The sequence below is a fragment of the Arachis hypogaea genome, chromosome 6 (assembly GCF_003086295.3).
Source record: "Arachis hypogaea cultivar Tifrunner chromosome 6, arahy.Tifrunner.gnm2.J5K5, whole genome shotgun sequence".
NCBI classification, from domain to species: Eukaryota; Viridiplantae; Streptophyta; class Magnoliopsida; order Fabales; family Fabaceae; genus Arachis; species Arachis hypogaea.
The window spans coordinates 111642159-111714247 of record NC_092041.1 but is presented as its reverse complement, the minus strand read 5'-3'; the positions used below and the strand labels follow the sequence as shown (position 1 = coordinate 111714247).

At 30.6% G+C, this 72089-nt stretch overlaps 6 protein-coding genes across 31 annotated transcripts in view; 4 read left to right on the top strand and 2 right to left on the bottom strand.

Annotated features, from left to right (window-relative positions):
• LOC112755729 (inosine-5'-monophosphate dehydrogenase) overlaps positions 1-3215 on the bottom strand; it is a 3555-nt gene extending 340 nt beyond the window's left edge. The window contains exons 1-5 of the mRNA XM_025804005.2: positions 2551-3215; positions 2003-2455; positions 1326-1505; positions 683-940; positions 1-35 (exon numbers count right to left, since the gene is read on the bottom strand). The exon at positions 1-35 is cut by the window's left edge and continues 340 nt beyond it. Coding sequence (XP_025659790.1) covers positions 1-35; positions 683-940; positions 1326-1505; positions 2003-2455; positions 2551-3099 — 1475 coding nt within the window. The 5' untranslated portion in view covers positions 3100-3215. The remainder of the gene's footprint in view (positions 36-682; positions 941-1325; positions 1506-2002; positions 2456-2550) is intronic.
• Positions 3216-21346: 18131 nt separating this feature from the next.
• On the top strand, positions 21347-21721 carry LOC112755728 (14 kDa proline-rich protein DC2.15). The gene has a single exon (XM_025804004.3). It carries the CDS (start codon positions 21347-21349, stop codon positions 21719-21721), a length of 375 nt encoding a protein of 124 aa, XP_025659789.1.
• Positions 21722-25795: 4074 nt separating this feature from the next.
• LOC112755727 (putative lipid-binding protein At4g00165) lies at positions 25796-26197 on the top strand. Its single transcript, XM_072198350.1, has one exon. It carries the CDS (start codon positions 25796-25798, stop codon positions 26195-26197), a length of 402 nt encoding a protein of 133 aa, XP_072054451.1.
• Positions 26198-41526: 15329 nt separating this feature from the next.
• On the top strand, positions 41527-46975 carry LOC112755725 (probable isoaspartyl peptidase/L-asparaginase 3). 25 transcript variants are annotated; one of them, XM_025803989.3, is made up of 10 exons: positions 41537-41663; positions 41873-41960; positions 42074-42187; positions 42469-42607; positions 42815-42986; positions 43511-43575; positions 43697-44089; positions 44176-44234; positions 44466-44570; positions 46556-46975. In XM_025803989.3, the coding sequence occupies exons 4-10, from the start codon at positions 42512-42514 to the stop codon at positions 46773-46775; spliced, it is 1110 nt and encodes a 369-aa protein (XP_025659774.1). In that variant the 5' UTR covers positions 41537-41663; positions 41873-41960; positions 42074-42187; positions 42469-42511; the 3' UTR covers positions 46776-46975. The 25 variants fall into 25 exon arrangements, with proteins under 25 accessions (XP_025659780.1, XP_025659778.1, XP_072053761.1 ...); XM_025803996.3 differs by having other exon boundaries at positions 41546-41663; positions 42074-42152; XM_025803990.3 differs by having other exon boundaries at positions 41547-41663; positions 41873-41929.
• Positions 46976-49575: 2600 nt separating this feature from the next.
• Positions 49576-54121, bottom strand: LOC112754185 (adenine phosphoribosyltransferase 5-like). 2 transcript variants are annotated; one of them, XM_025801755.3, is made up of 7 exons: positions 53863-54121; positions 53621-53731; positions 52716-52808; positions 52294-52443; positions 51647-51705; positions 51468-51543; positions 49576-49856 (listed from the first exon to the last, which is right to left on the bottom strand). In XM_025801755.3, the coding sequence occupies exons 1-6, from the start codon at positions 53954-53956 to the stop codon at positions 51484-51486; spliced, it is 567 nt and encodes a 188-aa protein (XP_025657540.1). In that variant the 5' UTR covers positions 53957-54121; the 3' UTR covers positions 49576-49856; positions 51468-51483. The 2 variants fall into 2 exon arrangements, with proteins under 2 accessions (XP_025657540.1, XP_072054500.1); XM_072198399.1 differs by having other exon boundaries at positions 53621-53717; positions 53863-54091.
• Positions 54122-57976: 3855 nt separating this feature from the next.
• LOC140173770 (uncharacterized) lies at positions 57977-58396 on the top strand. The gene has a single exon (XM_072198349.1). It carries the CDS (start codon positions 57977-57979, stop codon positions 58394-58396), a length of 420 nt encoding a protein of 139 aa, XP_072054450.1.
• Positions 58397-72089: the final 13693 nt, after the last annotated feature.

The window sequence follows — 72089 nt, the reverse complement described above, 5'->3', positions numbered from 1 at the left end:
ATTCCACCTTCAACCTGCGCTGCTCCAGTCCGGACCTGAACAGAGCATACCAAATATTAAGAAACAAATTTGAGTAAATCCCCCTTTTAGTCTTAGAAAGTATTTCAGAAAAACATTAGTTCAGAAAAGCTTATAAAATTTATAATACCAATCTGAACGACAATATTAACATAAACCATATTTTATTGCTTGCTTGAGTTAATTCCATGACGACGAGGTTGCAATTGCAGGCAAACACATCTGAATCCCCTTACACAATTTAGAGTAAAGTGTGTTTTCAGATAGTACTTTTCTCCTCTTATGATTTTCAATTCAAGATGCATGTTCGTATAGAAAACACTAGTATTTTTTTGAATCCTAACTTGTATGGGAACAACTCTTCCGAGCAAAAAGAGAACAAAACCTAAAATATGAGGTAAAATAATTTCTTGCTTCTGGAGCACATTTACAAACCACTCATTTCAATCTATAATGTTAGGAAGTTGTACAAATCTAAAAATGCCGTAAATAATCTCAAAACATGCATTAAATGTGTTCTAGGAAAATGCAAAAATTTAACACAAATGTTTTTTACTCCTTTTCCCATTGTTTGGTTTGAAAACAATAAAAATAAAAAACCCCTGTAGAGAACTAGTGTATTTAGTGCAGAAATGATGAAGACAACAAGAAACGATAACCGTACCTCTAGCCTTAACACCTTGGATCTGAGGAGGTCATGAGCAGACTGCAGAGAGTTGGCACCGATATCTTGAAACCCTTGCTTGACAGCTTGCATGGTGTATGGTAGGAACTTCAAAACAGAACCCTTATCTTTAACAGCTCCAACAACCCCCTGAGCAATTTTTAGTTTTGCAGTGTCACCCAAATATCTTTGATCACTTCCTTTAGTCATAGCTTCTAGTGAACCCATTCCTCTATACTTCTTTACTCGTTGACCATTCTGGTGAAGTAAAAATCAATTATGCATATTAACCAAGGCAAGGAAGAAGAATAGCTCAAGACTTTATTTGTTAGAACTAGAATGGCCAAGTCAAATATCGAAAACATTGCAATCTTTTCACTTCAAGTACACCAAGGACTTGAAACAAATATTAATCATGAATTACTCCCAAAGTTTCTTCCCAATTACTCATCTACTATTTCAGTGTCAACACCAAATACAAAAACAAATAAATATATAAAAATATTTTTCCTCTGAGCATAGAGTTTTGATGCTCTTACAATTTCATCTTTTTTCTAAGCAGTAAATTTTCTTTTATCATCACACTGATCCACATTATATCACAGCTATTGTTGCAGAGCTTGACCCAGTTTTTTATTCATACCTGATATTCATAAGCTCCGGGAGCCTCGTTGCTACCTGCTAAGAAGCTTCCCATCATAACTGTAGATGCTCCCAATGACAAAGCCTTGACAATATGCCCAGAGTTTGAGATGCCACCATCGGCAATCACAGGAACACCGCTTTTATAAGCAATAGATGCAACCTTGTAAACTGCAGTTGCCTGAAAAGCATGAAGTCAATATTAATAACTTAGCACCTGCAAGCCAGAACATATAATTGAGAACACGGTAGAAAGCAGGGCTGAAAATTCCCAAACACTTAAATGCAATATTAACAATCTATACAAAGTCAAAACTACTTAAACTTCGTCATTCCATAAGAAAATCATCACCATCTAAAGCAAATTGTAATCCCAATCACTGAATACTATTCAATTAGTCAACACTGTTCAAACAAAATGCAATTCTAATCATTTAATAAGTTAATACTGTACAATCCTTACAACTGAGTAGCAAGATCTCTTCTGCAATTAAGCTCAACCTAATCACTGAACCAAACCTTCTCAAAACATAACAACTATGAAAATTTATCACAATCTAAACTCATATCTAACAAACAGCTCAAAACTCCAGGCCATCAACAAACACCAACACAGGCAGCAAAGATCAAAGATAACACCAAATTGACAAATAAAATAAAACAAAATAACGTTCATACCTGACCACGCCCAACTGCACAAACCTCCTGTGTGGTGCAAATTGAACCAGACCCCATACCAACCCTCAATCCATCAACACCAGCTTGGATCAAATTCTCAGCCTGGTACATAGTGACCACGTTCCCACCAACCACATCCAGTTCCGGGTACACCTTCTTCACATACTTGATCATCTCCAATTGGTAACTAGAATTACCCTGTGAGCTGTCAAGAATCACCACATTCACCCCAGCCTTCACCAAGTGCTCCAACCTCTCCTTGTCTTGCTCCCTCGTCCCTATCGCCGCCCCAACCATCCATTCCCCGTCGGCACCCACCGACCCAGGCCCTGCCAGCTTTGGGTACCCTTTAACCTTCTCAACATCATCCTTGGTAACCACATCAACCATCTCGTTGTCTTTCACCAGCCCAACGAAATTCGCCTTCTTCTCCTCCAAGACCTTGTCAATTTCCTTCAAAAAGTAAGGGAGGCAGAAAAACTTAGATAATGTAAACAAAGACAACACCAAAAGATTTTACTTAATGAGAGCAAAGTATTCGTCCTTGCCTTCAAGTCATGGCTCCAGGGCACCGTGATAGGTGTCGAGGGAGCCATGTAATTGTGGACTTTCAAGCTCTTGTCGCTTTGATTCGTGTAATCTTCTTTTGACACGTAGCCGACTAGCTTGGACTTAGAGTTGCCGGACTCCGTGACAAGGATGAAGGGAGAATCGGCGAAGTCGTCCAGGGAGTCGATGTAAGCTGAGGGAGGGAGGAAGACTGGGTGGGAGAGGATGGGAACGCGGCGGGACTTGGCGGAGCGGATGACGGCGGCCTGGATGGCGGGAGAGATGTTGGAGTGGATAATGGCCATGGCGCCGAGAGAGGCCATGGCGGCGGCCATGGCGGACTCGGAAACGGTGTCCATCGGAGAAGCAACGAATGGGACGGAGAGAGGGACGTTGCGGGAGATGCGGGAGGAGAGATCGACGGCCTCCGCCGGGAAGTCGATGTAGTGAGGGAGGAAGATGACGTCGTCGTAGGTGTAGGAGAAGCCCTGGTTGAATAGCTTCTCCGCCGTGAAACCGTCTTCGATCGGCGGCGGAGTGAAGTCCATGGCGCCGGCGGCGATGGTGATGGTGGTTGTGGTTGCCAGGGAGGGTTTAGTTAGGGTTTTGTGAGCTAGTTACTAATTACTAAATTTAAATATTAATATTTAATAATTAATAATATAATTAGGTCTAATTTGAGCAAACAGTTTAATTAAATTTTTTTTAAAGAGATAATGACCAAATCAGTACCCGAAAGATTAAAACGCTGACATTGCAGTACCTGACTATTGTAATCGACAAAATAGTACTTGGTTAATTTTAAAAACTGACAAGCGTGTCCATAAACTTGTCGGACCAAAACTCCGGTGAGGACAATGCTTACCTGGACACCGGATTATGCTGACAAATTATGTTTTAATTGAGTTGTAATTTCTAATTAATTAATTTGTTAGCCTAGGTGGAAATTGATTTCATTTTGCCACCAAATCAGAACTCTTTGCCCTGATCCCAAATTAACAAGCTCTCTATGGCAGAACCAACAGTTTCAGTGACGCTTCTCATAGCCAGCTGGTTAACACCTTCTTCCCTCTTCATCTTTGTCAACCTCGTCATTGGCACCATTGCCATCACCTCCCGCTTCACCTCCTCCCACAACAACCGAATTCAAGAACATGAACTCCAACACCCTTTCACTCGCTCACCCTCCCTCCTGCAACGAGTCAAATCCTTCAGACTCACTCCAATACACCTACGACACAACGCCGAGTACTGCCGAACCGGCGAGTTCACTCAGCCTCAACTCGTTCGAACATCCTCGCTTTTGGAACGAGTCAGGTCCTTCAATTTTAGCCTCCACAAACACGAAACCACGGAAACATCATATGCAGAAAAAACAGATCATAACCAGGCCCAAACCAACCAACCAGCGGCGGCCACCTTCTCCTCCCTCACTCTTACTGGCCGAGCCACCGTGACCCTCCTCTTCGCGATATCACCTCCAGCTCGCGTCCAGCCTCCGTCTTCTTCCCCTCCTGTCCGAACCCTAGCCTCGCCTCAGCCTCCAATCATCACCACCGCAGCCGGCGTCTGTACCCACAACCGACACAGAGCCACCACATCTCTCTCTTTCTTCTTCTTCCGCCTCTCCATCTTTCCCCTGTCCGTACCCTAGCGCCGCCCAGAACCACCGAACCTTCGCGGACCACCCAACGCGCCTCCACACCTTCACTGTTTCGGCGCCTCACCTCCGCGATTTCACCATCGCCGCACCTCATCTCCGCCGAGCCCAGAACCTAACCTCCAACCACATCGCCGCCGGTTCTCCTTGGCTCTGTGCGAGACCCACCACCTCCGCGAAGCTCTCTCTCCCTCTGTCATTAGTTCCCTAACCGCCAGCCACCAACAGCCTCCTCTTCACCGGACCAACACGACGGCGAGCTTCTCTTTCGCCTCCCTGTTCGCCGCTAGGACTCCACCTAGAACAACCGATGCCACTCATCTTCCTCTCCTTTCCTGTTTCGAAGTGGAAGTAGAGAAGCAGAGAACAGAAATTACAGATACAGATCGAGATGTTGGAAGTAGAGAAGCAGGGATTCAAGTGGCAGAAGTTCAGAGAGCTTGTTAATTTGGGATTAGGGCAAAGAGTTCTGATTTGGGGCAAAATGAAATGAATTTTCACCTAGGCTAACAAATTAATTAATTAAAAATTACAACTCAATTAAAATATGATTTGTCATCATAATCCGGTGTCCAGGTAAGCATTGTCCTCACCGGAGTTTTGGTCCGGCAAGCTTATGGACACACTTGTCAGTTTTTAAAATTAACCAAGTATCATTTTGTCGATTACAATAGTCAGGTACCGCAATGTCAGCGTTTTAATCTTTCGGGTACTGATTTGGTCATTACCTCTTTTTTAAAAAATTAGTTTAAACAATAAATGCTTATATTAAGCACTTGTTTAGACACTATTTTGAAATAAATTTTTTTTAATAATATTTTTTTAAAAGATCTCTTACGAAAGTAAAAGTGATTTTATGTTTGGATGTTTCATATAAAAAGATCTTTTTATTTATCAATTATATTTGGGTAAAATAAGATAAAAAATACTTTTTTTTTGCCAATGAGTTATAGCTCAAATGGCATAGTCTCTCCATACTCAATTAAGAGGTTGCGGGTTCGAGTCTCCTATCTTTGATTAAAAAAGATAAAAATACTTTTTTGTTCATTTATTATGTAAAAAACATCTTTTTTTTAACAAATTTTTTTTTTTAAATGTAAATGGTAACTTCTCAAAAAAGATATTTTTTATTTTTCTAGTGTTTTTACTTTTATTACTAGAAATTTATCAAATACACTAAAAAAATTAAAAAAAAAACTTTTTTTTATTAAAATAATAACACCCAAACAAGTACTAAAAGTAGCTTATAAATAAGTTATTTTGTATTTGACTTTTTCGTTCTAAAAGTACTTATTTTAAAATAAATGTGATAACAAAATTTTATTAAGAGAAAAATCATTTTTTTTACTTATCTATAAGCATTTAAATAGCTTCTTAGAAAGCTACAATTTGATTTTAAAAATTGTACCAAACATTAATACTACTATTTTTTAATGGTAACTTCTCAAAAAAGATATTTTTTATTTTTCTAGTGTTTTTACTTTTATTACTAGAAATTTATCAAATACACTAAAAAAATTAAAAAAAAAACTTTTTTTTATTAAAATAATAACACCCAAACAAGTACTAAAAGTAGCTTATAAATAAGTTATTTTGTATTTGACTTTTTCGTTCTAAAAGTACTTATTTTAAAATAAATGTGATAACAAAATTTTATTAAGAGAAAAATCATTTTTTTTACTTATCTATAAGCATTTAAATAGCTTCTTAGAAAGCTACAATTTGATTTTAAAAATTGTACCAAACATTAATACTACTATTTTTTAATGGTAACTTCTCAAAAAAGATATTTTTTATTTTTCTAGTGTTTTTACTTTTATTACTAGAAATTTATCAAATACACTAAAAAAATTAAAAAAAAATCTTTTTTTTATTAAAATAATAACACCCAAACAAGTACTAAAAGTAGCTTATAAATAAGTTATTTTGTATTTGACTTTTTCGTTCTAAAAGTACTTATTTTAAAATAAATGTGATAACAAAATTTTATTAAGAGAAAAATCATTTTTTTTACTTATCTATAAGCATTTAAATAGCTTCTTAGAAAGCTACAATTTGATTTTAAAAATTGTACCAAACATTAATACTACTATTTTTCATAAGTCAAAAGTTCAAAAAAAATAGTTTTTAAAACTTTTCAAACAGGTCCTTAATAGTCACAATATTTAGGCTTTAATTTAAGTAGTTTCGTTTTGTGGGTGAGCCCAGGAGAAAAATGAGCAAGGTTGCAAAAACCAAATCGGTCAAGAATTAATAAAGAGTAAAGTATACTTTTTGTTCTTAAAGTTTTTGAAAAATTTTAAAAATACCCTTAAGTTTTAATTTGTTTTAATTTTATCCTTGATGTTTTAAATATACTTCAATTATATTCTTTTTGTTAATTTTTTTTATAGTCAATTAATAGTCAACTTTTTGTTTCCAATTTTAACCCCTAATCCTAACCGTGTTTGGCAGTTGGCACACTGCTTAATCCATCCTCTCCCTTTCTTCCCAATCTCATTCCATTCCAACAAACCAACACCTCCACTTTTCTTCCCAACCATCGCTCATCCTCTCATCCATCTCTCTCGCTGTAACCACTGGCACCACCACCAACCACCACCGCCAATCTCTATCTCTGTCTCTCACTCTCTTTTCTCTCATGCCAACTCTCATTCTCCCTTGCTTCTCATTGTCTCACCAACCACCGTGCACATTTTATCAATTCACACATTTGGCTCAATTGCAGAATGAAGTGCCAAAGCTACATCAATAGCAACGAGTTGAAAACACCAAAATTGAATATAAAAGAGTGATATTGACAAATTAATAACAAAACTATTTGGGCAATTAAACCCTAATTGTAGATCTGAACAAGAAATTAAACCTCGTCATTTCCATTGGGTTGTTTCTGAAACCAGTTAATGTTCAAGATCTGGACATGGGCAGAGGGAGAGGGAGAGTTGAGGCTGTCGGAGAGGGAAGTCATAGCGCACATAACGGCGGACCTCGAGGCACGGTGAATCACGAGCGGCGGAGCTCTAGGCGCAGTTAATCGTGGACGGTGGAGCATGAGCTTGAGGCGCCGTGAATGGTGGATGCTATGTGAGACTTGAGTGTGTGGGACTGGGAGAAGAGAAACGTGTGATCGGTATTCGGACCCTGTCTTTTGCTGCTTTATGATCATGAAAATGGAGATGGATGAGGGAGATGGATGAATGATGTTAGAGACGAAGATGGAGGTTGGTGGTGGCGCCGGTGGTTACAGCGAGAGAGATGGATGAGAGGATGAGCGATGGTTGGGAAGAAAAGTGGAGGTGTTGGTCTGTTCGAATGGAATGAGATTGGGAAAAAATGGAGAGGATGAATTAGGCAGTGTGCCAACTGCCAAACACACTTAGGATTAGGGGTTAAAATTTGAAACAAAAAATTGATTATTGGTTCACTATTAAAAAATTAACAAAAAAGATATAATTGAAGCATATTTAAAACATTAAGGATAAAATTGAAACAAATTAAAATTTAAAGGTATTTTTGAAATTTCCCGAAAATTTTAGAGACAAAAAGTATACTTTAATAACTAATTTATTAATTTAATGGTCTGACCAAAATTCAACCAAAATTCAATCGGTTTAATTAGAACACAATAAATAAAGATATCTCAATGCCTGTTCTAAACAAAACACAATAATTTATATTAGATGTAAGAAAATACATTGATGCTATAAAGATATCCCATATAAATCTTTAAAAATTATAGGAAAATTAATTAAAGCACGTACAAATAGCTCTTGAAAATAATATCTTACAATTTTCAGCAGAAAACATATATAAACAAAATATATAGACTAAACTTTCAGTATAAAAAATAAATCATTATAAAATACAGCAAAAATTTTTTTTTTATGTTTTTCTTTTGCCCAATCCTTCAAATTATGTATCGTATAATCCCAATTTCTCATTACTCTACGGATCACAACCTTTTTATCTTCGTGTTGCCAACAGAAGTCTAAAACTTCAACTCATCAAAAAGATAAAACAACAAAATTAAAAGAACCCCATTTACAAATACATTGTACACTATATACAATAAAAAATAAATAAAAGATAGAAAATTAAGTTGTTAGAATTCACTTTATAAAAACAGAGACAAGAACAAAAAATTACAACAAAAATTACACGTAACAAATAATCAGATTAAAATCAACAAGAACAAAAATAATGAAATTAAATAATCAGAGCCATCAACAAATAATCCTAATAAAAATCAGCAAGTAACAAATAATCAGATTAAAATCAATAAGAACAAAAATAATGAAATAAAACAATCAAAGCTATCAGCAAATAATCTTAACAAAATCAGCAAATAACAGATAATTAGATTAGAAACAGAATTATGACAACAAATTATGAAAAATAAACAGAATTAAAAAAATCAAAACCCTAAGACTTGAAAATTTTTACAATAGAATTTAAAAAGAAGAATCATAACAACAAATTATGACAAATAAAAGGAATTTAAAAACAGAATTAAGAAAAAATAAAAAATCTTAAGGTAGCGTTTGTAAGAGAGACTGAGATTAAGAGATAGAGACTAAGAGACAGAGACTGAAATAAGTCTCAATATTGTGTTTGGTGTAAAGTGGGAGACAGAAACTGAAATAACAATGAAACTCTAATTTAATTTGCACAAAGGGTAAAGTTAGAATTAATTAATTGAATTGGAGGTATTTTAGGTATAAAATGTTATTAAAGTTTCAATCTCCGTCCCCAAAAATTTCAGTCCTCTGTGTCCCCACTTTTTGGAGATATTGAAATACTGAAATTTTAGTACCAGTCTCTGGGCCAACAAATATGAAATTAAGTCTCAATTTCCGAGTCTTCATCCCAATACCTCAAAACAAACGCTACTTAAGAGACTGAAATTTTAGTACCAGTCTCTGGGCCAACAAATATGAAATTAAGTCTCAATTTCCGAGTCTTCATCCCAATACCTCAAAACAAACGCTACTTAAGAGACTGAAAGATGCAGTGACAGAGGCGGAGAGACTGGACGGTGGCGGAGAGGCTGGACGTTGCACGATTGGACAGCTGACGAACTGCGATAGAGCACGACGACGCTGAGAATGACAAAACACAAAGGCTCTCAGAAGTGAGAACGGATGGATGCTGATGAACTGCGACGGAGCACACGCGGCTGCTGGACGGTGTGAGACTTCGACAGACAACAGCAGAGAGGACTGGGACTGAGAAAAGAGAATGGAGTCTGAGACTGCGTGAGTGAGAGACGAGTTTGTGGTTTTCTGGGTTTTTGTGGCATGAGTGAGAGAGAGTACTGTATCTCTATAAACTATTAGGGTTGGTTTAGGTTGAGTGGAGTAAGATTAACTTATATGTATGTTTTGGTTCGGTTCGATTTGGTTCAAATTTTTAGTGTTAGAACTGAAAATCGAATCGAACCGAATAAAAACGGCAGAATTTTATTTTTTCGGTTTTTGATTTATTCAATTATCGATTTATTTGGTACGGTTGATTGGTTTTGTTCATATCAAATCGATTTTGAATACTCCTGCTGTCCACCAAAAAGGGAGCATAGGAGTTTGAGGTTCGTCAGGTGATACGGCGAACTTGTTCCCACAAAAAAAAGTTAGATTCCAAAATTTAAAGTTTAAATAATTTTTTTTTGAGAAATAATTTTTTTATAATAGAAAAAAATTCTAAATGAACATAATAGTTAGTAGAAAAATAATTAACTTAAAATATTTATCATATTTTATATATCATGATATCATTACTTGTACATGTATAAGTAGTTAGAGTTATGAGATGATAAAATTTATTTTTTTTACTACTTAGATGTAAATGACAATAGCATACTTAAATATCAACAAAAGTAAATAAAAGATAAAAAAATTTAAATAGACAACAACATAGAATAAAAAAAATTATTTTTGATAACAAATTTGATCCACATATAATATATCTATTCAGATTTACATATATAATAGTATATCAATAACCTAACAAATCAGTTTGAAACTAGAATGATAAAGATAAAATCTAACATAAAATATCAACAATAAATATTAAAATGTATGTTTTTTTTTTTTTTAAATTCCAACTCAAATCTAATAGTAAAGAGAATAAAATTAAAAAAATAAAAAATAAGAGAACAGTTTGGAACATAGTTATTAGAAATATTATTCTATAAATATTACTTAAAACTTAAAAATGTTTTAAAAATACTTATTAATTAATTTAAAACACTTAATTTTTAAAATATTTATAAATGTCAAAATCTTATCTTTTTCATAATTTTTAAAATCTAATAATTGATGAACCCAAAATATAAAAATAATTATATATATATCCAATTATATATTATTGTTAAGATAATAAAAAATATTTATTTATATTTACTGTATAGGTAGTCATAAAAAAAATAAGCTAATTTATCTTTTTACTTTTTCATTATTTATAAAAAAATAAGATCTTTTTAAATTTAAATCTATATTTTGACCTAACACTTTTAAAAGATGAAGACAAAATAAATATCTATGACATTTAATGATTTAAGTATAATTTAACTTTTATAAATAACTAATGTAAACCCCGTAAAATTAGCGAGTAATTAGTTAATAAATTAAATTTTAATAAAAAAATTAGAAATATAAATTTTATATTAAAATAGGATAGAGCTAATTAAAATGAGAATTTTGACACTAATTTCAAAAAATTTAGTCCAAGATTGGACCGAACGAGTCGAATCGGACCCAAACTGAACCCATGGCCCAGCCAGACTCATCAATTAAAGAAGACACAGCTTCCTTCTCCCTTCTTCTTCTCATTTACGCTGGGAAACACTTTTGGAAAGGGAGAGCAAGGAAGAAGGGTTTTAAACCCTTGAATCCATACAAACCACCATATCTCTTCCATCCGAGCTCCGATCGTCACACCGTTTGCATCCACCGCGTTGAACTTTACGAATCTACCAGAACAATTTCATAGGTAAGCCACAATCTCACTTCAGTCTCTCTACCCCTTGAATTTCGAAAATTAGTAAGTATCCAAGTTGAGAATTAGTTGATTTTGGTTCTCTAGGCTCAATCTACCTTGTGGAGCTTGTTGGACTTGCCTCTCTTGATCCGTGGGTACGGTAAGGATTCTCAACCCTAATTAAATTCTTGAATTTGTATATTGGGTATTGAGTTTGGGTGTGAACTATGTGAATTAGGCTTGTATATGAGTATATTGAAGTTGATTGAGTACATTGGAGGTTTGGTGGAGTTTGGAAAACCTTGCCTTGAAGATTTTGAACCTTGAGGATTGCTTTGGGTGCCTTAGTGATATCTCGGGGTATACGCGAAAATCGACCAAAGTATGATTTAGATTTTGCATATTTAATATATAATGTTTTGTGAAACCTTAGGTTAGAGGATCATAGGATAAGTTGGAATGATTAAGCATGATGAATGTTAGAGCTTGTAATAATGATTAATGACATAGATTGAGTATGTGTTGTGGTATTTGATTAACGATGGGTTGTTGGTAAGGATGTTTGAGCATAATTGGTGAATTGTTCATAGTTTTGTTATTTAATGTAGGAAATCTTGGAGCAAAATTGTATAATGTTGATGCTTGATGGATGATAGCAGGGTGTAGTATTATGTTATTGTGATATTGTGTGTTTTAGGACTCATGTTAAGTGTGGAATGGTTAATATTTAATGGTGAATCAATGAAATAGAGGTTGGAAGGTTTTTTGTGAAAAATTGTTTTTTTTGGACAAAATTCGGTGAGTCATAATTTGGCTTCCGAACTCCTAAATGATTTCAAACTTATTTTGTATGAAAATTAGGTTTGTGAAGTTTATGCCGTTCGAAGAACAGATGAAAAATGTTTTAAAACAAAAAAGTTATGCGCGTCGAAAGTTTGGGGTTTAAAATGACAAATCTGCAGATTTCAGATTTAGCAAATTTTCTTTGAAAAATGTACGCACACGCGTACGCGTGGCCCAAGCATATGCGTGGCATGGAAATTTTGTGCACGCATACACTCCATTCGCGGACTGTCGTCACCGCCTCCTCCATATGCGTACGCGAAAAAACCTATGCGTACGCGTATTGGGCCAGAATGCATGTCCACGCGTACGCATGGCCCACGCGTACACATGGCCTACGCATACGCGTGACATGGGGTGCTTGCGTATGCGAAACTCCCATGCGCATCTGTGCGCTTCTATGAGGCACCTATGCGTACGCGTAATGATCCATTTGCACGCCCACGCGTACGCGTGGCCCACGCGTACGCGTGACTCTCCTGTTTTTAGCAAAGCTGTTTTGTGTTTTAAAGCTCAATTTTGAACCTCCAAACCTCTGTTTTCATCCTTTTTAGCCCTAGAACATAATGATTGGCCTATTAATAACTTGGAGCCAGGTAATAGAGGTAACTTGGAAATGAAGTAAAAGTTAAAAGTGATGAGTATACGAGGAGAATGTGTATGCATGAAGGATATATGATGTTATGGCTATGATGAACAATTATGTAAAGAATATGAATGATTATGAATACTTATATGGCTTATGCATTTAATGTTATCTGAGATATGAGTTTCCCTGGGTAGAATATTGTGGCTTGCTACCACGTGTACCAGGTTGTGACTCGATACCCTGTTTATCCTGCGTCGTAAGGGTGACCGGGCACGTATAAATTTTCGGGAATGGTTATCCCCCCATTGAGTAAAATTATATATGGATGTATGATTTATGAATGAAATGAGAAAAAAGCTATGCATAGACTCATGGGGATGCGCGACGTGGGACAGTCCAAGGGTTTCGGACTTGTCGGGTTGGCTTGATAACCAACAGATGAGTCTCATCAGCCATAGGATAGGCATACATCATGTGCATTCTGTTTGTTTTGTCTGCTATGTATTACTTGGGAATGCCTAATTGAATATATATTATGCTAATTGTTATATTTGCTACCTGCACTACCTGCCTTCTTCTTGTGCTTGCAATTGTCTGTTTGTATGTCTTTGCTAAATCATTGGTGATGGAGGAGCGGAGAAAATGTGGACAGGTTTAGTGTTAAATTTAGGTTTAAGTTAAGTTTAGAATTCCCTAGACACCTACCCCTTTTATGGTTTTTGATTAGTAACTTAAGCTTTATAATCTGAGTGTTGGCATTCTAGGATTGCCTCTGGTATTTCCAAGACCTTATATACTATGTGCGTGGCACCTTTACCATGCTGAGAACCTCCGGTTCTCACCCCATACTATGTTGTTATTTTCAGATGCAGGTCGAAAGGCTCCTCGCTAGACGTCTGAACTTCTGAAGTGGAGTAGTCTCTGGGTTTTATTTTGATGTACAGCTTTATATATATGTACTTGACTTTCTCTCCGATCAACTTGTTTATTTTGTTCCTCTTAGAGGTTTAAGGAGAGTTAGGGTTTCAGCTATGTATTTTGGGTTTTCGGGATATATATATATATATATATATAAATATTCTCTGGCCAGCTTTAGTTTCGCAGGCTGAGTTAGGAACTTGTTATTCTGTACTTTTGACCCTGCATTCCCACTTTCTACTTAGTTATATCTATGATCTTTAGTTTTCTTTCCACGCAAGTAACCCAATTTTCTGAGTATTGCGCTTTTCATTTTGCGAACTTGTTTTACCCAATTTTCAAGGCTCCTAGTTTATTATATTCTTTCTGCTTTTATATGTCTATATTTTATTTTAGAGGTCGTAACACCACACTTCCTGTATTTTACGGCTTAAGCGTAAAGTTCTGTGTGGTAGGGTGTTACAATTAATATGTATTTTGTTTTATATTTACTTTTTTTACCAAAATAATATTATAACTATTAATTTTTAAACTATTTATTTTTCAATAAGATACATATGTTTATTGTGTACTTAATTTAGTATTTTAAAGGTCTTTAATTTTTAGTGATTTTATTTAAAAAATTGATATAAATAAGGTTATGACAAATATTAAAATGATGGAAAAAAAATACTTAATTAATAAATTGAAGAGTAAATAATATATTAAAAAATTAATTTCGTAAAAAAATAAAAAAACGGCTGAATAAGTACAGTAATGCCTGTTAAACCGCTCTAGTTTTAATAAAGAATATTAATACATTATATTAATATATAAATAATATGTTTTTTATTTTAAATAATATTTTTTTCAAAAATTACTAATAATTTAAGTTGTATTTAATTAAAAGACTAAATTTTAATTTGATTATATTGACAAATTATTAGTTAGTATCGTGAAGTTAATTATTATTTTTTCTTAGTTGATTTATTTATTTATTTTTTATTTTTATATTAAATCAAATTTACTAAGATAATTATTATTTTGTGTTAAATTTAACAAAATATTTTTACTATAAAACACAAAAAAAATAATTTATATTTTATTTTAGAGAGAATATTAATATAACAAGGGAATAAATATATATATATATATATATATATATATATATATATATAATTATTAGTTTTTTTTTTTTTTATTAGGACAAATGTCTCCTCTTCGGCTCTTCCTTCTACTTAGCCACTTAGGTTTATCTTTAGTGGTGTAATTACAAGGATTCTATCAATTAAATCAGTCTAACAACCCTGCAGTAAAAAAACATAGCTAACAACTAACGCTGCAGAATCTATTCCCAATTATTTCTATTCTAAGATATTTAACATATATACCAGACCCATGAAACCCAAAGAAAATCACAATCTCTCCCACTAGTGGTGCAGAATTTTTGAGCCACAGAATCTAATCACAAACCCTTCTTCTTCATATTAAAATCACATACACTACCTTTTGCTCTGATTCCAATCTTACCACAATCTTAAAGTGGTGTTTGATACAGACATATGAACACGTAAAAGGCAAGGGACAGATGTATTAAATTGCGACGGACCAAAAATACGAGTTTGGACTTTATATTCACAAGTGGGAATCAAAATTTTGGCTGCATTTGATTTATGAGCAAACATGTCGTTCCATACGCGTGAATGGTGGATCCCCCTTCACATTTCATGAAATCACCCAAACATTTCCATTTTTTCTTCTACAAAGTAAACTAATTATGGACTAATTAACTTAGGTTGGTTTATTAGCTATTATAAATTGTTAAATGGAATTCAAATTTACGGTGAATTAATTTTTAACTTGTTAGGCTAAGAAATATGGGAAAAAAAAAAACTATGAAGAGTCTTAATATTGGGAAAGTGTTTATTGTATGAATGTTATGGTGCTTAGTGCTTAGTCTTATTTACGAGTAGGAGTTCAGGTTTATTTTTTCATAACTTATAAAGCACAGATACTTCATTGAGTTAATGGATACGACATTAACCAACACTCGTCTGACATGCGTGTTCAACCGTATCTTAATAAAAAATAAATTTTTTTTCGAACATTTAAATACTATTATGTGTCAGTGTGTCCAATCTTATTCTTAACAGATATTCTTAAAACGAATTTAGATATAGTATATATTATTATTTATTAAAATAAAAAATATTTTAAATATTTGATATAATTAAAATAAGATATTAAAAATAATTAAAAAATTAATTTATATTTTAATATCAATAAAATATTAAAATATCATTATAATTTATTTAAAAAATACTTTATATTTTATATGTATGCGTGTTTCTGTATCTTATAAAATTTTAAAATTTACATGTCGTGTCCTGTCCCATATTCATGTCAGTGTCTGTGCATCATAGTTCATAACATAACCACGTTTGTCGAGAATTAATGGGAATAATCGGAAATAAAATTGTTGCTAGAACAATTTCTTCAGCGCTTTTATGCATAAAATATAAAAATAATTTATACAATCACCTTTTCAACTAGTATGATCTATTATTACTTGTGGAATATCTTTATCTAATTAGTCTTTTAATTTCTTCGTTTTTAAATAAGTGTCAGAGAGACAGTAACTATACAATGATCAAATTAGTCTCTTAATTTTTTAATTGATCAAGTTAGTCTCTTAATTTTAAAATGTCAATCAAGTTACTTACATAATTTTCTCATTTTTTTATATTAATAATAAAAAATTTAGTTGAAAAATACAAAAAATTTACTTGAATAACAATTTTGTTTTTAATAACAGCACATTTTTTTTTTAATTTGTGACATATGTTGTTAAAAAAATCTTTGAAAGCAGTGGATATAAGAAAAAAGAGAAGATTTGAAGAGAGAAGAAAAAAGTTGCATGTTTTGAAAGTCCCATGTAAGATAAAAACTCATCATGTGCAATTAACTTTACGTGAACTTAATAATTAAGAATCATTAGATAAAAATTTAGTCAAATCAATCAAATTATTTAATATATCTTAACTATTAATTTTACGTAAAGTTAACTGTACATGAATTTTCATTCACATGGAATCATGTGAAATGGAGCACCTGGGTGGGATTAATGGCAAAATCATGGCATGAAAAAAAAAGGGATTATTTGTGCACCTAATACTGCTGTGTAACAAATTAAATTGATCGATTTGACTGCGAAATAAGAGAGCAAACATCGATTTTGATTGAGGTTGATTTTTGTTCCAAGAATCATAGTATGATTTCAAATAATTTATTCGTATATATGATTTTGTGCATGCATCTTATCTATTCATTGTTATAAAAGATAGATAAAGCACAAATAACACAAATTAATAGTACAAATTCACAAAAAAAAAATTTCAAATAAAATAATTACAACTCAAAATTAAAAACCATGACCCAGACATTCTTTTTTCATTGTTAACAATTAACGTGCATTTATATCTTTGCATGTCCGTAGCCACCGTATATAGCTCACCGACACTGGAAATTGTTAAAGACATGTGTGATGCTCAAATAATGTTTTTTTTTTTTAAATAAGGCGAAACCTCATGTGCAGGCGATTTCACGTGAAGTTGATTGTTGAGAGCCGTTAGATGAAAATTTAGTCAAAATAATCAAATCATTTAACAACCTCCAGTTATCAACTTCACGTGAAATCGACTCCACGTGAGTTTCCATTAATGTGAATCACTAATCAATCTTTCATTCATATAAGAGTGTAGCCCATAGTATTGGACATGAAACAAGACAAACCATATACCACCATTTTTTCTTGTATAATTGTCTTTTGAGTAAACTATTAAAAATATTTTCGAAAGAATTAAATGCCGACAAAAGTGTCTTTAAAAAACCAAAACTATAAATCTTTTTAAAATATTTCAAAATATGATATAATAATTATATATATATTCTTAAAAAATATTTTAGAGATTAAATTTAATGTTATTTTTAGTAAGCATACTACTTATTAAAAAATTAAAATCTTTTTATTTTTTTAAATTTTATACACTAAGTGAATTTTGTGTATGGTAAAAAATATTAAAAAAAAAAAAGAAAAACGTGTCTAGAGATAAAATTTTGCTTATGTTTTTCATGTATTTTGTAAATAATTATTTAAATATTTCTATAAAAATTCGAATTAAATACATAAATCGTTTATCAAATATAAATTTTTTTATAATTTATAAAAATGTGGAGTTTTTTCACTTTTCTAAATCTTTTGGTAGAGACATTCCTCTTTTTATTTTGATCTTTTAAGAATAATTTTGTTAATTCGTAAATCTTTATTTCAAGATATTTTTAATAGTTTATCCAATTATTTTTAAAATTTAATTTTGATCACTGTCAGTATAAAATTGTTTTATATGTGCATCCAATCATATAATACTACATTAGCAAGAATAACTAACTTTTATATTGATCTCGTAAATAGTTATTTAAGAAAAAGATTATAATTGCACGACATTAGAGCGTTAATGTATCAAAATTAAATTCTTATTCTTATTTTGTGACCCAAATAAGCTGGACGCCTGGACATACACCACTGATTATAAAATGTAATAATTAAAAATATTCCGAATGCAACTTGTCTTTTAACTTGTTCATTCCTTAATTATTTTCTTTGTTATTCTAACTATTTGTATGTCTTTGGTTCCAGTACCTCTTTTGTTCATCTTCTGAAAGCAATCTTATCATCAACCATGTATACTACTCTGGTCTTCAGTCTTCATCAAGTCATTTCAAGCTGTTCCTTAGAATAAAAGGGTGTTAATTTAAATTCTTGTACCACTTTAAACGAGAGAATAATATAATGATCAACTATTAATATACTCAAACCCTTTGTAAAAAAAAAAAAAAAAAAAAAATTTTTTTTGACAGTATCATGAATAATTAAAATTTTTATGAATATAAAAAGTCATCAGTTACCACTATATTTTTATACTTGAAGCCATATTCTGATGATAAATATAATTAATTTATTTCAATTATATAAAATATTATTATATTATTTATAAAATTTAATTATAAATATAAATATGTAATTATTTTATATTTAACTATTTATCTTTAATTATATTATACTTAATTGATATGTTTAGTGTGTGCATGAAGTATGATTGTATATTTGTATTTATAATTACTACAAAAAGGTACTTTTGGCTTTAGCATATACATTCTAATTGCACATGTTAAAGAAACATATATAAAATGTGATATCTTATTATCATTCAAAATTATGTATATGCATGTGATTGCTTGAATTGAGAAAGACTAAACAAAGAAATTCAAGAATGACATATATGAGCTTGCTCAATCTTTCAATTTGACGTTTGTATATCTTTAATTTCTAGGTAAGAGTCTAAGATTCTCTGCGCCCGCGAAAAGAACTTAGCTTTCTTGTGAACTCAATATATATAGTACTTGAATCTCTCAACCCTAGAGGAGTTCCTTATCACATGCATGTATGTGAATGTGACCACACTATACATGGTAATTTCTATTGTATCTTCAACTTTTAAAGAATTTCCATACTTTAATTTAATTTAATTATAAGAATCAATAATAATTTGTACTATTCTATATATTTCGTTTTATAATAAAATGGGTTAATATTATTAAATATATAATTATTGGTTAATTCTATATAGGGTTGGAAGTGAGTCAAGTCAGTTCATGAGTCGGCTCAAGTTCGACTCGTTAATAGCTCGATAAGCTAAACTCGTGAGATGGTGAGCCAAACTTGAGCCTGGAATTGAGCTCATAAATTAAATTAGTCGAGCTTGAATTTAGATAAGCTCATCTCATTAACTCGTGATGAGCTGGCTCGATTATATATATACATATGAAATAGTAATATATAATTATATATATTAATGATCTTAATTATTTAAAATTTTATATTTATTTTTTATATATAATTTTGATGTAAGACATAAATAAATAATTTATAATTTATTAATAGATAAACAATATATAAAATTGATCTTTTTAAATATTTTTAAAATATTTTTAAAATATATAAGTTATAATTTATTAATATAAAATTATAGATGATGTTCTTATTATTTGAGCCAACTCGCTCGTGAGCTTTCAGTGAGACGAGTTTGAACTTTAGAAATATGTTCGATTGTTAATGAGTCGAGGTGTGAGCCAAGTTCAATTTTTGTGAGGCGAGTTTGAACTTGGTCTAACTCAACTAAGCTCGACTCACTTCCAACCCTAATTCTATATATTTCAAATTGAATATTTTATCTATCATTTATATTGGCGTATAGTAAAATTTTAAAACTATAATAAATACCAATTAATATTAGAATAAATATCTATAAATGTTGGAATTTTTCAGAATTTTTCTTTGGTGCACAAAAATAATATGATTCTAATTCATGAAGATTTAGAATTGAAGATACTGCTGCAGCCTGCAAGATTGAGGTAGCATGGCCACTGGTTATGAGAAAATCTAAAAGCTTTTAATTTCATGCACATGGCATTATGGAAATGGTCACTCCTGTGGTTGGACCTACCATGATTTACCAATAACCACTAACTCACTAAGAGTCACGGGCATCAAAATAATATAAATACTTCACTTGGCAACTTGACAATTTGACATATATATACATATATAATATAAAATATAATTTTTGGTCATTAATTAGTATATGCCTTTGTGCTGTTGAGTTGGACAACTTTACACTATGAAGTGCTAATGATTGATGTGCCTTGTATGAAGAACAAAAATTCTTGTGAACATATGATGAATAAAAGAACTCATTAATTTACATCCATAGTAAAGTTGATATATACCATCAAATTTGGAACACAATTAGTGGAATAGACTAAAGAATAGGATTTTTTGTCGACTCACATGTTTTTCTATTTTGTCTAACAATTAGATAAATTTGGATAGAGTGTGAGACCACATTGTACTTGACACTCTTAATAAATAATATGTTTTTTATCTTAATATATATCACATATGCTCACTGTTTTACATGATGATGATGATACGACTTTATTAATTAGCAAAATCCTACATGATTACAATATAATAATCAAGCGCACAAAGTTGTTAATTAGTTTATTATTGCTGGTACGAAGAAATAGAAAATGCAACCTTCGGAACAAAAAGAGAATGATGTTAGGAATTTAGGATAATGCTATTTAATTTACTGCACTCTTATCTTTATAAAATACACCTATTTCATGGACTATATATTACGATAACTAGAGTATATAAAAAATTAATTTTTTAAATTTAATATTTAAGTAATTCACGATTTTCATACAAATGCGCGTATGTTTATCTACATAATTGATTATCTTGTAAAAAAAATAAAATAAGTAATTTAAACCCTTAAATCTTGTATATATGTATGTCTAGTTGAAAATAAATCAAGAGTATACTTATCGGCTAAATAAACTAAATAAAGTAATTAATTAATTTTTTGAAATATTAATTAAAAATTTAGACCAAAGTTGAAGAAGAGTGAAACCCAAATGAAAGAAAAATATCTAAAGCCCACTAGTATAACTTAGTGAATTAGCATCCACAAAAAGATGAAAAAAATAAAATAAAATAAAATAGTAATAACTTTGTCTCTATATTGATCAATTCAGAAGCATACAAAAAAAATCCAACTGGAAAAACATCACCACTCACACTCAATCATATTTCCATGTGATGATACATTCTCACACACAATTCTTTTGCCTTTATAAATTGGTAGTATTCATACCACACTTAATTAAATTATACATATTTTCCTAAGTATTTTCTTTTGCTATAGCCATGGCTTTAAACACTACCAAGCTTTTTGCCACAATTCTTGTTGTGTCACTCCTTTCAACACCTTTATTAACCAATGCATGTGGATCATGCAAGGCACCAACTCCGCCGCCGCCACCAAAAGCGAAATGCCCCAAAGACACATTGAAATTAGGGGTTTGTGCTGATGTCTTAGGTCTTGTTAACGTTATTGTTGGTTCCCCTGCTTCAAGCAAGTGTTGTGCATTGCTTGAAGGCTTGGTTGATTTGGAAGCAGCACTTTGTTTGTGCACCGCTATTAAAGCCAATGTTCTTGGCATCAACTTAGATATCCCTCTCACTCTCAGCTTGCTCCTCAGTGCTTGTCAAAAATCACTTCCTCCTGGCTTCCAGTGTTGAGATACGAGTTGAAAACTCACGTGCAGTTATCTTCGTGCGAAACTACTAGTTGAGAACTGCATGTGAATGTTCACTGAGATATAATATTATAATTTGAGTAATTATTTTAATTTCTGTGCACTTTATTTTGTTGAACTTTTTTATATTGTCGTTTAATTAGGTGGTGCTATCATATAAATGAAATTAGGTTTTCTTTTTGACAAATATTCATTTTCTTTGACCGGTCTTGAATTTTTGGTTTGATTAGTGCATGTACATCCACTATCTCCATAAAAAAGAATTCGTTATTTTTTATTTATATGATGGCACCCTATTAAATAGCAATATAAAAAATTTCACTTTGATAAATGTATAGAAGTTAAATCTTGTTAGTTTCTCAATTAATTTTTCTTTTAAATTGTAGTGCTTGTTTTTGTTTATGTTTGGATAATGTGTGGAAAATCCATGTACTGTGCTTGACATGTTTTCTTAATTATTGTAATAATCAAGCAAGCATGTTTGCTTCAGTTAGCAACCTTAGTTTTTTTTTTTTTTCTATTTTCTCTGATAAAATCAGGGAAATTTTATTTTATATTATGATTGTGTATCATACTTAATTTGTGAAATGTATGGAATTTATTCGTACTTGTTTTTGTCTAGAGAGAAAGAGAAGAAGCATTGATTATTTAGTACATGGATTATTAAATTTGTTGTATTATTATGTTTATATTAAATTTTACAAGATTCCAAGTCAATCTTAAAATTGTGAGTAGAACTCTGTTGTGTATTCTTTCAATGAAGTGTACGTCCATGTTTATTTACTTCCAAATATAGACATAGAATTAGAAAAGAAATATTTCTAATCATTTAGTGTGATATTTATTTTTTTTAAATAAATAAATAATTTATTTCTCAAAAAGTTTAATTCATTCCCCTAAAAATATAGAAATATTTTTCAAGGATTGCATTCTTGTATTTCTTGTTGACACCTTCCAATATCATCATTAGTTAATTTGGAGAATGCGTCCAAATTAAAATATAAACAATTATATTTTAAGTTTTATTGAAATGATTATCTATATATATATATATATATATATATATATATTTCACTCGTTTGTAATTAGTATTTCATTACGTCATTTATTTATGTAGTTAGGAGTTATTGATTCCAATAATAGATGGGGTAATGTTAGGAAGATAAAAAAACAGCCAGAACTTGCTTTATTTAGCATTTATTAATTATTGTTATAATTAATAAATGTTAAATAAAGCAAGTTATGACTGTTTTTGACTGATTTTTTTTTGTTACCAAACATTTTCAATATAATTTTGACGTGCGGACAGAAGATTATTCTCGCGATGTATTATTTATTCTTTTAAAAACCATCTAATTTAGTTACAAATATATCTTTTAAAAATTTAGATTTTTTTATTAAAAATAAATGTTAAATTGAAGTTTTATAGGTGATAAATCATTTTTATATAACTTAATATTAATTTAAAATTTATTAATACATTATATATATCGAAACATAATAATTACCTTTAAAATATATATAAAAAACCTATTTGATCGGGTTTTTAATGATGCCAATTATTATTTATATCGAAATTTAGCACAAATATTCTATATGTGATACCAGACATATATATGCATTATCTTGCTCCTCTTCAATATATATATACCTATGTAGATCATTTAAAATTCTCGTATTAATTACATTCTGAAAATATTTTTCCAAATCTAAATATGAGAAAAAAGAATGGACTACTTTCTGGCTTTATTTTTATTACTTACTATCTTCTCACAATGCATAAAAGTCAAAACTGTCCTTTTCATGGCTACACAAGAAAACAAAGAACATTTTTGTGTTACAAAATGGAGCTTCAAACTACTCCACAAATGTTTTTTTACCGTTGTACTAGCGAAAACGACCAGCATTTTTAAATACATTGGTAAATATCTACCAAAAATAAAAAATAAAAATATGGATAAAAGTATAAGAATGTTAGTTTTTGGATAACAAACCTTTTTAGTCGATATTGGGATATAGACTCATTTAAGTTTACTATTCTTAAATTTATTTAATATATTGTTTATTTTAACACCAAATCTATCTTAATTTCGACCATTAGATTGAGTTCTTTATCTATTTAAACATCTGGTTACTTCTAAATTTGCAGAACTCTAAGAGTGTAAGCCAACATTATTAATTTTAGAATAAATTAAAGTAGCAGTTTGATCTGAAAAAAATACAAGTGATATATATGTTCCTTATTGTTATTACCAAATTTTAATTCAGTTTCTAACATTAAAATTTTGACACGAATAGTTAACAAGTAAGTGATATGAATATTATAACGTTATTATTAGTTAAGTCATCTATTCTTTTGTATGTTAGAGAAATGTAATCAAAACCTATTTATAACACTTTTTTTTTTATTTGCTTCTTTTAAAAAATTCTAAATCCTAACAATCAATCATAAACGTTCTATAAAAAAAAGTTTTACAATGGTGATAGCTAGTGGGTTAATTATATTTCCAAACCGAAATAAAATATTATGGTTCTTCAATATGTGAATTGTTCGTGTCAAATGTAATAATGGACTTACTTATATTAAACCCATTTGAAATTTTTGAAATTGAAATAAAATATTTAAAATTTTTAAAATTAAAATAAAATATTTAAAAGATTAGAAAACAAATTAAGATTTAGTCCAAACGTTGAGAATCAAAATAATATTTATTCTAATAATTTTTAAAATGTGATATTAATTTAATCTTAAAAAACACATGCATATGACATTTTATGAAATGGTAATTAAAAAATTATGTTATTAATATAATTTGAAAAAAACATATAATATCAAGTCATTAGTTTTATTTTAAATAGTAAAATACATTTAACATTGATCATATAATAGATATTTGTAAAAATCATCTAATTTCATCTTTTCTTTTTGCTAACTTCTTTAATATATCACGTTATATTATTCCAGAGGATGCTACAAAAAATTGCATCACCCCAAAAATTATAACATTTGGTATGATAAGTCAAAAATTATAACATTTGGTATGATAAGTCAATGATTAATTCACTACAAATCTGAGTTTTATTTAAAGATTTATTACTAGTTAATGAATTGTGTTGCATGCATATATAAAATAGGATTCAAACCCTAAATACTTATTTAAATAGACTATTGAACTAACCACTAAACTAATCTAACTTAATTTTTTTTAAACTATATATTAAGTAGTACTAATATATCAATAGTATTTAGCAACAAAAAGATGCATGATATATATATGCCCTGTGAATCCAAATTTTATAATGATAAAATTTATAAATGTTAAAAAATCAGTAGAATTTATTATTTTTGGTAAATAGTTAGTCATTAATATTTAAAAATATAGGCTAAAAATATATTATTAGATTACTAAACTAAAAAATTAACTTGGATTAGTCGAGTGATTTGTTCACTTGTCCGCTTAAACAAGTGTTGAGAATTTGAATCCGTCTTATGCATACAAGTGCAACAACCTATTAGTCACTGACTAATAGAACTTAGGTTCACAATAAATTAATTATTAGTCGGTCAAATATTAGTTAAAAATTTGAAATTTTGCTGGCTCTTTGAATTTTTCTCTTTTATAATAAGTTATACTAATAGGCTAAATAAATTAAACAAAACTCAGTAAGTAAATTTGTAATACTAAAAACTTAGACCAAAGTTGAAGAAGAGTGAAAATCAAATCAAAGAAAAATATCTAAAGGCCACTAGTATAACTTAGTGAATTAACATCCACAGAAGATTTAAAACAAAACAAAATAATAAATAAATAAATAAACAATAGCTCTCATTCCATTGATCAATTCAGAAGCATACAAAAGAAATCCAGCTGGAAAAACAACACCAATCACTCAATCAGATTTCCATGTGATGATGCATCCTCACAAATTTTTTTTTTGCTTTTATAAATTGGTAGTATGTACCACCCTATTTATCAACTTCATAACACACTAATTTGTTATTACATCATACCTTTTTTAATATATTTTCCTAAGCATTTTCTTTTTGCTATAAGCCATGGCTTTCAACACCATCAGCAAGCTTTCTGCCACAATTCTTGTGCTGTCTCTCCTTTCAACACCTTTATTGACCAATGCATGTGGATCATGCACGCCACCACCAAAACCATGCCCAACTCCGACACCACCACCACCACCACCACAAGAGAAATGCCCCAAAGACACATTGAAACTAGGGGTTTGTGCTGATGTCTTAGGACTTGGTAACGTTGTTGTTGGTTCTCCAGTTTCAAGCAAATGTTGTGCATTACTTGAAGGCTTGGTTGATTTGGAAGCAGCACTTTGTTTGTGCACTGCTATTAAGGCCAATGTTCTTGGCAACAACTTAGATGTCCCTGTTGCTCTAAGCTGGATCCTTAGTGCTTGTCAAAAGTCAATTCCTCCTGGCTTCCAATGTTAACATAAAATGTTATAATTCAAGTAAGGAGAAACTCGCATGCAGTTGTCTTCATGTATGTGAAGTTGATAATAGAAAACTGTTAGATAATAATTTAGTTAAATCTGTTAAATTATATCTAACAGTTTTTAACTATTATATTCACATGAAGACAACTGCACACGCGAGTCTTTACCTTTAAGTAATTAGTCAAATTTCTATGCAATTTATTTTGTCGAGCTTTGTTATATTGTCGTTTAATACGGTGTTGTCATATAAATAAAACTAGATTTTCTTTGACCAATCATAAATTTTTTTGTTAGAAGAGTACATCCATTGACTCTAAAAAAGAATACATTATTTTTATTTATATGACGACACCTGATTAAATAGCAAAATATAAAAGTTTGACACTATTATATGTATAGAAATTAAACCTTTTTCAAGTTTATTGTGTTAGTTCATCCATTTTATTTAATTGTTAATGTTTTTGTCCATTACAGTGCTTGTTTTGCTTGTGTTTGGGTAATGTATGCGTAGGGAATGCATGTATGGCCAGTGACATGTTTCCTTACTTATTGTAAATTTGTAATAATTAGGCAAGCCTGTTTGCCTCGGTTAGCAACCTTAATTATTGTTGTTTTTCTCTATTTTTCCTAATAAAATTAGGGAGTTTTGTTGTAAAAGATGATTGTGTATCATAATTTAATTTGTGAAATGCATGGAATGTATTGTACTTTAATTTTCCGCCAAAAGAGAGAAGAAGTAGTGATTTAGTACATGCATGATGATTAAATTTCTTATGCAGTTATACATAATGAAGTGTAAGTAAGTGCATATTATGTACTTCATATATATATATATATATATCAAAAATACTATTTGTACATCAAAATTAATCACTAATGTATTTGTGTATAAATATATATATTATTTAATTTATTTTTAATATATATTTATATTTTAATATTTACCTTATATTAATAGCTGATTTTAGTGTATACTTAACATAGTTATATATATATAAACTTGAGTTGGTGATTAATTTTGTGTAGTCTTGAGACTTGTGGTCACTACTTTTAGGCCTTTGTGAGTTAACATTCATTAAAAAAAGAAAGGCCTTAAATTTTCTAAACTTTTATATGCATAAAAATGAAAGGTCCATAACAATATACTATTAAGTGAATTTTAATATGTTTACACTAATTTTTTTGAGTACTTTTGGTGTAAATATTAATCCAAAATAATTCACTCCAAAAATATTAATATATTTTTTTACCTTAAGCATTATATTTCATACTAATTTTATATATATTATAATTTATATATCTTTTCCAGCATTGTCATATCTAATCTTTTTGATGTAAAAAACTAAAAATACATTCTTTTTAAACAACAAAATGATACATAAAGCTTCGGGCTGAATTTATTTTTTATTTTTTGTTTTTGGACTGAATTGAATTTTTAAGGCAGCTGTTGACCAGAAAGATAGTTGGGCCAGGTCACAAACACTAGCCCTTTATTTAAATAAGCCTTAAGACGCCGTGCCAAAAACGGAAAAAAAAGGCTTCAGGGCTCAAGCCGAACATAAAACGAAGCCTATTAATATTTTTACTAATTTGAGTTAGTGGAATAATTAACTTATTCATCCGTAAGTGTCATTGAGTACGTTAACTAGCTATAACTCAAATGATATTTATTTGTGTGTTTGGATTATAGTTTATAAATGGGAGTTTGTATAAAAATGATTTTGCAAATTTGATTTTGATGAAAAGTAAGTTTGCGTTAACGTGATTTATGTTTGACAATCTTTATATCAAAATAGATTATCATAGAATAAATGTTGTTTGGATTACACTACTCAAAATTACATTTAGATAAAAAATTACTAAAATAAACATTAACTTAAATTATTTTTGTATATTATCTTACCATTTTAATTTAGATATTTGAATAGATTTTATTAATTAGTATTTACATACTAAAATAAAAATAACATAAAAATTGGCAAAATATATTTTTAATTAAAATTAACAAAATATAAATTTTAGAGAGTACTAAAAATAATAAAAAATTAAATATTCACCCGACACAGTAATTGAAATAAATTAAACAAATTTTGATGATGTTTTTTATATAGTATATTTTTAGTACTCTTATAGTACTCTTTTTTAGTATGCTATAATTTTTTATTATTATTATTATTTACGATTAATTTTTTGTTTAATTTATTTTACCTAATGGAATCAATAAATTATATTATAAAAGTAAAAATAATAAATAATACAAAAAAAATTTGATATAGATAGAAATAATAAGAATTCTATGAATAATACAATAATATGCATAAAGAATAAAATTGATAAAAAGTAAATAAAGGTTGAGTGATGGTGGCTAAAAGTGGGACGTATGGAAGAGAAACAACTTTCCACCGCACACAGCCTTCTTTACCTCACCACCCTTTTCACCCTCCTCCTCTTCCCCGCCGCTGCAACCACTGCCACCGACGCTAACTTTCTCCGATTTCTCATCCTCCTCCAAAGCAACCCAACCCAAAATAACTCGTCTCTCCTACCACTAAAATGCTACTTAAAAATTACTTTTAGATAAAAAATTATTAAAATAATTAAAAATTAAAAATAAAAAATTTTATATACAAATTTTAGATATATTTTTAATTAAAACTAACAAAATATAAATTTTAGGGAGTACTAAAAATAATAAATTTTAGATAAAAAATTATCTAAATAGCATATAAAAATTAGCAAAATATATTTTTAATTAAAACTAACAAAATATAAATTTTAGGGAGTACTAAAAATAATAAAAAATTAAATATTCACCTGGCACAGTAATTAAAATAAATTAAACAAATTTTGATGATGTTTTTTATATAGTATATTTTTAGTACTCTTACAGTACTCTTTTTTAGTATGCTATAATTTTTTATTATTATTATTATTTACGATTAATTTTTTGTTTAATTTATTTTATCTAATGGAATCAATAAATTATATTATAAAAGTAAAAATAATAAATAATACAAAAAAAATTTTGATATAGATAGAAATAATAAGAATTCTATGAATAATACAATAATATGCATAAAGAATAAAATTGATAAAAAGTAAATAAAGGTCGAGTGATGGTGGCTAAAAGTGGCACGTATGGAAGAGAAACAACTTTTCACCGCAAACAGCCTTCTTTACCTCACCACCCTTTTCACCCTCCTCCTCTTCCCCGCCGCTGCAACCACTGCCACCGACGCTAACTTTCTCCAATTTCTCATCCTCCTCCAAAGCAACCCAACCCAAAATAACTCGTCTCTCCTACCACTAAAATGCTACTTAAAAATTACTTTTAGATAAAAAATTACTAAAATAATTAAAAATTAAAAATAAAAAATTTTATATACAAATTTTAGATATATTTTTAATTAAAACTAACAAAATATAAATTTTAGGGAGTACTAAAAATAATAAATTTTAGATAAAAAATTATCTAAATAGCATATAAAAATTGGCAAAATATATTTTTAATTAAAACTAACAAAATATAAATTTTAGGGAGTACTAAAAATAATAAAAAATTAAATATTCACCTGGCACAGTAATTAAAATAAATTAAACAAATTTTGATGATGTTTTTTATATAGTATATTTTTAGTACTCTTAGTACTCCTTTTTAGTATGCTATAATTTTTTATTATTATTATTATTTACGATTAATTTTTTGTTTAATTTATTTTACCTAATAGAATCAATAAATCATATTATAAAAGTAAAAATAATAAATAATACAAAAAGAGAGTTCATATAGCCAGAAATAATAAGAATTCTATAAATAATACAATAATATGCATAAAGGATAAAGATGGTAAAAAGTAAATAAAGATTGAGTGATAGTGGCTAAGAGCACCTACAATGGTGAGTTCCTCTTTCACTTTTTTCTGACACATAGGAACTCTAATCATTGGAGGAGAGAAGGAATGAGTTCCCGCACGGGTCTCAAGGTGAGGGAGTCCCTCTAAACAGGGACTCAAGTTAACCAATAATAATTTGCCATTTGGCAAATTATTTTAAAAAATAATAATATAAAATCTGAAATAATTAAATAATTATATTAAATAATGAATTAATAATTAAATTATTAATAATTATAATAAAAATTATATTAAATAATTATATTTTTATTTAATTAATAATTTATATTAATTATTTAAAAAATAATTAATTAGATTAAATAATTAAATTTTTATTTAATTAATGATTTATATTAATTATTTATATCATAATTAATATTGAATATTATTTATATTATTATATTAAATTATAATTAATTAAATTTACTTACATTAAAAAATAAATTTAATTTTTACACCTTACAAAATAATTCTTAGTTGAGTTAGTTATTTTTATTTTTAAAATTTAAAATGCTAACGATATTATTAAAATTAGCAATTGTAAACACAAAACTATAAATTAGTATAATCTCGAATTATATATTGTGAGTTATTATTATATATGAATTTATTTAATATTAATATCTTTTAATAGTGAATTATTTTTAAATTTATAAATTTAAATAATATTATTAAAAAAATCAATTACATTAATTTTAAGTATTTTAATTAATTAATTAAGTGAGACCACAACAGGGACTAAAGTTAGTTCCTCATAATGGAGAAGAGAGAGATGTTTTGAGTTCCTATTTACCGTTTATGACGCAAAAGCTGATGTGGAGTTACTTTTTATGACAGGTGGACCATAAATAGGAACTGAGATGAGTTCCCTACTGAAGATGGTCTAAAAGCCCGTTGATGAAACGCAGAATCTCAAAATTGTTGCTTCCTATAAACGTGATTTTGAATGCAAAATCATTTATGCGTTTATGGAAAAAAAATTTGCCAAACTAAAAATTGAAACTTTCAAGAAATTTAAATGTGCTTCTTCTTTTCCAACGCATTTGCCAACCATCTTGAAAGTCGCACACATGGAAGAGAAACAACTTCCCACCGCACGCAACCTTCTTTACCTCATCACGATTTTCACCCTCCTCCTCCTTCCCGCCGCCGCAACCACTGCCACGGACGCTAACTTCCTCCGATTTCTCATCTTCCTCCAAAGTGACCCAACCCAAAATAACTCGTTTCTCCTACCACTAAATGTGTGTTTGGATTTCAGTTTGCAAATGTGAGTAATTGATTTTATAAAATTGATTTTGATGAAAAGTAAGTTTGGGTTAACGTGATTTATGTTTGGCAATATTTATATCAAAATTGATGATAGCAAAATAAATGTTGTTTGGATTATACTACTCAAAATCACTTTTAGATGAAAAATTACTAAAAGAGACATCAATTTAATTTTTTTTTATATACATGTAAAAACAGAACCTAACAAAAATAATATAAATAAATAAATACAATAAAAAATATGAAAGAGAGTACTATAAATTTTATAATGTTAAACAAAAAAAATATTCTATAATTTTTCTAATATTACCCGTACTCTTTAATTTAGTATTATTTTGGATTATAAATTTTCATTATTTATGGATCTATTGTTACTTATAATTAATTTTTTATTTATTTTATTCTTTCTTATAGGATCATAGTTTATATTATACAAAATTTTGATAATAAATGTAGTATATAATAATTACAATTACAAATTTTACAAAGTCAAAATAAAAAATAAAGAAAATTAATATAAAACAAAGATAGAGTACATCAAAGAATAGAAAAAAATGATACAGATAAAAAATAATAAAAATTTCATACAACCAACAACATATATCATATGAACAAAAAATACAATAAAAATTAAATAAAATTCATATGAATAAAATAAATAAAAAAATTTCATACACAACATAAATACAATGTAGTAAAAGATAGAAAAAAAGAATTCATATGAATAAAAAATAATAAAAAAATCATAAAAATTAATAAAATACCTGAAAAATTATAGCACTACAAAAAATAAAAAAAATAACAATATTTGTCATATGAATAAAAGAAATACAATAAAATAAATAAAAAATCATATAAACTAAGTCAAACAAAAATAAAAAAAATTCATAAAAAATATACATATAAAAAATAATATAGGAAATGATAAAAAAAACTCATATAAAAACATAACATCAGAAATCGTAACACTAAAAATTAAAATATGAAAATGAGTACTAAAAATAATAAAAAAAATTAAAATATTCAATTTACTAGTAATTGAAACAAATCTAAACCATTTTGATAAAAAAAAATGGAAGGAAGAACTATGAAAAAGTAAAAAGAACTATAGAGAACTACTGTGAAGTTTATAGTTATTGGTATCCTTTTTATAGAAGAAAATGAAGAGTAAGGTTGGTAAAAAAGAAAAAAAATTTTCACCTAATTTTCTAAAGGTAATCAGCAGCTATGAACGTAAAATACAGAAGCTACAAATTTTAGCTTCTTCTCAACGTGGGTTCAGAGGCAGAATCGTTTCTGCTTTTAGAAAGAAAAAAAATTACCAAACATAAAAGTGAAACTTTCAAAAAGCTCAAACGCACTTCTTTCTTCACCAACACCTTTGCCAAACACACCTGATCCGTCACCTTATAACTCAGTCTTTATTATGCATTATGAGTTATAACTCGGCGTTAACTATCATTCATTCTTTTGCTTGTAACTGACACCTTCATTACCGACTTAATGACCATCATTTCTATCTTAATGACCAAACGGTCATAACATCAATTCTATTCATCAATTCTATGCCTATAAAAGGAACCTTCTATATCTAATATCGGAGGGCAACATGATAAGTTCTATATCATGTCTTACATTCTATATTCATAGAATTATTACACACAACACATGATAACTTATATTTCATGTCTTACATTCTATATTCATAGAATTATTATATTCTATATTCATAGAATTATTATATACCTCTTAAACACTTACTGACTTGAGCGTTGCCAATAAGATTTAACCATGTCGCTTATTCTTTTGACGATTTCCATTTTTTCTTTTGGGTTATTCATTTGTTTGGGTTTCATTTCATTCTTTGACTGCTCCCCCCAAAAACGGGAAAAGACTTTTAGGAAATTGCCGGGGGTTGGTCCGGAAAGGTAGATCGTAGATTGCCGGGTATGAATTAGATTCTAAGTCGGAGAATGCCAATGAAGAGGGCCTTCTTACAGAATATGCTGTTTTGAAAGTTGGCCCGGTTACGTTACTTGAGGTCTCCTCCGCCATAGGTAGGGATTTGAACAGCTTAAGAGACTCTATTTCTCTAAAAGAAGCGTGTGGTAATGCTTCGGAGTATCTTTTGCAGGTACCCACCCCCTTGTTCTCTCTTTGCCGACGTATACCTCATTTTGACGGAGAGCTTACAAGTATTCACCGGCGGACGAGTTATACACCGGCCAATCTCAGCAAGAACAACACCCATAATCTCTCCATACTTAAATATCGTGGGTTCGAGTCTCCTTATCTTCGATAAAAAAAAAATGTCATTGTATTAAGACTTAGGAGTTCAAATATCACTTTATACATATAATAATTCATTGACCAACATTCTATCTTTAAATAAAAGTATTTTTATTAAATAAGCAGCTAAAATTATGTTGAAAATACTTAAATGTGATTGATATATATAAAAACAAGAGAGTAAAACCCCATATTAGCGGGTAACGAATTTTGTATCCAATAAAGAACAACCAAAAAAATTTTCCATATCAAACAAATTAGTCCCTATTAAAAATATTCATTATTTTTTAGAATATCTGATAAATTAATTTTTAATAAAATATATTAAAAAATTAGTTTATTATTATTTAAAATATAAAAAATTTAATCTTGAATTATATTTTCTTAAATAATTAAAGACTAATTTATCACTTTTTAATAAATGTTGAGGATACATTTATTTTTTTATTTTATCCAATATTAATTTGCCTAATATTTTAAAAAATCAAGAACCAATTTATTAATTTTTGTAGTTAGAAATTAATTTATTATATACACAATTGTTAGAAACAAATTTAAATATCACTCAGTTTGATTTATATAAAATAGTAAAACACATAGACGATTAATGGGAAAAAGTTACTTAAATTTTTTTTAAAAATAACATTTATATCATTTTTATATACATTTCTTTTATATATTTTTTATGATATATAAGATAAATTTTTTATTTTTTCCCACTTCTTATCAATGATTTCAATTATTACAAATAAAAAATACTTCAAAAATATACAGAATGTTATATTATATATAATATTTTTCAATTTTTTTTATTATCATGACTCGTGAAATATCAGGCTTTTGGCTCAAGTTAGTTGGCTATTGTTCCATTATAACTTTATAAGGCTGATTAATAGGTAGAATTTAATTTTCATATGCCGAAAATTTAATTATAAGTATATGTAATATTACATTAATTAAAAATAATTATTATCTACTTAATATACTAAAACTGGGTTTTCCCCCAACTAATGAAAGTGAGGTGTCATTTTCTCGTGAATCCATTTTCCCTCCAAAATGAATGCATTTAATGAATAATGTATAATTATACTAATTTAGGAAAATATCTTTATTATAATTATATAAAATTAATATTTAATGCATTATTAAACTACTTACCAATTATTAATCAAAAATATTTTTAATTATTTTAAAGAATAGTGCATAATTATACTAATTTAGGAAAATATCTTTATTATAATTATATAAAATTAATATTTAATGCATTATTAAACTAATTATCAATCGAAAATATTTTTAAACATTTTAATTATATTCATTTTAATTATATTGATATCCTTCTAATTCTTATTCATTATCCAATGATTTTATTAGTGGCAAGTTGTTAACCCAAATGATAATAATAATTTTATTAGGATAAATATCAAATTCTATTCTTAATATAGAAATATAAAATTTAATTCCTTCCATTTTTATTTTACCACTATAAAAGACCATGTATGCTAGAAGAAAATATCATTCGTTTACTAATTACTCTTTCATTTGATAGCTTTTACAACAATTCTTTTTCTTCCTATGAGACGTCATTGCAAGAAGGCAACTATCGTGGACACAAACTACCATGCACACTCTCCAACTTTCGTGCTCATCATTCGGAGCTATATAAGATATGTTATCTATGAAGTATTTATAGACCATGGTATTATCATGTATGCATAAATAAAAAATGTTTCGTATTTAAATTTAAGCTATTTACCTGTTTGTGGTATATTGTAGTGTGAAATTACTTTCAATATGTATTGTGTAATGATATTATGTTCTAATTTAAGCTTTTACTTTAGAACTGTATTATGATTTTATCTCATCATTTTTTCTTAGATATCAAGTTGACGTATTTTTATTTATTATTATTATTGAAACGGATGTGATATGAAATGTACAAAAAAAAACTCCCACATTCAATTTATTTTATTGTAGTCTTCTATCTATTCTATTTATTTTTATTTTCTTTTTAAATGTTATATAATTTATTATAATTTATACCAATCTCCTTAGTATACTAAAATTGGGTTTTCTCCCAACTTATGACGGTGATGTGTCATTTTCTCATGAATTTATTTTTCCTCCAAAATGATTGCACTATTTCTCTCTTTAAATTTATTTTTAAAAATTATCTTTAATTGATATAATTATATTATAATTAGTATTTAATGAATGATACATAATTATACTAATTTAAGATAATCTCTTTATTATAATTATACTATTCTATTTTAAATTTATTTCAAAAAATTATCTTAATTATAATTATATAACAATATTATACTTAGCATTTAATGGATAATTTATAATTATACTAATTTAAAAAAATATTTCTATTATAATTATATAAAATCAATAATTAATGCATTATTAACCTAATTATCAATCAAAAATATTTTAACTATTTTAATTATATTGATATAATTCTATTTTTTATTCATTATCCTAAAATTTTATTAGTGACAAGTTATTATCTTAATGGTGGCCTATATAATAATAATAATAATAATAATAATAATAATAATAATAATAATAATAATAATAATAATAATAATAAGATAGAAAATTATATTTTAGAGAAATATAAATTAATTATTAATAATTGGTTATTAATAGTGATAATTATATGATTAATTTTTAGTAATTATTAAATATATTTAATATAAATAACCAAATTTAATCAGTTAACAAATGAAAGAAAATATTATTACACGATTGTAGAAGCAACAAAATATATATATATATATATATATATATATATATATATATATATATATATATATATATATATATATATATATTAATAACCAATTTAATATTAATAACGATAATTATCGTTATTATTCAATAATAATAATAATCTTTCCTTTTATTAAAACACTCATCTAATTGAATTAATATAAATATTTAATAAAAATAAAGGATGGATTTTTTGGTCTGAAGGATAATACAATCAAATATTCTTGAAGATTTTAAAGCTGTTAGTATATATTATTCCTATATTAATATACGCATGCATGTTACCTCATTTTTTCATAAATGGAAAATAACATTTACCCGTTAAATTTATTAGTTGCTCAACCGATTCATCTTATTTATTGTGATTAAAATTGATATATAATTATAAAGATTTTTTCCTCCATTAATTTTAGTAAAGAAATCCATGACGTAAAATAAAATAAAATAAAGTCAATATCTACTTTTTTTTCTCAATATTTTTTATATTTACGGTAAATATTAAATGTAAAAAAGAAAAAATAATATTAATTATTATCACTTTTATTTATTTATATTCATAATTAAATTTAATATAATTATAGTAAGTTTCTATAATTATAACAATTTATATCTGTTACATATATAGCAATTAGGCTATATATAATTATATATCTCCTCTTTTATATATACTTAGCAAGTATTTCTATTTATATAATCTACTTAATATATTAAAATTGGATTTTTTCTCAACTAATGAGAGTGAGGTGTGAATTCCTCATGAATTCATTTTCCCTCAAAAATAAATGCATTTAATGAATAATGCATAATTATACTAATTTAGAAAAATATCTTTATTATAATTATATAAAATTCATATTTAATACATTATTAAACTACTTATCAATTATCAATCAGAAATATTTTTAATCATTTTATTAATAATAATAATAATAATAATAATAATAATAATAATAATAATAATAATAATAATAATAATAATAATAATAATAATAATAATAATATACTTCTACTTAATATACTAAAGTTGTATTTTTTTCTAACCAATTGAAGTTAGGTGTCAATTTTTTATAAATTGTATTTTTTATATTACAATTAACATTTAATGAATAATGTATGATTATACTAATCTAGGAAAATATATTTATTATAATTATATAAAATTAATATTTAATACATTATCAACTAATGAAAGCGAGGTGTCAATTCTTCATGAATTTATTTTCTCTCTAAAATGAAAGTATTATTCTCTCTTCTAAATTTATTTAGAAAAATTAAAATTCCATGCTGAATATATGTGGCAAGTTAAAAAAAATAAGCAAGTTAATGGAATGAAAATATATTTCTATAACATATATAAGAATAATAATGTATATTTTTATTATATAAAAATTGAATTTCTGTACTTCATGATGGACGTGGCATACTTCTTAACATGTTTCTTAATTTATTTTTTATAACTCATTGAATACAATTTATTACAGTAAATTAATTATATCAACTAATTGATTTGATTAGGTATTTAAATATCACACAATTTATTATAATTTATACCAATCAAATAATTGTAATTTATTATATCAATTATTTTAATTCATTAATTTATAAGGTACATAATAACGTAGATGATTTGTTTTTTATACTAATTAAATACAATAAATACATATTAATTTAGTTAAAAAAATAATTGTCTCCTATGTTTTCCTATTTATTTTTTTTTAATTCATTAAATCCAATCAATTATAATAAATTAATTATATCAACTAATTAATTCAATCAATTATTTTCTAATTTATTTTTTAAATTCAATAAATCAAATAAAATTAATTATACTAATTATTTGTATTGACTAATTGATTTGATTAATTTTTAAAAATATTTTTATTTAATTTATTTTATTTATTTAAATATAACTAATTAGTTATTTAATTTTATTAGGATAAATATCAAATTCTATTTCTAATATAAAAATACAAAATTTTATTCCTTCAATTTTTATTTTACCACTATAAAAGACCATATATGCTAGAAGAAAATATCATTCATTTACTAATTACTCTTTCATTGAGTAGCTTTTACAACAATTCTTTTTCTTCCTATGATGTGTCGTCACAAGAAGGCAACTATCAATGACACAAATAAGCACACACTCTTCAACTCTTGTGCTCATCATTCAGAGCAATATATGATATGTTATCATGTATGCATAAATAAAAAATATCCATAATTAAGCTTAAGTCATTTACCAATTTGTGTGGTATATTATAATGTGAAATTACTTTCAATTTGTGTTGTGCAATGGTATTATGGTTTAATTTAAGCTTTTATTTTAGAATTGTGTTATGATTTTATCTCATCATTTTCTCTTAGATATTAAGTTGATGTATTTTTATTTATTATTATTGAAGCGGATGTGATATAAAATTTGTAAAAAAATAAAAAACTCACATTCGATTTATTTTATTGTAGTCTTCTATTCTTCTATTTCTTTTTATTTTTTTATTTATTTTATTTTCTTTTTAAATATCATATAATTTATTACAATTTATACCAATTAATTAATTATAATTGATTAATATCAGTTAGTTTAGTTCATTGATTTATAATATACATAATAAAATAGATCATTTGTTACTTAGACGTTTATTTTTCTAAAATCTAAATTTGAATAATTATATTTCAGTTTTTGTTATAAACAAAATATTATTAATAATGAATAATAATTAACCACTTATACTTTTAATAAAAGTATTTGGATGATTTTTATATTTATTAATATTAATTATTGATTATTTTTCATAAATAAATTATATTATAATTTTATGTTAGTTCATAATTGATTAATGATTAATGTTCATGAAGCTATGTTACTCTAAATTTTATATTTTATAAATATTTTATTTAAATATAATTTTTTAACATAAAAATGTAGTATTTTTAATAATATCATAATTTTATATTTTTTAATTATTCTAAATGAATATTTTATCAAATACTAATTAAAGTCATTCTTCCCTTTGCTTTTACTAATCTATTATCTAACTATTATATAAAATTAAAATCGTATTAATGAATTTAATATTAAAGTTAATTTGGCTTTTTATTATTTAGAGTGTTTTTCAATCAATAATTTTATACTCCTTACTTTTTTTTCGGTTTCATTTTGAATTTTAATTTAGTACTCAAAGATAGTGAAATTCCATTGATACTGAAATAAAATTACAAAAGGGTCCATAGGGTAGAATAAGTAAAATAATATGATACCCACATTGCAACATCCAAATGAAACAACTTAGGATCTAAAATGTTTATCTTTCTCTTTCTCGCCATCTATTATATTATCTATTCTATCTATTTTATTATATAAAAATCGAATTTTTACCTTTAATGATAGAATAAACGTAGTATGCTTCTGCTTTATTTTGTTTAACTCATTAAAGGCAATTCATTATGATGAATTAATTATATCAACTAATTGATTTGAATAGATATTTAAGTATCACACAATTTAAAATTATGTATATTAATTATTTGATTTAATTTTTATGATATATAAATTTAAGGAATAAATTAAAATAAGATAATTATTACTTATTTAAATTGAATATAACAAATATAAATTAATTTAGTTAAAAATTTACTATTTTCTAATCTTCTATACATAAAAATGACAAAATAAAATTATAAAAATAATCTTTTTATCACTTTTGCTATTTTAATTTTATTTTTTTTGCTTTTTTTATGTATAATTTTATTTTATATTAACTTTGTTTATTTAATAATAAAATATACTCATATTAATTCTATCATATAATAATATATTAATCGAAAATTTTCAATAGCTATCAACTACATCTAATAGAATGACTGAGAAGTGAGAACTACGAGAAGTTAAACCCAAGTTCAAAATGCTAAAATAAAGAAAAGAAAACAGTGGATATATGATTAGAGAAAAATGTATAATAATGACAAAATATACTAAAATTGTATTTTTTTCTCCAACTAATAAAAGTGAGGTGTTAATTCCTCATGAATTCATTTTTTCTCTAAAATGAAATCACTATTTTTTTCTAAATTTATTTTAGAAAAATATATTTATTATAATTATATTACAATTAACATTTAACGAATAATGCATGATTATACTAATTTAGAGAAATATTTTTATTATAATTATATAAAATCAATATTTAATACATTATCAACTAATAAAAGTGAGGTATCTATTCCTCATGAATTCATTTTTCTTCCAAAATAAAAGTACTATTCTCTCTTCTAAATTTATTTTAAAAGAAAATCTTTATTAATAATTATATTACAATATTACAATTAGCATTTAATGAAGAAAAAGTCTAGGGGCCAGCAACTTTTTCAAATTCTTGCCAGCATATAACCAGCAAGAAAAAGTGAGCCATTGGATGAAATCTCACACCATTAAAACCATCATTGATGGCTATTTGATGGCTACAAATACCAAAAGTTGCTGGCCCCCTAACACTCCTCTTTAATGCATAATGCATAATTATAATAATTTACAAAAATAAAATAAAGTCCAGTCATTTATCTTCTGACTGCACACATGTGTAGAATAACTTTTAAAAAGGAGTCATGTATAGTAAATGCGCTCGATGATTGTAAAACTGTATACTAATATTGATATAATATTATTTCAGGTATATGTTTTGCAGGCATCAAAGAAAAGTGTTGAGTTATTTTTTAGTAAATTTAAATTATTTATTGTTTATTAGAGAATTTTGTGCATTAGAATTTTCTAATAATTTATTATTTATTTTGAGCTAATTTTGATATGTCCTTACTTGATAGTAAAACAACATATAAAAATTTGTTGGTGGGTCTAAGTATTATTAAGTTATTTATGGTAACATTAAGTATATATGTTTGATTTATTAAAGAAAGTAGATTACTAAAACCAATTAATAACTATTTTAGAGTTAATATATTTAACACTAGATTAAGAAAAACAAATAATACATAATATATTATATTTTTATTAATCAAATTATTATAATTTAAATTAATTTTAACAAAATAATTTAAAATTATAATTTTAATCTTATCACGTGCATGGCACGGGTTAATACACTTGTTTTTTTTCTAAAAAACATTTTTCACTTGTTCTCCCCACTGTCTGATCCTTTCCCGTTCCGAAACCCAGCCAGCCACCGCCGTCAGCCACTTCCGCTGTCCACAACCACTGTCTGCCTCCATGTAAGTACTGCTTTCTGCTTCCATGTGATCTCTTTCAAATCTTGTTTTTCTTCTCTGTTTTCCTTTGCTCATAAAAAAAGAGAATGGTTTTTGTTTCTTTCACCGAATCACTGTGTATGTGATTGATTCAATTTCTATTATAATTAACTCTTTAGTCACTTCTTGCTTCTCACACTCACATGAGTTGGTCCCTTTGCTTTTCTCTTTAGAACTTGGACCAACAATCTCCATGAGTCTCACTCAGCCATTTATCCCGTTAACTTGAAGTAAACTTCCATTTTGAAATTCCGAAGATTGGTTAGAAGAAATTGTTGTTGTTGTTGTTGTTGTTATTATTATTATTATTGTTTGGTTTCCCACGGTATCCTTGGCCTGCTACTAATCTTTTGCGGATCGGAATTCCATTAAAGGTTTGCTGAGCAATGCACAAGGCGAGATTCGCCCGCTTAAGCATGCGAGTGAGCTAAGCTAACCATTCGACCAGCCCAAGTTGGTTATTATTATTTATTATTTATCCCCAAAAGGTTCATAGTTATAATGTGTGATTTTAATCTTGCATAAACTGCCATATTGACCTGCTAAATATTAGTTCATTGGCAAAATAGTCCTTACTTTGGGTGGATTTGTCAAGCAGAATTGGGTAATGAATATGTGAAGGACTATTTTTTGGGAACTAATCTTTGGAAGGTCAAAATGATGATTTTACTATTGTGAATCCGTTGCCATTCCTAAGTATGACTTAGCTTCTTTTTTCTTCTTTTTATGATTTTTGACTTACTGAGATGCACATGCTTTCTTAATTTAGAGTTCTGGTAGCCTTCCCCTCAAGAGCCATAGAAGTTGTCTCCATGGCTATGCCTACAAGGGCCCTCTTCCAGGATTCGCTGCGATCCAAAAGCACTCCACTCTTCAAATTCATGTTGTTCCTCTTTTTACTGTCTATGGTATAGAACAACAAACTATTCTCTCATTGTTTGCAACTTCCTTTACCTTATTTTTGTCCTCTTCATTGGAGTGAAAGTGAAAATACCCTAAACTCAATACTTGAATTCACTAACATTGATCAGTTTCCTAGCTGGATTTCTCATTTATCAGTAAACCCTCTTATTTATTTTAATTTTTTCTTTGATCTCTGGCATTATTTCCACTAGGTGCTGGGACATGAAACTGTGGAAGTGGAGCACTACCCGCTGGTTGTGAGTACTTGGCCGTTTGTTGAGGCCGTTAGAGCTGCTTGGAAGGCTGCTGATGGTGGTTCAACAGCTGTGGATTCTGTGGTTGAGGGTTGCTCAACTTGTGAGGAACTGAGATGTGATGGAACAGGTGCAAACTGAAACTATTTCGAAGATAACTTGGATTTTTTTAATAAGTAACACGTTTTCTTTTTCCTCTTGGTTAATTGCTTGGTTGGGCTACTGATTGTTCTTCATCATATTTGTGTCATTGTGTATCGAATTTATTTTGATTAACATGTTTTTCATTTCTTATTGAGTGTTTGACTATAATAATACTTTACCTAAGAGGTTTCAGAGTGCACTATAAACAACTTGCTTCTCCTTTTGCTTTGTCGTAGAATATCAATTAGATTGCTTCAAACAACCAGTTTGTTAGATTGTTTAGCATTGCACACAATCTATGTATTTTTCTGCTTGATATAATAACTATTCAATTTCATTGGAGGATTTCATATCAATGATAAAGCTTGTTTAGTTGGGGATTTATTATTATTATTTTTTCAATTTTGTCATATATGGAAGGGGAAGAATAGATTTTGATGCTGTTCTCTATACTGAGATTTTCTCTTCTGGATTTTTTTCCCTGCCTTCTGCATATCTTATTCTAAAAAGTTGGTCCGGGTGGAAGTCCAGACGAGAATGGAGAAACTACAATTGATGCTCTGGTCATGGATGGGGTAACGACCAATTACCATGTTCTATAGTAATTGAATTTATTAGTATTCTCTCTTTTTTTGTGATACATTTTTGTGTATCGGCATGACTTTTGGTCTAATCTTCCTCTAAGGAGATACATAGGCGACTATGGAAGTAGGAGCTGTCGGTGCCATGAGATATGTAAAGGATGGAATCAAGGCTGCTAGGTTAGTAATGCAACATACTGAGCACACATTGCTGGTAGGAGAGAAAGCATCGTCATTTGCGATATCAATGGGTCTTCCAGGACCCACAAACCTGAGTTCATCAGAATCTATAGAGAAGTGGGCTAAATGGAAAGCTAATAACTGCCAACCCAATTTCTGGAAGAATGTCTTACCTGAAAACAGCTGTGGTCCTTATCGCCCGACAAGTTACCTGGAGCATACCGATGAAACGTGCTTGAAGACTTATCCGATGCAAACTACTGATTTAAGATTTCTTGATCTTGGTCATCGGATCCATGATACTATATCAATGGCCGTTATTGATAGAGTAAGATTTTCATAAGAAATAACATAAAAGTTTATTAACTTTTATGTCTCATATCGCCGATGCAAATAACTTTATATTTGGCATAGATGGGACATATTGCTGTTGGCACATCGACTAATGGGGCGACGTTCAAGATTCCTGGCAGGTATGCTTGTCAAAGCCAAAAATTTAAGCAGGCATATCTTTTCATTTCTTCAATGACTGGTTTTCTTTCTTTTTTAGCCAATTTTTGTCTTCCTTTTGTAAGATGCACTTGTGATTTATTTATATGTTTTCTGTTGTAAGAAGTGCATACTAACTCTCATATTTGCAAAACTTAATCTGTTATCTGGACTCTTCTTATACTGAAGTTTCTTTTTTTATTATTTGTTTACAGGGTAGGTGACGGTCCGATAGTTGGATCGTCTGCATATGCTAATGAAGAAGTTGGTGCATGCTGTGCAACTGGGGATGGTGACATCATGATGCGCTTCCTTCCATGGTACCATACTGCTCCAAACTCCATAGTTTTTAACTGGTGTAGATCAATATCTAATTTGAGTTGCCTTTAGTTTTATTTTATTTTTAAAATTCAGCAGTAAAATCAGAAGTGTTGCTCCTGACGAAATTTGGTCTATTCATGTAGAGAGAGCAATGTCTGATCTTTTCCAATATAAATTTAAGGCACAGAGATATGTAACAAATTGGCTTGATTCTGAAATGCAACAATGTAGTGCCATTCTGATAATACTAGTTCAGAGAAGTGTAAGAAAAGAACATAGCAATGATAGAGACACAAGCTGGAAAAGAATAAAAAATGTGTTATTCAATTCTGTACTCTAGAACCATTTTGATCTGCAGAAAAAGTTAGTATTTATAGAGGAGAAATGTTTTCTATACTTTCTTGCCCGTAGACTGAGCTGATATTCACGTCTTTACCATTGAATGGAAGTCATGGGTCATCAAGTTCACATGAAATTGGTCCCACACCCATCCAATGGTAGAGAAATGTTTGTTTGCTCTGTGTATAAAATAAAAGTCAGTACAAATAACAGATTTCTTTATAAAGACTCAAATTGAGTGTTTTCGAGAGTCTCTGTTGAAGTTCCTTATATATATATTCTTGCCTCCATTTCCTTATCAACCTTTAATACACAACCATATTCAATAATCGTCATTGAATTGCTAATTTTGTTTAAGGGAAATATTGGAAACCAACTTTTTCCAGCCACAATGAGCCAACATTTTTCTTTCCCTTTAAATTTCTCTCCGCTCCCCTTAATCCTTATTCATCCACTATTCTGTTGGCAGATTACTGGTTAATAAAAAGTTGGTTTCCTCATAAAACAGGTTACGTTATATGGAAACGATATGGAGACACGAGTTTGTTGGTATTTGGAAACTTTATAAAGGCAAGACTCTGTTGAATTCTTTTACAGCACACTTTCCTAGCCCGTTAAAATAAGTGAAAGTAAGTAGAGAATGAACAGAGTATTGAGGGAATTTAGAACTATATCTAGGCCTGACTCTGCTGGACTCTTTCATAGCACCCTTTTCTTTGATAAAACACTTGCCTCTGTACTTTGTAGTTGTTTGTACCTGATCTTGAAATTCGAACTCCTTGCAGTAGAAGCTTAGAAACTAGGACGTAGAAACAGTATAATTGAAGTTAAGGTATAACATGGTACTTCTGGCCACCAGAATGATTTCCATGACACTATGACAGTGAACATTACGTGGAAGCAAGTCGTCATTCATGATTGCATGTTATGATAAGCAACTTCATCTCCATGATATTAACCATGTGATTACATAAACATAACCTTAATGTTACGAAGCCTAGGATGCTTAGATGGACGAGTAGTCACACATGACTAGCTAGGATTAGGAAAGATTGCATCAGAGAGTGTCTTGCAGTGTCAAACTATTGAAAAGGTGATAGAATCATATCTTACATGGTATGAATATATTCAGAGAAGGTATGTCATGTAACGAGGAAATAATTAAAAGAGATCTAAAAATAAATGGTTTAAACACTGATGATGATTATGATAGGGTATTGCAGTGTCGTTTGATCGATATAGCTGACTCCATCTAATAGAGCAAGACTTAGTTATTGTTACAAATGTTTTTGACAACTTTGTTAAAGTTTGTTAATCTTGAGAATTTACCATTATGGTGAGCACACCTAATCCATCATCTGGAAATGTAAATGGAAACCCTTTTCCCCACTTCCATACAGCTTGAACTGAAAATAGACACTATTGTATTGGTAATTCTATAGTATGGTTTACACACAGATTTATAGGGCAATTTGCCGGGGTTTGATTCATATATCTAACTCCTCTTAGTGACACAAGGCTTTATTGTTATAGTAGTCATCGTCCTTGTGTAGTTACAGCTTTAGTTTCTAGTTTGTATGTGTTTCCTCTTAGTGTGTTTTCTTTTACAAATATCAAGATTAACAACAACCATATTCAATTTCAGTTATCAAGTTGTTGAAAGCATGAGGTTGGGAATGAATCCGGAACTTGCTGCGAAAGATGCAATAGGGAGAATAGCAAGAAAGTTTCCAGATTTTATGGGAGGCATTGTTGCCGTTAACAAAAAGGGGGAACACGCCGGAGCTTGCCATGGATGGACATTTCAATACTCAGTGAGGAGCCCTGGAATGAAAGATGTGCAAGTCTTTACTGTGCTACCCTGAAAGGTAGAACACTATTCAATAAATTAGCCTTACAATATTAAGGTTAGTTAGTAAATTGGGGACTAAAGTGTGAAATATTGGAATGTTGGAGAATTTGGTGTTTTACTTAGATGTGGGAGTATTCTGCAAATATGCCATACGCCAGGAGCAAATTGCAAATAACTATTATAAAGTATTAAAATACTTGATTTTGAAGTTTACCACGAGTGTAATTTCGTAATTTCACACGTTTAATAGTAAGGAGGATAGCTGCAAATGTTCATTGTTCATATTTCATTGTGCATAAGCCGTGAGACTTCGATTGAGAGGATCTTGCAGTTTTAGGATAATTTGAGAGTAAACTAAACTAACCAGTAACCACCACAAGCTTTGAGTGGTGCAATGGACACCGACAGTGTAGGTCGGTGGAAGGTTGTTGCGGCAGCGGCAGCGGGAGGGCAAAGCTGGCGGAGACAATTAACAATTGGATACTTTGAACAAACAAAAAGTTTATTCAAGTTGAAACTAGGGCAGCTGCACACTGATAGGATCGGATATAGTCTATAATTCTATTTGATCCGTATTGTACTCATCGGATCGGATACGATATTCGCATTTTTTCAAATTAGATCTGATTCTTGCGGATCGGATCGGATATCAGGTATATCCGTATAATTCAAAAAAATTTGTTTTAATGTCTTTTTTGGCTCTAGAAAATCTAGTTTTTCACCTGTTTAAGCCTATTTACTCCTAAAATATTAGTAATAAAAGTTCTCTTGAATAATAAAAGAAAAATAATAACACAAGATTTAAGTTTAATTATTCTAAGTTAAAGTAGAACATAAAAAATTAAAAACAAGATATTATAAAATTCATAAAACAACACACTAAAATTCATATCACATTAGGATTTACTTTCTTAAACTATACTATTTATATGAGACGTGCGAATATGCGGATCGAATCCGCGGATATCACTATTGCGGATCAAATCCGATCCAATCCGATAACTCTGCGAATCGGATAATATTCGTAAAATTTGAATCGGATGCAGATATGCATATATTATCCGATTCATGTGCAGTCTTAGTTGAAACCATAAAATGTACATATATTGTAGTGTTATCGTTGGTATGAACTACTTAGTTGGAATAGATTGGCAACTTTAATCTCACGCTAAATTTTGCAACATTAAAGCTTTGCACTCCACTTTCAAAATCAATGTGCTTTAGTATTTTTATTACTTTAAATTAATTAATGTTTAATTTTAAACTATAATTTTATATATCTTAAATAATTTTAACCAATCTAGTCAAATTAAACTAAACAAATTTTATTAAAAAAATTTAATAACCATTCATTATAGATAAAAACAATATATATATATATATATATAGAGTAATTAATTTAGTGTCTGTTTTTTAGTATATATATAATATTTTTATATATTTTTATTTGTTTTGAAAAACATTTTTTATGAAAAATTTTCTGATTTTTGCATAACCTTTCATGCAAAATTATAAGAAAACATTGAATATTAATTTTTTTAGCTAATAATCAGCTAACATGTTCCTTTTTTTTTCTTTAATCTTTACTTATTCATTACTTTATTGACTAATTGTTAGATAAAATAGTTGATTCTTTGACAAAATCGTAAAATTATATATTCCCTTGATAAAAAACAAAATCAATGAATTTTCCCCCCAACTATAAAATAATATTGAACAAGTGTGACGATTATTGATTAGGTATAAGATATGAGCAGATGCTCTATAATTTGGATGCCAGACAATTGCAAGAAAAAATTGCTTAAAACTATGTCATATCGCTGCTATCACTAGGGGTGGCAAGCGGGAAAACTCGCCCCGCCCCGCCAGAAGCCCGCCATTTGGCTGGCGGGCTGGCCCGCCCTGCACCGCCTAGTGAGGCGGTCACAAAATCCCAACCCGCCCCGCCTAACGGCGGGTTGGCGGGCCGGCGAGCTAAGCCCGCCAAATATCCTGTTTTTTTTTTAACTATTAAATAATATATATAAAGATATAAAAAAAATCTCTTTTGTTTTTTACTTTTAACTATTATAATTTCTAAAAGTATAAATAAATTATAATTTTTGTATTCACAAACATTAAAGTCTTTGTAATTATAAATATCTAATAAACATAATTATAAACCAAGTTTTCATCCAAAACATAATTATAAATATTGTTTCCAAAACAAAATAAATATAATCCAAAACATAATTAACAATATTGTCTCTAAAACAAAACAAACATAATCTAAAACATTCAATTTTTATCTTCATTCTCTTGTAAGTTGGGTTGGGGGAAGTTAGATTTTGGTAAAAAAAATTGTAAAAATACCCCTTGCTAAAAAAATACTAAACCCGGCGGGGAAGTCCGCCCCGCCCCGCCAAAGCCCGCCAAAACCCGCGGTTTAAGCGGTGCGGGTTAAGCGGGCTTTTGCTATTTGACGGTCCCAATTTTCCAACCCGACCCGCCTTTTTTGGTGGGTTACGCGGGCCGGCCCGGCGGGTTTAGGCCCGTTTGCCACCCCTAGCTATCACCAACCACTTTTTGCCTTTGGATGAAAAAAAGTGCGTCTATATATTATTAAAATCAATTAGGTTGGATGTGAAAAAAAAAAATTATCAAATCAATTATTTATAATAAAATATAAAATACATATTAAAAATAATTTAAATAATACACATATTCACATACAATTATATAGTAGTTGATTTTCTGTATGCACATAGTATTTTTGTATTATGATTTAATTGTAACATTTGTCCTCAATATATTTGAATTTATTCAGTTTGTAATTGATGAAATTAAAATAAATGAATTAATAAATAAATAGAATTAATCTAATCAAATGAACTAATAGTCCAATATTCATTTTTTTATTATTTACATAAAACAAAACATTTAAAAATATAATGGACTTCCATGAAGCTACCCCTATAAACCGCCAAAATTTTCCATGAAGATATCTTTGTGAAGGGGCAGAATATATTAATAATCAGCTGAGAGAAGTATCTGTTTTCTCCAATGAATCATGTTTTTTGTGTGTCACCCGAAGAATAATAATGAAAAATCAAATCTGCATGAAAAGAAATCAATCAAAATCAAATCTCTAAGAAAGTTCAATAGGTGCCTAACTATCAAAAGACCAAATGAAAATGCAGAAAGATTTTATCTCTATGTAAAATATGAAATTAGTCAAAAACAAAGAAATTTAGAGCAACCATATTTTCGGCGCAGCATGCAAGTATTGCCATTAGTCTTAATCAAGAACTGAAGATCACAACCAAAAAGGGAAGCCTAAGAATGTGCTTCTATACTTCTTTTTTTCTTAGGCTGTACCAAACTGCAACTACTTCTTCGGAAATAGTGACAATTTTACATGACAAAGCGTCGCTTTTTATTTTTCGTGTGAGAGAAGGATGTATCTCAGAATGATGTGAGAAGAGATGAGTTTTACGCTGCTATGGCTTAAAGAAATCGGTGCCTCCGATTTGTTTCATTTTTTGAACCAACAATCACAAATCGGACGGTCCGATTTGTGTTTTTAAAAATAAAAAAAATTTTAATGTTGAAATCGGACCGTCTGATTTTTATTTTTAAAAATAAAAAAATATAAAATACAAATCGGACCCTCCGATTTGTAGTTTATTTTTTTCTTCAAACAAATCGGACCGTCCGATTTGAATAATACCAATAAAAAAACACCGTATCGAAGAAAAATACCTCATCTTCCAATAACAATGTATTACACATATATTTAATCAATATTAAAAAAAATTAGCCACAAAGCGTCTTCTTTTATAATTTATGTAATATTCTTTTTTTTTTTATCAAATTAGAGGATTTTATTTATTTTTTATTGAAAAACTATAAAACATGTACATATATCAATTTTTTAATAGATCCAAAAAAATAAAGAGACAATTAATTTCGAGAGAGAGAGAGAGAGATTATAATGTTGTAGTTCTATTTGGTTTGCACTATACTGCAATATCTGCAATTATTACTAAAAATTTGATTAATATAATATAACCTAATACAACGAATTAAAAAAGACAAAGATATCCTAAGAGTGGGCCAATTTAACTGAATTTAAAAAATTATCTAATAAATGAAGGATATTTGTGAAATCTTTTTAACCATATATATTCTTAAACAATGTAAAATTTCTTAAATCTAAGTATACAGTATATAAAAAGTATAATATATATTAATAATATATATTTTAATAATTTTAATCGTTAATTTTAATTATAAAAAGTATATAATATATATTAATTAAAATCAACGACTAAAATTACTGAAACGTCGGTATTTTAAGTATAAATTTAGATCTTTTAAATTTTAAATTTTTATTTTAGAAGGTAAAATATGATCTTTCATTATTAAATAGTTTTTCTCTTATATTTTTTCTTAGTCCTACTTATAAAATAAATATGAGAAATCACATTTTACTTTTTAAAGTGAAATCTAAAATTTAGAGGATCCAAATTCTTAAATACATTTAAATATTTTTTTATCCTACATTCATGATAATATTCCCAAAAAAGGGTCAAATCTACTAGCTTGACTAAACCCTAAAATGTTGAATTTCTATGCTAGTGGTATTAGCGAAATGGTAACTGTATGGAGTCAAAGTCATAATATGCGACGATTCTATAGATTTTCATAATCTTGTCTTACTTACCTCGGAAACAAAAATCTTATTGAAGACGCGGTTCCACAAGGAAATAAAGTGGTTTGCCATTCACGCTGCAATCATCCTGAAACCACAACCTCATTTCCATAATTCAAATATTCTTGAACATGGACTTTTTACCCTCTTCATTGGTGATCATAAAAAGGACTAAAGTTTTTAGTCATTACCTTAAAATGAGACAGACCAATGATACAAGCACATTCCACTACTTCAGCACCACCACGTTCTACGAAAACAATTTCACACAACCTTATATCATATTTTTTTTATTATTATTATTATTTTTTTATGGTGCAAACCATATGGAAAATTTTTAAATATTCTAAAAATAATGTTGTTCTAGTAATAATGTAATATTAACTATTAATATCAATTATCTATATATTTATGATTAAGATCTATGACTAAAACCAATGAAACACTAGTATTTCTAAAATATTTGATACTCTTCCCGATCTTATAGCATATTTGAGACAACATAGATGTAGTGTCATTTTCAAGTGTTTTACTCGACTGTTTACTATGTTTAATGTTTAAAGTCTTATAACTGCAAGCATATCATTGAGTAATAATGTAAACGTCTTTAGTCAAAAACGGATAAAACTTACTTTTTTATATAAAGGCTCAATAAAGCAAATTTGAATTATTTGGGCTAATTTTTTTTTGTCTCTCTATTTTAGCATTATTATAATGTAAAACTCTTTTACATTGTAACTACATAACAATTAAACTCGCTAATTAATTAAAGAAAAAAAAGAAAAGAATATTATATATAAAGTGGAAAAAATGATAATATTAGAAGGGTGGAAGTTACCTAGGAGAGTAATTGCTGCAGATAGAGTTCCACCAGTAGCCACCAAATCATCAATAACAATGGCTTTGTCACCATGTTTCACAGCACCAACATGCATCTCCAAACAATCACTTCCATATTCTAGATCATATTTTTCTGAAATTACTTCACCTAAATATGAACCACGAGTTAAGTAGCACCATTAATGAAACAGAATAACACAACTAAAAGAACAAGCATTATATGACAATGTAACTTAAAGCAAAAACTAAGCAACATGTTATGTCCTGCTTCTAAATATTGAATGCAAGCATGGTAGTTTTCAAAATCTTGTTCCATTCAAAATCGATATAATAGCTTAAGAACATATTTTCAACCCCATGGATGCTTTGGTTTCTCTGTTTCAGTCAGCTAATCAACAAATATTGATAGAACATATGTACCTGGTAGCTTTCGAGGTTTGCGCAAAGGAACAAACTTTGAACCAATGGCTAATGCTATTGAGGGGCCAAAAAAGAATCCCCTAGCTTCCACTCCTGCATATTAATCAAATAATCTAATCAAATTAGCACATAAGATTGAAGAGGGTCAACATCATTAGCAAAGAACATGGCCTTTTAGGTTATGTTTATTGCTTAGTATTTAAGACAGGACATACATACAAAGATTCTAAGACAGATGTAAAATGACTTTATTTCTGTTTTACAAGATTCTCTTTCTATTTCCCAATGTCTTGTACTGTATTTCTGTTTTACCTCAACTCAAGCAAAACCTTAATGCTTCTAAACAGAAAATCCCACATTGAAATGGATCCAGAAAACACAGTTCAAGGAATGCAACTATTGCTTAAGATCAATGCCATGACTGAATTCGTCTAAAATTGTTACTAATACTAATTGCTCAAGTGATACATTATACTACATGATGAAAGGAGATAAAATCACATAACATAACAGCAGGGACTAAGTGAAAAATTCAATTGACATAAAGAGTCATTAACAAGAAAATATTATTGTGGAATTGACAGCACAATGTTTAAAAATAAATAAATAAGTTAAAATAGAGAATATTGATATAACAGTTTCAAATATTCAAATAGAACAGGAACATGATTGATGCAGCCAGCAACTAATATGAATATCCTAGGCATTTGCTTCACCCTTTCTGCTACTAATAAAGATTCACATAATAATAAAATATAATTACTTTTCTTACAATAAGACAAAAAAAAAAAAAAGAAGCATAGGATTAAAAAAATACGGTTCTACGTTGTAATGTGTAATATAAAAAAGTAGTAATTAGTTGTAGGCAAAAAAAGAGAATGTCACAAAAAAATAAATAATATTACCGGCAACAATGGAAATTCCCATGTCTTTGTAACGATCAACAAAAATGTCAATTGTGTCCTTAAAAACCTTATGATCCAACAACAATGTCGTTATGTCCTGAAACATTATCCCTGCACTCATTTCATTATTATTATTCATATTTAAAAAATATATTATTGAAAAAAAGAAAACGCATACAAAAAAACTAGTCATGGATCTCTAAAAAACATAAGAGAGAATTATTAATATTAATTATTAAGACCTTGTTTGGGGAAGTGAGGAACGACTCTGATGGCTTCAGTGATGGCCTTGAGCCTTGGATCTTGTGGTTTTGGAGCATTGTGTTTGGAAAACATGTTTCTTTCTTGTTTGTGTTTTGTGGTTTTGTCGTTTGGAGAGGAAAAGTTAGTTGGGAGGTTATGTTTCTTTTTTACTTTTTTTTTTCTTTTTCCCTCGCAAACAGTTTCTGTGTGCAAAGTGATTTTGGAGCAATTTGATTTTGAGTTGTGAAACTGGTTAGTGTTTTTGAGCTCAACAAGAACACAGAACCACTTATATACACGCGATTGCAGCACCACGTGTTCCTCACGCGCACAAATTTTTTTTTCTTTTTTTTTGTTTTTTTCCGCTAATTTCTTTACTAAAATTTTGACTACAGTGGTCTAATTTAGACTTGGTAAAATTTTTTAGAAAAGTTTTGTATTTCTAGTGTTCTATTTGGTAAAGAAAAAAAAATTAATTTATAATTTAGAATTTAGAATATAATGTTAAAAGTTTATGATTTAGAATCTAAAATTTAAAATAAATAAAATAATTTTTTAAAAAATTGATTAATATTAACTAAAAAAATTAATTTTCTAACATTAAAAAATTAGTGCATGTTATGATGAAGAGATATAAAGATTCTTTTTTTATAATTAGTTAGATACTTATCTAAGAGAATGTGTTAGACTGTTAGTTTATGTTTATTAAAATTTTTAAATAAATTATATCTTTTTTTCATTCTCTTCACACATAATTTTTTTCCTTATATAATTCTCCAAAAAAATTATGCGCTTATTTTTAAAGCTTTTAAAATTAGGAGTGTCTTTATAAAGCATTTAAGGAGATATTTTTTAAAGTTAGTTTAATTTATACTTATCAAAATTAAAAATTTATTAATAAATATCTAAATTTATTTTTATATTTATGTTTATTATTATAATATTTTTAAATTTTAAAATTATTTTACTAAATATAATTATTATTTTTTGTATTTATAAAATTAAAATTAGTTTAACTTATTAAATATATGTGCTATATTTTTTTTTTAAATTATCTTTTAAAAACCAACCTTAATAAGATACTTTTATAATCCGCTCTCACCACTCACCAGTCATACCTCGTACATACCTCATTTTCAACTCCAATATAAAAACATTTATGTATGTATAATATTTATTTATTGAATATTTTATCGAGTACTTGTATATATAACATTAATCTATTAAAAACAAGAAAAAAGTAAATACTTGGATTTAGATTAAATTTTCTTAGATTCTCTTTCATATGTGATATGTAGCATTAATTTATTCAAAACAAGGAAGACTAAATAACTGGATGTGGATTAAATTTTCTTATATATTTTTTTTTCATAAAAATCTCCATTTTTATTTGGGGAGGGTAATTAACTATTTAGTCATGTGTTAATTATGTAAATAATGTTAAGGATTTTATTCTGTTTATTGGTGATATTTTTGTGCATGTTAAAGAAATCATTTACATGTAACCCATATTTGTAGATTCTGATCACGAGTTTTTCTATTGAAATGCCGTCTCAAAAAGGAAGGTGAATAAGGAATAATAATTATTACATGATCTCTGCACTCTACTCTTCATGATTCATGAACACACAAAAAGTCAAAAATGGATTGTGGTTCATGAAAGGAAAAGGAAAAAGGAAAATGGATGAATCATGAGTGACGAATATATGAGATTCTTTTCCTTTCTTATTGTAGATGATAAATTTATTGATTTAATTATTCATTTAGGATAAATTGAATCATACAATGAAATAAGTAAAATATTGTCCGATTATAATAGCATAATAAAAATATAACAAAATAAATCCAATTCTCCAAAAATATTTTGGTTAACATACAAGGTTTTGTGTGTATTTGATAGAAAAGTTTGAAAGGAGAGAAAAGAATATTTTATATTATTTTCTAACTAACTAATCTAACCATAATTCATTAACTACAATTTCTAATCAGTACAAGTTTGGTAACATTTTTATCTTAAATAAATTTAAGTGTGCGTATAAAATTATCTTTATTAATTATAAAAAATATTCAAAAAATAATAAACGTTTAAAATTATTTTAATTTATATTATTTTATTTTACAATATTGTTATTTCTTTTATATTTTATGATATCATTTGTTTCTGTGGTAAAATTAATTTATATATTAAGATAATCTTTTGATATTTTATAGGAAATGTATAATGGTGGGACAGTGAAACATTGAACTTGTATCAATTTTTCTGGAAGAGTGAACAGAGATTTACCATTTTAGTTTTGTGCTGAATTGATCAATATGTGTATTAGAAAGAGGATGGTATAATATACTTTAGGAAGCTATTTTGGTATGGCAATGTATCTAACGGAATGTGATGTTTTTCTCATTTTGACCATAGAGATATAATATAAATTAATGTGAACGATCAAAATTTTGATAAACTACTTTGAGTGTACGTGAAAACCAGAAGTTCACAGTAGATTTGCAACGGGTTTTATAGTTGACAAGTATATACACGCACATAATGTCGCTTCTATCCATGACCCATATGCGATAAAAAGATAGACGTGTGAATGTATAATCTTTAAGCGAAGCCCTTTTGTTGGGTTAACTAAACATATCATCATCATTATTAAAAAATTGTTTTCCATTTTATATACATCAAATTCCCCCTATCCCTCCTAACATCTATCCTTCTTTGTTTCTTAAATTAATCAACTCTTAATTTCACAAATTAAAATCATATTACATTAAATTTAGTTGGTATTAGGAAAAAAAATTAAACTAAAAGAAATCAATGACTAAACGAAAACCATTTGAATTCTAATTAATTGGATATAAATCAAAGCAGCCAATTACAAATTTTAACATTTATATTTATAAATTAAAATAGTATTTAATTGTAAACTATAATTGAGTGTATAATAATAAATTATTTGTTTAATTTATTAATTTTAGATATCAATATTTTAAAAATAACTGTAAAAATTTATCACTAAAAGTAATATGATACCCTGATCCAATACTAAGACCCAGGTCTAAGTAAAAGGTCCAACCCAAAGGTTGGCCCTCACTCGACACTGACATTCTCTCAAGAAGTCAGATCCAACGACGACTTGCTCTAAAGAAGTCGGGATATCAGATTAGCTGGCAGATAGCACACATTCAAATAAATAACTGCCCCAAAAATCTCTCAACCTACTTTCAGGAGCCATATCTCAACTTCCTTAAGATAAAGGGACGGTTATCCACCTAAAAAGGTGGAACTACTCCAACGGTGGTTATTGGTTCACCACTATAAATACACTGACACCCCTCAGGTATCTCTAAGTTCCAATACTCTTTAAACTTGCTTAGACCCTTGCTGACTTAGGTATCGGAGTGTTTTTGCAGGTACCACCCCCCATTTCTCTCATACATACAAGTCGGAGGGAGGCTCCCAGATGCTAACTCATTCGAAGGCTTCCTCCTTCAGACGATTGGGCCAACCCAATGAGTCCAACCCACTAATCTCCAGTTACCCATCATAACATTGGCGCCATTGTCGGGGACCCAAGAGATCAACCAGTAATGGCGGATGACTCACACAAAGATGGCCACATAGCGTCCGATTCCGAGCAGGAAAATCAGGACGTGGGAAACAATAATGAGGATATTGACCTTCATCAAGGGGTGACCAATCAACATAGAGAAGGCACCTCAGGGTTGAAAAACCCGAAGACAAACTCCTCTGAAGGGCACGAATCAGGAAAAGAGGGACAACCCCACACTGCTGATTTCATGGGATTGTTCCACGGCCACCAAGGGCGCCTGGAACAGTTGGAACAAGAGTTGGAACGACAGCGAAAGGCAGAGAGAAACTTGAGGAATGAGATAGAGCGACGAAAAGAGCTAGAAGAAAAGCTCTTAAGGCTGGAGTCTGCTCTCAAAAATCGAAGCTCCCGCAGTGACCGATAAGATTCTCGTTTGGGGGGAGAAGATCCATTCAGCGAGGACATTATGAGGGCAAAAGTTCCAAGGAACTTTAAAAGCCCCGACATGGACCTCTACGATGGAACCACTGATCCAAAGCATCGTTTAAGCAATTTTAAAAGTCGGATGTACCTAGCCGACACTTCAGATGCTACTCGCTGCAAGGCTTTTCCGACAACCTTGACGAAAGCAGCGATGAAGTGGTTCGATAGTCTTCCTCCGAAGTCGGTCACCAGTTTCAACGACCTCTCACGAAAGTTCCTGATGCGATTCTCCATCCAGAAGGACAAAGTAAAGCACGCGCCAAGCCTCCTGGGAGTAAAACAAGAGGTTAGAGAACCTTTGAAAAGGTTCAATAAAGCGTGCTTGGAGATCCAAGACCTGCCCACGGAGGTAGTGATTATGGGCCTAGTAGATGGACTTCGAGAAGGTCCCTTCTCCCAGTCCATATCGAAAAGGCATCCGACCTCCCTAAGTGATGTACAGCAGAGAGCTGAGAGGTACATCAACATGGAGGAAAATGCCAGACTTCGAGAGCTGAGCTAGCGACCTGGGCACTCTCACTCATCAAAAGAGAAGGAAAGAGAGCCCAAGAAAAAAGAAGAAGTCGGCCCTGAAAGGCCTATGAGATATCACTCTTATACTCCTCTACGAGTTTTTCTAGTTGATATCTACAGGAAAATTTGCCATACTGAAAGGCTACCACCCCCTAGGCCCATCAAAAATAAAAAGGGGGCGAGTCGTGGCGACTACTGTGAGTACCATAAGATATATGGTCACTCAACGAATGATTGTTACGACCTTAAAAATGTGATAGAAAAGCTGGCTAGAGAAGGTCGGCTTGATAGATATCTTATGGAAAGGTCGGACCATCATGGAAAAAGGAAGCGAGATGATGAGGACCGAAGAGATCCACCACCACAAACCCCGGAAAGGCATATACACATGATCTCGGGAGGATTTGGTGGAGGTGGCCTCACAAAGTCGTCTCGCAAGAGACACTTGAAGGAAGTCTATCAGGTCAAAGGCGAAGCTCTCGACCTACCAACTATTTTTTTCACTAAAGAAGATGGGCAAGGAATCATTCCTGGACATGATGATCCAGTTGTGATAACTATGATCTTTGCCAACGCCCATCTTCACAGAACCTTGGTAGATCAGGGAAGCTCAGCCGACATCCTCTTCAAACCAACATTTGATAAGATGGGATTGGATGAAAAGGAATTAAGAGCTTACCCTGACCCCTTGTATGGGCTGGAGGATACACCAATAAAATCACTAGGATTCATACCCCTTCATACAACTTTTAGAAATGAGGCAAAATCCAAAACTCTGAGCATCGACTTTATAATCGTCGATGTGGGGTCAACCTACAATGCCTTAATCGGCCGAACTACCCTAAATCGGCTCGGAGCAGTGGTATCCACTCCCCACCTTTGCATGAAATTCTCAACATCAGAGAGAATAGCAACCATTAGAGGAAACCAGAAGTTGGCAAGAAAATGCTACAATGAAAGCTTGAACCTGAGAAGAAAAGGCAAGGAGGTACACACAATTGAGCTCGGAGGAGTCAGAGCTAAGGAGGAGCTGCGACCACAACCGGGGGGAAAGACTGAAGAGGTACAGGTTGGAGAAGAGGAAGGAAAAAAATACCAACATAGGAGCCAACCTGGAAGAAGATTTGAAGAAGAAGTTTATAAGGCTCCTACAAGAGAATTCCGACCTCTTCGCTTGGAAAGCCTCCGACATGCCAGGGATAGATCCCGAACTCATGTCGCACAAACTATCAGTATACCCCGATTCGCGACCTGTTCAGCAAAGAAGAAGGAAGCTCGGACCTGAACGAGCCTAAGTAGTGGAAGAACAGGTACAAGCCCTTCTAGAAGCCAAGTTCATCAAAGAGGTCAAATATCCGGCATGGCTAGCAAATGTGGTGCTAGTCAAAAAATAAAACGGCAAGTGGAGGATGTGCGTCGATTACACCGACCTGAACAAGGCGTGTCCTAAAGACCCATATCCACTTCCAAGCATTGATACCCTAGTAGACTCCAGCTCAGGGTATCAGTACTTGTCGTTTATGGATGCATACTCGGGGTACAATCAAATCCCGATGTACAAGCCGGATCAAGAAAAAACATCATTCATCACTCCCAGGGCAAACTATTGCTATGTGGTCATGCCCTTTGGACTGAAAAATGCTGGGGCCACATATCAAAGGCTGATGAACAAGGTGTTCGCACCTTACCTTGGGGGATTAATGGAAGTCTATGTAGACGACATACTAGTAAAAACTAAGGATGAAACCAACCTCTTGGCTGACCTTTCGCAAGTTTTCAGCACCATAAGGATGCATGGGATGAGATTAAATCCTGCAAAATGTACCTTCGCGGTGGAGGTAGAAAAGTTTCTAGGATTCATGCTTACACAAAGGGAAATCGAAGCCAATCCTGACAAGTGTAAAGTAGTCTTAGAAATGAAAAGTCCGACTTGCCTAAAGGAGATCCAGCAGCTGAACGGCCGACTTGCTACACTCTCTAGGTTCTTGGCAGGATCAGCATTAAGATCCCTACCACTCTTCTTTCTACTAAGAAAAGGATGCCAATTCGAATGTACTCCTGAGTGCGAAGAAGCATTTCAGGAATTCAAAAGGTTTTTAAGCCAACCTCCCATTCTGACCCGACCTAAAGTTGGGGAAGAACTCGTCCTGTATTTGTCCGTAGCAGACAAAGCTGTAGCATCAGCTCTAATACGGGAAGACAAGGTCGGGAAGCATCCTGTATACTTCACTAGCAAAGTCCTACAAGGCCCTGAATTAAGGTATAAAAAACTTGAGAAGTTTGCATATGCCTTAATAGTAGCCTCTCGGAGACTACGGCCTTATTTTCAAGCTCATACAATAAGAGTTCGAACGAACCAGCCCATGAAGCAAATCATTCAGAAAACGGATATTGCGGGAATAATGGTTCAATGGGCTATAGAGCTATCCGAGTTCGACCTCGAGTACGAAACTCGAACGGTAATAAAAGCTCAATGCCTTACTGATTTCGTGGCAGAATATGCAGGAGACCAAGAGGAAGCCTCCACGACATGGGAGCTATACGTGGATGGATCCTTCAATAAAGTCGGAAGTGGTGCAGGTATAATCCTAGTTAACTAGGAGGGAACTCAAGTGGAAGTCTCCCTCAAATTTGAATTTCCAGCTTCTAATAATCAGGCAGAGTATGAAGCCTTGATTGCAGGGTTAAAATTGGCAGAAGAAGTCGGCGCAACAAAGGTAGTTGTGTTCAGCGACTCCCAGGTGGTGATCTCTCAAATAAATGGAGAGTATCAGCTAAAGATCCCAATATGAAAAGGTACTTGGACAAAACCTTAGAGTACCTTGGACGATTTGCTGAGACCGAGGTCAAGCACATAAATTGGGATCTCAACAGCAGAGCAGATGCCCTTTCCAAGCTAGCAAGTACCAAATCAGAGGAGAATAATAGAAGCCTGATCCAAGAAACTCTCCAAGAACCCTCTGTCTCAAAGGCAGAAGTCAAACAAGATATCCTTGAAGTATACAGATTGGACCTCGGATGGATGAACCCACTAGTCGAATATTTGAAATTCGACATCCTACCAAAAGGGGAAAAAGAGGCCAAGAAAATCTGGAAGGATGCACAAAATTACACCTTGGTGAAAAATATCCTCTATAAAAGGGAGATATCAACACCATTATTAAAGTGCGTCCCGACCTCAAGGACAACAGAAGTCTTAGAAGAAGTCCACAATGGTATCTGCAGAAATCATCTCGGAGCGAGGTCCCTGGCTAGAAAAGTCATCCGAGCCGGGTTCTACTAGCCGACTTTGCAGAAAGATGCTACCGAGTTCGTAAAGAAGTGTCAGCCATACCAAATGCATGCAAACTTCCACGTCGCTCGCTCCCCCCGATGAGCTCATAAGTATAACTTCTCCAAGGCCTTTTGTGAAATGGGGATTGAACCTATTAGGACCCTTCCCCCAAGCACTTGGACAAGTAAAATACTTAATAGTGGGAGTAGACTATTTCACAAAATGGATCGAAGCAGAACCATTGGCCACCATCATCGCCCAGAGAAGTCGGAAATTCCTCTACAAGAACATTATCACAAGGTATGGGGTACCTTACTCCATTACCACTGATAATGGTACTCAGTTCATCGACTCTACCTTCAGAAACCTGGTAGCCAGTATGAAGATCAAGCATCAATTGACCTCGGTAAAACATCCACAAGTGAATGGACAAGTCGAGGCAGCCAACAAGGTTATACTGGCAGGGTTGAAGAAAAGGTTGCAAGATTCAAAAAGAAGTCTGGGCTGAAGAACTCCCTCAAGTACTATGAGCTTATCGGACTACACCTCAGTCTGCCATAGGGGAAACACCCTTCTGACTTGTTTATGGCATAGAAGCCATGATACCAGTTGAAATCAACGAGCAAAGTCCAAGGGTAAGCTTCTACGACGAGGTTGGAAACATACAGGGGCACAAAGAAGAACTCAAGCTACTCACCGAAGTCCGAGAACAAGCCCAGATAAGAGAAGCAGCACTAAAGCAAAGGATGACAAATATATACAACAAAAAAGTCATTCGAAGAAGCTTCGCCCCAGATGACTTGATCAGAAACGACATAGGAGTTAACAAATCTGGGAATGGAAAGCTTGCTGCCAACTAGAAAGGACCATACAAAATTAAAGAGATCCTAGGAAAAGGCTACTACAAGGTGATCGACTTGAACGACACCGAATTACCTAGGTCGTGGCATGCTTGTAACATGAAAAGGTACTATAGTTAGAAGCGAACTCCATTCCCTGATGTACTCTTTTTCCCGACTTCATGGTTTTTTTCCAAAAATAAAAGGGTTTTCCTGAAGGGGTTTTAACGAGGCATCAAAATGGGGGACTAAGGGGCGACAATTTTCCAAACCTCTTAGTAGCAAAAAGTACCTTTGTAAATAAATAAAGATCTTTTTTTTCACATCTCTTTGTAAATTCCTTTTACGTTATTGTCACTCTTTCTACGAAACGCGCCGATTTGAGCTCGACAAAACGTAAAAATCCCATGAACCGACCTAGAAGGTCATTAGGATAAAACGACGAGGTACAAGTCGGTGTAAAGAGGCTATAAAAGTAGATCATGTAAACTCGGGTACGCAACAACTAACAAGTCGGAAAATCCGAGAAAAATCGAAATGCATCACGAAAATAGCCTAAGTTATGAAAAATACAAATAAGAAAAATTTGAATTCATAAGAAATACCAAAAAGAGACAAAAAGATAAACCAGCAACAAAGGCAAAAGCTGTCTAGAGTCTTTGGAAAATTTGAAAAAATAAACTTAGACAAAAGCCTGCCTAGATAAAGTTTTTCTCAAAAGCAAAAAAGATAAAAAAGGGTTTTTTTTTTTTATGGAAAACCTAGCGAAGAAAAAATTGCAGAAAACATGCGCGAACCAAATTAATCTTAAACCCCTTATCCAAAAAAGGGGGACAATAATTGAGGCGCTTTTGTTAACGGCCATAAAAGGCCAGAAAGTGTTAAGAACAAACAACCACAAAAACAATAAGTAAAATTGTTCAAAAAACAAGGGGCCCACAAGCCGGGCCCCCAAATAGCCAAATATCAATTAGATGGAAAGATCAGTACCGCTAGAAGGAAGATCAGTAGGGAGGGAAGTCGGAGTAGCAGCAGGGGAGGATGGAGCAGTTTCTTCAGGAGCTAGAGTAGGAACCTCTGAAGAACTCGGAAGGTATCCATCTTGACGCTCCTCACGAGGAGGAGATTCTATTATCCTCTGCCTGCGAGTATTCAAGTCGGAGTCAGTCTCAGGTCGGGGAGGGTAGACAATGGCCCCATCAACTACAATCTTGTCGAGGTCAAGAGGAGAAAGATCCAGGTCAGGGGCAATGGCCCCAACTTGCTCCTTAAAAACCCTCCAAGCCTCCTCTGCACCCTCAGCCACTGAATCCTCCAGGTCCTGGAAAGCCTCCCGACATCCTGACAGCTCCTTCTTCAAATCAAGATTCTCCCCATAAAGCCTGATATAGTTCTGCTCCGCCTTCTCCTTAAGGCCCTCCGCCATGACACATTGGCCCATCAACCTCTTCTCCCTCTCCTAGAGATGATCCTTTTCCTCCTTTAGCTCGCCGACCTCCTCTTTAAGCCTCTTCTCTTCTTCTTGATAAAGGAAGATCCTCCCCTCTAGCTCCTCAACATTTTGGGTAGAACCCAAACAGTTAAGGGGAGTCTTCTCCAAAATATCAAGAAGTTTGGTAGATACTCCCGTCGCATGGACACTCCCCTGGACCAGAATGTTAAGATGGTTTCAAACGGAAATATCATCTATATTTATTCGAGTATGAGGATAAATGTGATTCCGAACGAATTGGGGGCCATTAAATTTAGCCTCCCCATCAAGAGAAGAGCCAGACTCTGAAATCTTGCGCTTCTTCTCCTCTGGTTCAAGGGAAGATCGGGGCGGAGGAGGAGGAAGAGAAGAAGCAGAAGAAGAGGATATCATAATAGGACGAGAAGAGGTCCCCAAGTTGCAAGGAAGAGGGGGAGGAGGAGGAGAAAGAGTGCCAGCGGCCCTGGCAGCGTCAACTCAGGCCCGAGACCTCTTCTTGGCATCTTGGGCCTTCTGGTAGGAGGAATTGGAATTCTTCTTCACCATATCTATAAAAAGGAAAAATAAAAGAATCAATCTGCAAGTCGGAAACAAAGATCTCAAAGTCCAAAGCAACAAAAACAAGTCAATAACGAATCTACCTATTTGGGTCCGAACAAAGCTTGGAGACCCTTGAAGGAACTTCTTTGTGTCCAGATAAAGGGCCCTTCCCCAAACCTCTCGGAAGAACCCCACAACAGCCGCCTCAGCCTCATCCAGGTCATCCAGACCATACTTCTCCACAGGAGAGGCCTCTAACCAATAAAGGGGAAACCGAGGAAAAGAATTTTGGTCCAGGAAAAAGGGGTGGTGACCTTCTACGGCTTGAACTTTAAAGAAAATTTTTTTAAAGTCATGAAAAGATTCATCAAAAAGGTTGAAAACTCTCCGACCTTGAATGGCCCGGAAAGATACCCACTGTCGTTTATTATTTTGCCCACTAAAGGGCTTGGTCATATGAAAAAGAAAGAAGAAAATCTTCAAAGAAGTCGAAAAATCTAATTCTCGACTAACAAGTTGATAAATTTTCATGAAACCCCAAGAGTTGGGATGAAGTTGGGTAGGAGCAACACGGCAATGAGACAACACAGCTATTTCAAAGTCAGAAAATGGCAGAAGAACACTCAAACGGGTAAACAAACAATCGTACATAAAAAAGAAAGGAGGGTCAGCGTTAGTAGCTTTCCCAAAGCAAACCCGGTCTTCGGGACCTGGGGCAATCAACTCATACTTAGGCTCATCATCATCAGAGCCACAGATTCTATGGTGGGTGCGGAGGTCGGTAATATAATCTGTGTCTACTAGAGGTTCCTCCCCAAGAACAGTAACATCAACCCACTCAAAAACGGGGGAAGTCATCTTTTCCAAGTAAAAAGAAATAGGAGAAATGGCAACGAGACCTACAAAGGAAAATGGAAAAAGATCAAAAAATAGGGTCTCTAAAAGGCCCAAAGCGGAGACACTAGACCTATCAACAGACTCACTGCGGATGCGCAAAAAACTCCTCTAAATACACAAGATAAAGTATTTAAATAAAAAAGAGAAAGAAAAGTCTAACCTTTGCTAATAAGCGTGAAAGGAAGCAGAAACAGCGGCAGCAATGCACTCCAAGAAGGAAGAAGCTTTCTTTCAGAACAGAGTGTGTAGGCGAAAACTTTTTCAGAAAGAAAATAAAGAAAGAGAGGGAAAAGTATTTATAAACACGTTAGGGGCATAAATGATAAATCGACACGATCGTTAAAGAAACGCACCGTTACCAATGTAACTGTCACCCCACGTGTAAATGCGAAAAGCCCTAACGGACGCGACGTTTGATTAGACGCAACTTTTAGGAATATTTTGAATCATGTCGGTTAAAAAGCCACGTCGGTTCCCATTTCACGTCGGCTACAAGTCCGAGTTAAAATACTTGAATCCAACTCTTAAGGAAAAGAAATCGTACTCGAGTAGGGGCACTGTTCATACCCTGTCCCAATATTAAGGCCCAGGTCTAATTAAAAGGCCCAACCCAAAGGTCGGCCCTCACTCGACACCGATCTTCTCTCAAGAAGTTGGATCCAACGACGACTTGCTCTAAAGAAGTCGGGATATCAGATTAGCTGGCAGATAGCACACATTCAAATAAATAACTATCCCTAAAATCTCTCAACCCACTTCCAGGAGCCATATCTCAACTTCCCTAAGATAAAAAGACGGTTATCCACCTAAAAAAGTGGAACTACTCCAACGGTGGTTATTGGTTCACCACTATAAATACAATGACACCCCTCAGGTATCTCTAAGTTCCAATACTCTTTAAACTTGCTTAGACCCTTGCTGCATCGGAGTGTCTTTGCAAGTACCACCCCCTATTTCTCTCATACATACAAGTCGGACGGAGGCTCCCATACGCTAACCCATTCAAAGGCTTCCTCCTTCAGACGATTGGGCCAACCCAACGAGTCCAGCCCACTAATCTCCGGTTACCCATCGTAACAATAACATATCGTAAACATGACTAAATGAAAATATTATATTCCAATCTCAATAAAGGTTAACAGTTATATCACCGCAAGATGAATAAGTCATTAACTTGCATAAGTGTTAAATCATGGTATTAAAAAAATTGATTTAATTTATTTTATAATAAAAAATTTTTTTATCAAATTTTTAACTACTTTTAATATGAATTCTTATGTTTAAGGTGAATTTTAAATTTGTATCTTTTTAATGTTTTTAAAAAATAACATACATATTTAAATTTTTTACTTTTTTAACTATTAGAAGATCAACCGTTCGTGTACATTATTAGTAAAATGTATAACTTGTTAGGTTTTCATGTCAGTTTTGTGAATTTTTTAATGACATAAGACAATAAAATAGGTTGACTTTAATATTATTAGAATCTAAATATAATTATTCAAGTATGCACCACTAATTATATTAATAAAGAAATTTTGTAAAAAACAAAATATGATTTATATTTTAAATTTTTCGAGTAAATTCATTTCAAAATGTAAGAATTAGACTCAATTACGCTATATTTTTAGATAAAATATAGAATTTCATAACAAAATTAATATCTATTGAGGAAATAAATTTTAGGGGTGGCAAACGAGCATGCCCATCCTGCACCATTCTATCCCGCCAAAAGCCTGCTATTTGGCGGATTAGTCCGTCCTGTCCCATCTATTGAGATGGTCGTAAATTTCTATCTCGCCTTACTTAATGGCGATTTGGCGGGCTAAGTCCGCCAATTCTTTTTTTTCTTTTTAAAAAATATTAAATCATTAAATATCAAAAATATATAATTTCATGAGTATTTCAATAAACTTACAATTTCTAAAGATATAAAAAAATTATAATTTTTAAATTCACAAACTCTAAAGTATTTATAATTCAAAATATCTAATAAACATAATGATCAACCAAGTTTTTAAAACAAAATAATAAAATCATCATTGTTTAAAACTAAACAAATATTATCTGAAATATATAATTAAACATTGTCAAAGTCTCTATTTTATTAATAAGAAATTTTGTAAAAAAAATATTATTTACATTTTCAATTTCTCGAGTAAATTATAACTCAAAGTAAAATGAACAAACCTTCCAAATACAAGCACAAAAGTAATGTTCCAAATTCAATTATCATCTTAAAACCAAAAGTCCGTCTCACCCTGCAAAAACCTACGACATTTGTAGTGAATCAGGAAGTGTGGGTTCGGTGGTTTTTTTTTTATTACAGAGGACTTAAAATTCTAACCCGACCCATCTTTTTTTTTTGAGTTACATGAGCCGGTTTGACGAGTTTCGGCCTGTTTGTCACCCCTAATAAATTTATGGGATAAGTACTGTTTTGGTCCCTAACGTTGAAGGTCAGAATCGAAACCGTCTCTCATCTAATTTTCGATTTAGAATCGTCCTTAATGTTACATTTCATTTTAAAATCGTCTTTTTTAATAAAATTTTTTATAAATGACAAAATTATCCTTTTTTATAAATAGTTATTTTAAATTAAAATATATAAAATTAAAAAAAAAGACACGAGGGGGGAGGGGAGACACGGGGGGGAAGGGGAAAGGACGTGGTGTGGGGGGTGGGGGGAAGGAAAATGGGAAAGGAAGAGGGGGAAGGGGAAGGGGGGAGGGGGATGGCGCCGGCAAAGCTTGGAGCTGCCGTCGCCGTCGCCGTCGCGAGCCAGAGAGAAAGCCTCGGCTTCTGCACCGCCCCGTTCTCGCCACTGCTTCTCGCCGCCTCGCCGCTTTTTCTTCTTGCTTCGATCTCTGTTTCTGCTTCGTCTTCTGCTTCTTTTGGGTTTGCTTGAGTGCTTCTGCTTCTGTATCTTCTGCTTCGTCTTCTAATTTCTACCTCTGTTTGAGTGCTTCTGCTTCTTCTGGGTTCTGCATCTTCTGGGTTCTTCTTCCTTTTCATTATTGTATGTTGATTTGTTGAATCTGGATTTGATTTGTTGAATCTGATTTTGATTTGGTTGATCTGGATTTGATTTGTTGAATCTGATTTTGATTTGTTGAATCTGGATTTGAATAATGAATTTGTTCATCATGATCCCTAATTTCCTAATTTGATTTTGTTGGTTTTGCTCTTGTTATGATTTTTTTATTTCTGCTTCTGCTTCTTGGTTTTGTGCTTGAGCTTTTGCATCTCTTTTGTATTGATTTTTTATGCTTTTTGCTTCTGCTTGTTCTTCTTCATCTACTTCTTCTTCTTCTTCTTCTGTATCTGCTTCTTCTGCATCTGATTTGCTTCTGCTTGTGTTGATTTTTTCTGCTTTCTGCTTCTGCTTGGATTGATTTAGTTATTGAATTTGTTGAATTTGTGATGATTTGTTGAATTTTTGATTATTTGATTTGTTGAATTTTATTTCATTGATGTTGTTATTTTTGGTGGTGGTGGTGGTGGTGGTGGTGGTGATGGAGGAGGAGGAGGAGGTAAAGGTGCTGGTAGTGGTGGGAGTATTTTTGTCCGAAAAAATTAAATGGACGATTTTAATCCCAAAAAAAATCTTAAAGATGATTTTAAATCGACAAATACGATGGGGACGGTTTCGATTCTGACCCTCCTCAACTATCGATGACCTGCCTGAAGTCTTCTTCAGAGAGTACCAGAGTCTGACTTGGCGAGGTTAATTCTTTGTCGTATTAGAGTATTGAGATAGGTTTCATTCAAAGAGAGCGAAGGAAAAAGGCAAGGCTTTATTCGTAGTAATAGTGGGCAGGTCTCATGAGATCTATGTCGGCCGTCGGAATCAAATGAAGGGGTCGAAGGACCATTCGATTCATTAAGGGGCGGGCTCAAAGCCCCTTATCGGATTTAAACCGATGATTTACGCCCTCCATACAGACTGAACCAGGTATGGTTAAAAGCCTTCAATGAGGTGAAGGCACGTATTCGGATTTGACCCTAATGGAAAACAGAGCTCTTTTATCGCGGAATTAGACCTGCTAACTTAATTACGTATTCTTTTTTTAACCCGATCCAGCATTCTCGCAGCTTTTACTCTGTTGCAAGTATGAAGTGAGTTCCGCTTACTACTAGGTTGGATCGAATGTCAGTAAATTCGTTGGCAATATGTCTACGCTGTCTGATCCGGCTTTCCCGATTGGATCAGCTTGGACCTGACCTTGGGAGTTAGATTAACCTTACTCCACTAGTAGCAATAGGCAATAAGCAAAAAAAAGGGATTGGATTCTTATTTTATTAGAGGATGAGCAGAGCTAGTTGCTGTCATTCATACATTGTTCAGCAGGCACCAATGGATCACTCATAACTTGCATATCGGGAACGTGAGGGACCAAAACAGTACTTATCCCTAAATTTATTTATAGTCCTTTTTCTAATTATAATTAATAACAAGACTTAGAAAAAATATTAATGTCATTATTTTTATTAACCAAATCATAATATTAGGTAGTTAATAGTTTTATAAACGAAAATTGTTAAGTAATAACATAAACATTAACAACAGACAAATAATAAAAATTTATAAAAATAATTAATAAATTTTTAATAGTTAATATTATTAGTGAAAAATATTTATTAAAGATATATGATACGATAAGTCATTAATTAATATTTTTAGGTTATATATATTTAAAAAATATTAATGGCCAAATAAATGAATATAAAAAATTTAATTCATAAATAGATGATAAAAGACCATACGATAAAAAAAATTTATAATCACAATAAAATATTTTTGAAGTTTGGCTATCATTAGGAAGAGATGCTAAGCATACAAATAAAGGCAGCAACCAATCACTATAGTGATAACTAATATTCACATGCATGCTATATTAGGATTTAATTTTCATGAAAAAAAAAACAATAAAAACTTGTTTAATATTGTCTTTATTACATATAGCTGGAAAAAACAATAATATTCTTATTATAAATTAAAAATTCTGAAAATGATAAACAGAAAAGAAAATTGTTTCAATAAATTATCCAATGAAAAAAATTTCTGAAAAATACATTGTTGGGATAACTAACACAAAAAATCCTTCCTCGGTTCCTTAACACCACCCCCAAACTTATACCTCCAAGTTACCAAGCCAAAAAAAAAAAAAAAAAATAGTTTATGTCCAACAACTCCAAACTCACTTTTGCACCTTATTTCATTACTCCTCAACTAAACAACTACGTTTTTGAGTAGATTATTTGTGAGAATATATTCATAAAAATAGAATTGTTTTGGTCTTTCTATCATTCACTATAAGACAAATATATCATTGACAACTTATTTGTATGAGGCATATGATATTCTACTCATTTGAAAAGGTCTATATGAGATAATTTTCCTACTATATATCAAGCTTTATACTATCATAGCTTATACTTTTTTTACTTTATTATATAATTGGAACCTCATACGAAGGTGCTTATCGTTGTTTTTAGATGAAAATGCACACCAAATATATATTGGTATGTGACATGTTGCTCAAAAAAAAAAGAATTTTTTGGCAATCTATCGATTTTATTAGAATTTTAAAAAATCGATAAGTTTAATAGCGACCACTTCCGTCGTCGATTTTTAATATTATCAATAGTTTAACTGTTGATTTGACTGTCGATTTTAATGATGTTTTTTGTAGTATCCAACCCTAATTTTCACCTATATTTTGTTTGCAATACCTTGAAAAATGGAAGAAATTGGGGGGGGGGGGGTCGTTGGTCGAAGAAATAAAAATAAAATAATATTAAATGTAGAGTCTAAATAATGATGATGATGATGAAAGTTTGTTAATGGCGCAAAGAATAAATGAGGGTGGATTTGTAAGTTCATTTTAGAACTTATTTGCTTTTGGTTTTTACTGAATTAAGAATTTTATTTGCCGTTGAGTCTGTCGAATTAGAGAATATTATAAGGAAAAAAAAAATCACCTGTAAATCAAATTGATCTCTCAAAATTTTATTGAATTAAACAAGTACATCAAATTTGCTAATGTGAACTACATTAATTTCAACACCAATTTTCGCCCGCAGTTTGTTTGCAATACGTACCTGAAAAAATAATGGAAGAAATTGGAGGTCGTTTATGAAGAAAGAAAAATAACATAATATTATTAAATGTGGAGTAATAATAATAATAATATATAACACGTGTGGCTTCATATCACTACTAAAAAAAATTATTTTTAGTGGTTATTTATTTGTTTTTAATGACAATAAATTAAATATAAATAATTTTATTTTCTCTCTCTTTATTTTATAAAAAGAAGAGTAAATTAATTGATAATAACCTTATTAAGAGATACTTTCTATTAAGTATCAATTACGATCCAAATCGGATAATGATATGGATAGTCTCTCTAAATTTGATTATATATATATATCGTAAAATTAAAAAAAGTAAACCATTTTTGTTTTTTATTTCTTTTTATAGACTAGTTAGCAGTCTCATTGCCATCTTTGCTTCTATATCATTAGTAGTGTTGCTGCCATCAACTGCCGCTAATCATGAAAAAAACTGCTGCAAAGACGCACCTATCTTGTAGTGCCCACCAAAGCCACTAGCAGCAACAACAACAATCAATAACAATAATGTCTTTCAAATTGA

Coding starts and splice junctions, on each gene's coding strand:
- LOC112755727 (XM_072198350.1), top strand. CDS start 25,796: ATGGCTTTCAACACCATCAGCAAGCTTTCTGCCACAATTCTTGTGCTG.
- LOC140173770 (XM_072198349.1), top strand. CDS start 57,977: ATGTACCTAGCCGACACTTCAGATGCTACTCGCTGCAAGGCTTTTCCG.
- LOC112755728 (XM_025804004.3), top strand. CDS start 21,347: ATGGCTTTAAACACTACCAAGCTTTTTGCCACAATTCTTGTTGTGTCA.
- LOC112754185 (XM_025801755.3), bottom strand. CDS start 53,956: ATGTTTTCCAAACACAATGCTCCAAAACCACAAGATCCAAGGCTCAAG. Junction 52,809..53,620: donor GGGAATTTCCATTGTTGCCG/GTAATATTATTT, acceptor ATTAATATGCAG/GAGTGGAAGCTAGGGGATTC. Junction 52,444..52,715: donor CAAACCTCGAAAGCTACCAG/GTACATATGTTC, acceptor GTTCATATTTAG/GTGAAGTAATTTCAGAAAAA.
- LOC112755725 (XM_025803995.2), top strand. CDS start 42,512: ATGGCTATGCCTACAAGGGCCCTCTTCCAGGATTCGCTGCGATCCAAA. Junction 43,576..43,696: donor ATGCTCTGGTCATGGATGGG/GTAACGACCAAT, acceptor GGAGATACATAG/GCGACTATGGAAGTAGGAGC. Junction 44,090..44,175: donor CAATGGCCGTTATTGATAGA/GTAAGATTTTCA, acceptor TATTTGGCATAG/ATGGGACATATTGCTGTTGG.